This window comes from Tauraco erythrolophus, chromosome 6 (genome assembly GCF_009769465.1).
Source record: "Tauraco erythrolophus isolate bTauEry1 chromosome 6, bTauEry1.pri, whole genome shotgun sequence".
Lineage (NCBI taxonomy): Eukaryota > Metazoa > Chordata > Aves > Musophagiformes > Musophagidae > Tauraco > Tauraco erythrolophus.
Window position 1 is genome coordinate 69,385,994 of NC_141470.1, and position 67,285 is coordinate 69,453,278.

General features: G+C 45.4%; 3 protein-coding genes across 4 annotated transcripts; 1 reads left to right on the forward strand and 2 right to left on the reverse strand.

Moving 5' to 3' along the window:
• The first annotated feature begins 3,604 nt into the window (after window positions 1–3,604).
• DLGAP5 (DLG associated protein 5) lies at window positions 3,605–26,515 on the forward strand. 2 transcript variants are annotated; one of them, XM_086613006.1, is made up of 18 exons: window positions 3,605–3,848; window positions 5,155–5,363; window positions 5,822–5,914; window positions 7,503–7,587; window positions 10,276–10,383; window positions 11,568–11,638; window positions 13,385–13,671; window positions 14,082–14,203; window positions 14,286–14,415; window positions 14,745–14,830; window positions 15,504–15,664; window positions 19,045–19,137; window positions 21,120–21,339; window positions 23,066–23,315; window positions 23,662–23,719; window positions 25,040–25,208; window positions 25,560–25,609; window positions 26,393–26,515. In XM_086613006.1, the coding sequence occupies exons 1-18, from the start codon at window positions 3,608–3,610 to the stop codon at window positions 26,513–26,515; spliced, it is 2,556 nt and encodes an 851-aa protein (XP_086469132.1). In that variant the 5' UTR covers window positions 3,605–3,607. The 2 variants fall into 2 exon arrangements, with proteins under 2 accessions (XP_086469132.1, XP_086469131.1); XM_086613005.1 differs by having other exon boundaries at window positions 3,608–3,848; window positions 14,082–14,210; window positions 14,290–14,415.
• Window positions 26,516–29,022: 2,507 nt separating this feature from the next.
• On the reverse strand, window positions 29,023–31,381 carry LGALS3 (galectin 3). The gene is made up of 5 exons (XM_086613749.1): window positions 31,364–31,381; window positions 30,746–31,036; window positions 30,431–30,519; window positions 29,881–30,052; window positions 29,023–29,180 (listed from the first exon to the last, which is right to left on the reverse strand). Exons 1-5 carry the CDS (start codon window positions 31,379–31,381, stop codon window positions 29,025–29,027), a joined length of 726 nt encoding a protein of 241 aa, XP_086469875.1. The 3' UTR covers window positions 29,023–29,024.
• A 14,470-nt stretch (window positions 31,382–45,851) lies between these two features.
• Window positions 45,852–57,804, reverse strand: MAPK1IP1L (mitogen-activated protein kinase 1 interacting protein 1 like). Its single transcript, XM_086613007.1, has 4 exons — window positions 57,745–57,804; window positions 50,257–50,284; window positions 48,999–49,712; window positions 45,852–48,550 (listed from the first exon to the last, which is right to left on the reverse strand). Exons 2-4 carry the CDS (start codon window positions 50,278–50,280, stop codon window positions 48,539–48,541), a joined length of 750 nt encoding a protein of 249 aa, XP_086469133.1. The 5' UTR covers window positions 50,281–50,284; window positions 57,745–57,804; the 3' UTR covers window positions 45,852–48,538.
• Window positions 57,805–67,285: the final 9,481 nt, after the last annotated feature.

Consider the following 67,285-nt stretch of genomic DNA (forward strand, 5'->3'; position numbering starts at 1 on the left):
ACTGATGATGGCTGCTGGGGGGAGAACAGCTCTGCGCTCTGCCCAAATGGTCTTTAACCCATTTATTGCCGCCTCCTTCCACCGTAATCACGTTTATATCAAAATTTACTGACGTCCCGCTGCCGTGCCGTGCGAGCTGCTGCACGCTGGGGCTGCCCGCGCCTTCACCATCGCGCCTGCTGCTCGGCAACACTTTTTTCCCTCAAACATTTTCTCTGCATTTTCGCAGTGCCACCCCGCGGCCGCTCTCTCCATTCGCATTTCGGCATTTTAATTTCGCAGCGTTTCTCACGAACCAACGCGCAACAGGCCGCCGTGCGGACGAGCACCGCGCTAAACGCCCAGCGAACCGGCGGGCGGGCACGACGCGGCGGCGGGCGGAAAGAGAAGGGCCGCAGGCTCCGCCCGCCAATGAGCGGCAAGCGCCGGCGGGGAGAGATGCTCAGCGCAGCCAATGAGTATCAAGCATGGCCATCACGGGCGACCAATAAACAGCCCGCTCTGCGATTTCGGCTCTGCCCATCAACGGTCGGCCGGCGGCGGGCCAATCAGAGCTTGCGGGGCTGGCCAATGAGCGTTGCCGGGTGAGATTTGAAAGCGTAGCCGAGGCGGGCTGCGCTGCCCGCTGGGGATCGCGGCGTCGGCGGGCGGTGCAGGTACGGTGGGAGCGGGCCCGGGCCGGGGGCCCGGCGGCGGTGCCGCCGCTCTGAGGGGGCTTGAAAACCCGGCGAGGCGGCGGCGGAGAAGGGGCTGAGGGGCCCCGCGGGAAGCAGGGGGCTGGGGGGTGTTCGGCTCGTCGCGATTCCCGGGGCCGCTTCTCCGCCTTCCGCGCTCCCTAAACTTGGCACGTTCCCGCTTTAAAAATCGCGGTCTTTGCGGTTCCTGCTCTAATTTGCCGCTATTCGGGCTAAAAACGCTGCCTGTGCGCCTAAACGCTTTTTTTTTTTTTTTTAAATTAAAACTTCTTTGGTTCTTGTGGCGTTGCTGGTCAAAACTGGTTCTTTTCCCTCATTGTTTTTCTTATAAAACCCAATCCTATGAATTTTCGACTTTAATTTTGGTAGTACGTGCCAGCCAAGACCAAGTCTTGCATTTAAGCCCTTTGTCCCTTTCCTGCTACTAGTCTTTACTTGAATTTCTATCAATTTAAATGCCAATTAATCTTCTAGACTCCCGTTTGGGCCAGGTACCACTCAGAAACCATAACCTGGAAAGAAAAGGAGACGGGTATTTTTGTCCTGAAGAGACGTTTAGGACACTGAGCATGCCATATATTTTTAATGAGCCCGAAGAGATGGTGGGTAATCTGGTGCATTGCTTTTCCTGATCCGGGATATGACCTGCTAATACCTTTGTGGGAAGGTCTCTCTGGATCTCTGCTTACATTATATTTGCCTTCTTCAAATTTCAGCTGAATTCTGCTGCAGGATTGCTTATTGAAAGGTAGATCGCTTGCTCTTGAGGCTTATTAATGACAGAAGGCTTAACGAGAGTGGACTTACACTACAGTGACTAGGAAAATATTGTTCAAAGTAGAAGGTAGAACATAAAAAGCCTTTAAATGTGTTAAATGTCTTTTAGTGTTGAAGGCAAATGTGGCTTTCTGTAAGCTTGCCTGATAGATAATAATGTATATTTTGTGGATAGAGAGAATGTTACCTTCCATTAAGGCCCTGAATTAAAAATTGTGTGCGCACTCTGAAAGGACTGTGACTGTCTTTAAAGAGCGTGTTTAAGGAGTCCCAGACACAGGGAATTTGTCCCGCAAGTCCACAGCAGAAGAGCATAGAGACTTGATGCTAGCTGCTGCTTTTAGAAGTTATTTTCATCCGCTGGGCTCAAAAAGCCTGCTGCTTCTAGGAGGTAGATGGTAGGGATATATTACCACCAACTGTTTTCTTCGTGGTTTTCTGCAGGAATTACTAACAAGATCAGTGTAAAGATGATTATCGGAGATGCCCATGAGCTAGGCTTCCTTAATCACTTACATGTAAAGAAAGGCATGTATGCCCTGTGAACTACAGGAGAGTTAGTCTGATCATTTGCAGTCATTATTAATTAACTGACATCTTTGATCGATTTCTGAGCGTTGGAATGTAAGATGCAGGATGAAGCGTAAGAAATTGGCAAATCAGGTGGCACTGACACACACCAGCTCTTCCAGGATTGTGTGGAAGAAATCCAGTCTCTGATTTGAGTGCTTTAAGCTGAGTTTTTGCTTTTTATTCCCATTTGCTCATTTACATTTCCATTGACCATCTTGCTCTCCTGCAGCACTGAACGTATTGGAAAAAAAGAATCAAAATGTACCCATTTAGATTTCTGACTTGTATATTATCTCCACTATCTGTTCCAATCACTTCCAGGTGGTTGTGCAGGTACTGTTGGTGCTGCACGAGTTACTCAGTACGTGAATACTGCCATGAAGTGGGGCACAAGGAGCTGCCCCTGCCAGCAGTGATGATAATCTGGAGATACTTTGCCTGTATTCCTTCTTACAGTAGCTCAGATTCCCTCCTTGCTCACTTTTTCCTTAAGTATATACAGTTTAAGAGTACATTGCTGTTTCTTTCTGTACTCTTTCTATTTATTTTGTTACTCTTTTTCTTCAGGAATTTGGGTTTTTCAGTTGGGCTGCTAGTGGTGTTTTTGGCTTGAGATACTGACAGTGAATGGAGGAGGAGGGTGATTTACTTTAGGAAATCTCGTACACCCATAGTCAAGTTGATCTTTTCAGTCTGGTTCCCTGATGATTCCTTTAGCTTGATCAAAATTTGTTATCTGGAAATTAAGAACCTCCGTAAACGACCAATTTACTGGTCAATGAGTATCTGTTGGCTGTTTAGTTTAGCTCTGTCACCCTCCTTACTGTAAAGCTGTTTTTTGTAAGTAATGGAAGATGAGTTTTCTCAAAGACCCTGGTTGAGGTGTCAGGCAGAGTAAGACCAATTGCAAGAACTGGTCCTGACCTCTCCCCAGGAAGAGAGAATGGAAACCCTTGATAAAACAGGCTTCAGCAGGGTGCATGGGATGGAGCTTTTTGCACTGCTGTTAGCACAGCACGTACAAACCAACTGACTTTTGCATTGAGTCTTCCTCAGGTTAAAAAAGTAGGAAGAAATCCTGCTGGAAATAAACGCTATTGTGTTGCAGTTGCATCCTGGAAACGTGGGTGGGAAATGGTGCCAAATACTCTGATGCACGACGAAAACGCCTTGCCATCAGATAGGGTACAATCTAAATGCTCCATGGCCACGTTGCTTCCAAGTATTGTCCTACAACCTTGTCGTTTACTTGTCTCCCTAACACGAAAAACATCTGTGTTGAAAAAGGACCGACAGGCCAATCCTTGGCAGTGATGCAGTGTCCCCTACTGATTCTGTGTCAGACTTGTTGATTGCAAACAAACTGCCCCCTTGAATAAAATAAAGATAAATAATGAGGAGTCATTACCGAGATTGTCATTTGCATTTTCTCTGGTGCACGTGCAGAAACGAAGAACCCAGGGCTTGCTTTGTTCCTAACATGCAAACTCCAACGAAAAGGGCAAAGCAAAACATGACAGCTTGCTTCCTAATGAAGGTGATTTTTGTCTAGGGTCATCGAGATGGCTGCTACCTCCCAGTTCACCAGTCGATACAAAAAGGATCTGAGCACAGAAGCGCTCAGAACGAAAGTTGCGCGCAGAAAATCCATGCTTCAGAAGGAGAACAGGCACAAGTTGTTTGAAAAGGGCAGGCGGTTTGGACTGGCAGATGTCAACGTCCAGCTCTCAAAAGAGAGGGGAAGTTCTCGACTACATGAGACAAGCGAAACGTGCTCTCAAGAGAACAGCAGTGGAAAGCAGAGTAAGTAAAGACTCGTTCTAAAGCTTTTTTTGAATTGTTGAAAATGTCTTTAAGAAGGTTTAGTAACATTCTCACAGGAACCTCATTGTGGCCAATGTTTGAATTTGAAGAAAAGATTTGATTTAAAAAACAATGGCTACCAGTTCTTCTAACTGTTAAGAAAATCAAGGAAGTAAAGTCTTAGTACAGCTTTATCCTCCTCACTGCTCTGGTGGTGTGAACGATGCTTTGCTCTGCTTTATCTGCAGCAGCTGAAGGAAGACTACTCAATGGAAAATCTCTTAATGATTGCTTGGTTTGTTGTTCAAGAAGTGAAAAACCCTGATCTAAAAATCTCATCTAACGTATAACTGGTTGCTGTCGTGCTTAAAGTATGCTTAAAAATGAGCAATTGTCTATTGTAATTGAGTATATAGAATTATGAATGGATAAATACATAGTATAATTTTATTTTCCAAAATTACTATTTTTTTGATAACTTATCTTTCCTCCCAGAAAATAGGGCCTGCACAAGTACTGAATTCTTCCCTGGCTCTCCTGGGTTCTTATGGCCTAGGGAATTCAGTTAATCTTTAAAAATGTTAACAGATTTCTTAAGAAATATTTTCACCTTCAGTGTTTTGATAGCAGAAGGTTATTGGAGGAAGAAGTGCAATCCCTATGTAATCATGTCAAATATGAAATGTAAGAAGTTTATGTCTTGATTATCTTCAATAAATTTTAACTTTGAGTAGACATTAATTTTTCAGATAGACATGTAATTCAAGTTTGGCATCATCTTAGGGTTTTATTCTTTCATATGACTTCTGCCTCATTTGTTCTCAGACGGAGGCAGGCTTTGGTACCTAAAGCTGACCTAGACGTCAGCTTTCAATGACGTTACAAGTCTTCGAATAGAGAAACTGGTACAAATAAACTAAATAAATAGTTGAAGTGTCAAGTTTAATACTAATAACCTTGCAGGAACAGCCTGCACACTGTAAAATGCGTGTGAATTTACAGTAATCCCTCAGGTGCAGTTTTGGGGAAGTGTGTTTGTAAGTTGAAGTTCACCATTGAATGCTCTTTTAGCATTGTTTTAAAACAATTAGGAGAATTTAAGCTTTTAGCAAGCTCTTAGGTTACATGGATTTGTATTATGAGACTTTTGGTTAAAACTTGCAGGCACAGGTTCCAGACAGCTTTCTGCTCTTTGACTTCATATGTTCCTCTTTTAGCTTGGAAAAGTGTTTTTTTTTTAAGTTATTGTTGGCTCAAAAGTGCCTTCAAGATTTTGGAAGGTGTCTGTCTTCCGTCTTTGCTTCAGAACAATGTACAAATGCAGCCACCAAGAGGATTAATGAACGCAAGGAAATGCTCCAGCGCTACAAAGAAGAAAAGGAGCTTCGAAAACAGAGGGAGCAAAGAGAGAAAGCAAAAAAGGGTGTGTTTAAAGTGGGATTATACAGACCAGCTGCGCCTGGATTTCTTTCACTTGTACCTGAAGATCCTGTGACAGTAAAGCCAAGAGAGAAGGTAATAAGAGAAATATTAAATATCTACGTGAAGTATATATAGTATATGATATTGAAGTTTATACTTGTGTGCAAGTTTGTGTGTATATTTTTGTAAATTTTGTCGATTTTGTAAATATTTATTTTATAATAAGTAACAATAAGGGAGTAATTAGCTTCGTTTTTTTAAAAAAACTAAGTAGGAAACAGTCCAAGTGGTATGTTGATTTTTGTATTTATGGCTATGTTCTCACTTCAAAAACCGGAATGGCTCATCCACAAATGAAACAGCTAAGTTATCTGAGAACTGGTAACTTGTCCCTATTTAGTCCACTTGACTTGGAATGTTTTTCAAATTACACGCTTGACCCATTTTGCACAGGCATGTTGCTTTTCACACTCGGGCTTCTTGCCCACTCTAACAGTGATGGGAGGGTAAAAGGAGTATATTAACTCTTGTTTCCCTGGGGATGTTTCCAGGCAGCTCCTGCGTCCTCTGGGAGGATTACTCGATCAAAGGCCAAGATCCAAGAAGAAAAAGCTGTGATACCGACTGCATCTAAGCACTCTATGGTTTGGGGTTTTTTTTATATATAAACTTCAGCAAATAAATTTAGAGAAAAGGATGCAGTTATCCTCTGACCGTAACTGAGTTGTATGCTTACGTGTTGAGTGCTCTAAGGAGTTTCTCCTGGTGAGAAATATAAATAAGGTCAGAAAAGCTTTCAGCAAGCTGATAGATGGCATTGTGCTGAACTGAACTGCAGAGAGTTTGATTATGTCAGTATAAAAAAAGTGCACAGATCTTCCAGATCCCTTTTCAATACAAAACATTGTAGTCAGAAAGGCCTGCAAGTAAGAGTAGAGATAGCAGTGAGACTAAAGTTATATACTTTGCTTTTGGCTTGGAGAACCAGCGAATCTCTCTTAAATGCTGAAAGTCTTATAAAAAGTCAGTTCATTCTTCTCACAGATCGCATTCTAGCATCAACAAGTTGCAGGCAACCCAGCAGATTGACTGCAATCTTAAAATCCTGTTACAGTAGGGAAGAACACTTGTTTTTAAAGTCCAACTTAAAATATTCTTGCGTGTTAAATTGCATGCCACCTTATCTGCTGGTTTAAAGATGGAGGATTGAGTTAGCCTGACTGCGATATTTGTTTGACTTCTTGGAGTCTCTGCAGTGACAGATCTGGTGCACATAACTGTTGAAATACTATTTACTTTGCTAATTTGGCATCTTAATTTCGTAAAGTCGAAACGATAGTTAAGTTTTTAAAAATTGTGAAATGTTTCATCTCACGTTAACGTATGCAAGACCACTATTGCTGAATTTACTATTTTCAACATGCTGGACATGGAGCTGCCTGTTTTATTTTGTTGGGGAATTTTATCAGCAAGAAGTTTTTTCCCCTTGCTTTTTCCGTAGTGTAGTCAGTATTAGAAATGGGCAAAACCAGTGGCTGAAAGTCACAGGAGGTATATGGTGTTGGTGCAAATTTCTATCTAGTTTTTCCTCAATGCCTTGTAAATGGAGGTGCATTGTGTTGAGATGCAATTACTGTAGGTATCACCCATGGTTAATCTTTACTGGTTGGAACAGCATTCAAAGTCACTTCAATGTTGGCATATTTTTACCATGAATCATGGCAATTTCTTCTGCTGTTACTTGAATAAAAAAAGTAGGGGGTTTTGAGGGATTTCACCAGCAGTAATCTGTAAAAGAAGCTATCATTTGAATCTACCTATTTTACCTTACAAAACTTTAATTCATTTGAAGGATTTCCTGTCATAAATTTACGAAGGGACAACTGAGTTAATAGTGATTTTATTTTTTTTTCTGAAAACTGGTTTTTAAAACACCTGATATATAGTAAGATGCGCTAGTAATTGGTACCTAGTTTCATAGTAGACTGAAACTTTCTTAAATATTTTTCTTCATATTTTTTCTGACAAATTCTTAATTTTGGATAATGCACATCAACACATGTCCAAAATAGCTATTTTAATTATCCTTAGTATCTCTTTACTTTTTAAAGCCCATTGTGCCAAACTACTGGACCATTTGTTTTACTGGAGCCTGAGATAGAAAGATGAAAGAAATCAGCCTTCTTAGTTTCTGGAGATGATGCTTCACAAAAAACCAATCTTCTCTTGTAGGTCTGTGCCAACGGGCATAGCGTGCGCCCTACGCAAGCGGGACGCAAACAGATGAGTACGGACAAAGCAGCTGAAAAACAGAAAGGTATGAAAGTAGAACGAGCCCTACATCTGAAAGGACACTGCTGCTTGATTTTTCTGACTCAATGGTTGTGACATTATGGGAGAGGGGGCAAGGAGCACCTTTGGGAGAGATCCCTACTAGGTTTTTGGGTGTAGGAAACGGAGTTTTTATGATGACCGTCCCTATCAACTATGACAATGGCAGCAGCTGGCAGACCATCAAGCATGTGGCTCTAGGTATTGCATGTTCTTGTTGCCTCTGTAGGCTGAGAAAATGGAATGCAGGATACTTAATGCTGTCCTGGTTACTGATTATTCACCCTAGGAGAGGGAAAAGAAAAAGGTCAGTAGGCAGAATCGCATGACTGCTGCTTCAGCGTTTGGAGCTGTGCAGAGCTTCCAGTTTGTCGCGAAGAAGAATGTCCCATATAGTAGCTGCTGCTATTACAGAAGAGCAAGTGTCTTCACCTGGAAAGATAAAGCACAGCTGATACAAATAAAACATGGACTTTTCTTGGTATTGTGGGTAACCTGGAAAATCATAGAATCATAGAATGGTTAGGGCTGGAAGGGACCTTCAAAGGTCATCTAGTTCAACCCCCCTGCAAGGAACAGGGATATCTCCAATGAGATCAGGTTGCTCAGGGCCTCATCCAACCTGGCCTTGAACGTCTCCAGGGATGGAGCATCCACCACCTCTCTGGGCAACCTGTTCCAGTGTTCTACAACTCTCATGGTAAAAAATTTTTTCCTAATATCCAACCTCAATCTACCTCCCTCTATTTTAAAACCATTACCCCTTGTCCTATCACAACTGGCCCTCCTGAACAGCCTCTCCCCATCTTTCTTGTAGGCCCCCTTGAAGTAATGGAAGACCGCTATAAGGTCACCCTAGAGCCTCCTCTTCTCCAGGCTGAACAGCCCCAACTCTTTCAGCCTGTCCTCATAGGAAAGGTGCTCCAGCCCTCTTATCTTCGTGGCCCTCCTCTGGACCTGGTTCTCCAAGCCAAAATAGCTGATTGAATCAGCTGTGAATATTTTTAGTGAAGTCTTCCTTCTGTCTGTCAGCAGATAAACTGTTGTCTGTGGTCTCTGAATGAAACTGTGTAACACAGCATTGAAAAAGGTTTGGGAAAGGATAGCTGCCTGGTAAAGCATGTTAGCATATATATATAAAAAATGTTGGAGACAGGACTCTGAACTTCTGATGCACACTAACGCAGCTGAATAAATAAGTGATTGTCGTCTTTAATAAATGACAAGTACAATCTTAATGTTTTCATATTTTACAATAGCCCCTTCTGTATCTCTCTAGTTATTGGACTTTCTGTGTGACAAATAGATACGTTTCTTAAGAAAGTGAAACAAAAAAAACCCCAACCCGTGCCACCTTTGTTTAATGGAGTAGAATGCCTTAGAGTAGAAATTCTTCCTGATAGCACAGTGATGTTCATGCATTAAGGAGATGCGGGTAAGTCATGTGGAATACTGACGTTAATGCAAGAGATTCAGTAATTCAGAGTGGAATGACTCTTGCATCGTTAACTTAATTAAATCAGCAAGCAGCAGACCTTTATTTAAATAAATTTCGTCATGCCTTCAATGAATACTGAAAGGATCTATTATCGGTGTTTGATATAACAATTTGCACATTATCGTGTTTTTTTTAAATTATCATCCACTAGTCTTGATAATGCTTTTTGCTGAATCAAGAGATTGTTATGTGTATTTAAACACTGGTACAAAAATGTTAGGGAACTGAATGTTTGGATAAATGAAATGTTAGTTCTTTAGTAATTTTTTTTTCCCAACTTGTCAACCTGCAATTCTAAACATGCCCCATCCCTGGAAGTGTTGAAGGCCAGGTTGAATGTGGCTTTGAACAACCTGGTGTAGTGGAAGGTGTCCCTGCCCATGGCAGGGGGGTTGGAACTAGATGGTCTTGAAGGTCCCTTCCAACCCAAACCATTCTATGATTACCCATCTTAATAATTTTCATCTTTGTATTTTAATATTGTTTTTAATTTCCTTCCAAAAATAATAGCATTCTCCTGCACATAAAAAAATTTACAAGAGCTCTTTATTTCATACCCTCCTTTTCTGTATCTGCCTGAAATCTAGTATCCCCACTTATCCCCTAATACAGTGCATGGATTTGAGTTGTATTTTATAAAATGTCAGGTGAGATTCCTCTTAAGAATACTTTATTAGATTACAGTAAATTCAGTCTTTAGAAAACTTTCTTCTAATGACCAGGGCATCACTTTCTTATAGAGATGGTTTGTTTTATTTCCAGCTGTGCAAATAACCATGGCAAGTTATTACTCCAGAAAACTTCATCTGTAAAATAGGAATGGTGTTGACTCTGATCACAGGGAACAGTGAGAAGGGTTCCTTACTCTGTGTACATGGCACCTAGCACACTGGTATCTCAATGTTATTAGATCCTGGAGGCACTACTGTACAACAAAACCATCTTCAATCGAGATCCTCAGAGCATTGCCTTATGCTAAGGCTGAGCTGTGCTGCCCATGTTTAGCACTGCTTGCACTGAACTGACAAAAAAAAATAATCTCTGATTCTGGCAAACAAGTGCAACTAATAATTGCTAGTGCACTTTTCTGCTTTCTGCAAAACGTAAACTTTCAATTCTGTTATTTGAATGCAACTCATTAAGCTTTCAAATCTCTGAAATTAACATTTCTTACAGTGTTGCAGACTGCAGTCCAGACAACTGCAAACGTAAGAGTCACCAGAGCAGCCTCCTCTGCAGCTAGGCAGATGCTGAAAACAGCAACTACTGCTGCTACTACTACTGGTAAGTGAGGGAGTGACTATAGTCCTGCTTGAGTAGCTCAAGCCCGATGGGCGAGTATTTGGAAAAGCGTGCTGTAAAGAGATACCATCTACTGCTGGCAACAACAAGCAAGCACTGGGAACAACATATGTATGTTAATAGGCTGCCGTTGGACTTGTTGTCAAATGATATACTAGGACAGCTCTGTTGTCTTTAGGATCTTACTGCTATCTTGGCCGTTCTGTTGTGCTGTAGAGATACATATCGGCTTGTTCGGAGCTGTCTTAGCACACTACATTCTGCTGTGTAGCTAGCAGAATGATAGCAGTAGTCTTTGATAGATAGACTGTGGGTAACTCATGCCACATTGTCATGTAAGAAAAGGACTAAATACTGTATCACTTAGACTTTCATCTAGAACTCTATTGCAATATTTAAATCAAGATGTTGAAACCAACATTGGACAGATTCCCATAAAATCCATTAGTGTGGAGCATCAATAGCCATATGATAATTAGAAACTAAAAGAACAAAACCAGAACTGGTAAAGATTTGCCAGTTTGGTGTATTGCTGTTTAAGGACATGTGATAATATATTAAGTTTGTGGTCAGGAGCAGATACCTCTGGAAGCGATGACAGCCTACGTTCTTCAGGTCAGGAATTTCTCTTTGCATTTGCCTGTTTACTAGAATAGGGGAGCTTAATGGTTATTGAAGGGAAAATTTTTAGTATATATTCTTATTCTCAGAAAATACTCCAGAATGTTTTGCAGTGTCCCTTTTGTTATATATGATAAATTTAACCCCTAGGCTGAAAGCATAGCTTTGATAGTATCAGTTTCAATTCACCAATGGAAGTCTTATGCCATACATAAATTAAAAATCTGAACTCAAATTGACATGACACAATCTCTGCAGCTTTTAAGGAAGCAAAGTAATTTTTATTTTTAATTTATGACAACATCTAAAGACTAATGACTTAATTTGTTTTCGTTTCTTGGTGATACATCTCTTAATAGGCCGTTAAATCCTAGGCCAAGGTTTCTTTTGAATGAACTTTTGCAATTAGATATCTGCCTTGTAGCCTCCTCCCAATCAAGAAACAACATTCCCTATCTCTAATGAGTGGTCTTTTATAGCATTCTTTTGGTGAAAGATGGTCTTAATCAGATGCCTTTTTGACCTCAGGATTTCTCTCATTCTAGGTAACCAGTCACAGAGAAAGACAGCAAATGTAGGAAAACAGAAGAAAGCAGTCAAACCTGACATCATGGAGGTAAGTCACTTAATATTTGAAATGGAAACACAGTAAAACTGATTTAAAAGCCAATAACAGTGTAATTGTAGCTCAAATATACTTGTGTTCAAGCATAGATGTAATAAGAGGTTCACTAATAAGCTAGATTTTGGGAAGAAGCTGTATGTATTTGTATTGTCATATTTTTAAAATTAAGATCAAATATAGTTTGCTTATATGGATGACTTGATTACTAATCAAGATCTGGACAATGATTTAAATTGGACGGGAAATTCTTCCATGACATAACGCACACCTGGTAGTTTAACTAGTGGAAAAAAAAAAAAAGACCTGCTTTGCTGATTTTATCTAGCATTTGTAAATTTTGTGCAGTTCATTCCTTTTTGAAACATACTCTGAATGTACCCTTTTGCTGCTGAGGTAACGGTAGGAGACTGTGGAAGCGAAGAAATAAATATGTTTTTAGATTTTTGAACCACGACAAATTAAGCTGGAAGTGTTATTCTCTGCAAGGTAGACATACCATAGTTAAAGGCACTGTGGTTCTTGGTGTCACTGCTGTAACAAAGCTTTCCTGCCTCTACATGGAGACAGCAGTACGTGAAGTCATCGTAGCCCTCCATCCCAGGTTCCCAAACAATTTCCATATACATTCATGCACGGACAGTCCCGTGCAACAACTATCAGTGAATTTTTCTCCTCCTTCGCACTCCACTGTTCCCTCTCACCTCATGTCTCCCTCACCTCCCATCTCCACTCCTGTTTCTATAACTGGGCTCTAGTGTTGTCTTGAAACTGCTGCAATCCCGCACGAACGCTGGCCGAAGGTAAGAGGCACTTACATCTTCGTTCACATAAGTACCTCTTCACAGGCAGGAGTTGCTTTGTGCTGCCAGTTGCTAAACTCTTGCTGTAAACTCAGTCAACTTGTTACAGAAGTGTGTTAGAAGTTGACTTCAAGGCTGACGTTCCAAGCAGGGGTAGCTAAAGTACGACAAGATTTTCAGTGGATTGAAAAATGCGCATTTTCTTGAAAAACAATCTAAGCTCTTTTGGCTGGTTTGAGCTAACAATATCTCAACATAGGTATCTCAGAAATACATTCTGAATGACTATCTGGTCACTCATCTCATAGGAATGTGGATTCAACTTATTGATTAACTTCTCTTTTGAGGACATTCTGTGGTCCTAACTACGCTTGTCTTGGGCTGCGTTCCTCATTTATCAGCTTATTTTAGCTTGGTCTTTGGGTTAGAGTATGTGTATAAATTTATCAGCTTATTTTAGCTTGGTCTTTGGGTTAGAGTATGTGTATAAACTGTGATTATTCCACAGACCTGGTTGGATTTGGAGCCAGTAATTTTGCTCTTGAGGAGCTCATCACCTTAAAGCATTTTTTCTAGCAGAGGGAGCAAGCGTTTGCTAATTTTAGTTTCTGTTTTGGTAGGTGAGGTTTGCTGCTGCTTTAGTCCCTTCAGTGGATTGTTGCATTCCTTGTAGAGAAGTGCTCTTCCTGTTGCTAAAATGGTTTGCAGGTGTCAAAACCAGTTGGGCCTTCATGACTAATCATGACTAATCATGACTTCTGTACACGTGTGCTATTGTAGAAGGTGACTTACTTGAAACTGTTCCCTTCATAATTCTATGATTCTATGATTCCTGATGGCTTTCAGGCAGTTGTGTTATAATTTAGCCCATGCCTATAGCACACTCTTCATTGATTTGATAATGTGGTGTTCGCTTTGTCTATTTGTTCTGTTATAGGTAATTCCTTCTAAACATGAAGTCTTTCATCTGGACCCAGTGATGAAAGATTCTGCAGCTGATTCTGAACATTCAGCATCAGTAGAACTTCGACAGGAGCAAACCTCAGCAGAAAACAAAGCCAATTCTGTTCCACGGAGACCCAGAACTCGCTCTTTCGCACCTCAAAACTTTGTGTTTCAGCCATTAAGTGGATTAGCGACCTACAAAGTTACACCCATGACTCCTTCTAGGGCAAATGCATTTTTGACACCTAATGCCTTCTGGGATTTCGCGACGTCTCCAGTGTAAGATTCTTTCTTCTAATGGCCTAAAATGCAAGTGGACCTCTCTGTGATGATAGAGAAACCGTCCTCTTTTCTATAGAGAGATTCCCTGTTTAAACAAACTTGTGACGTTGAAACACCTGACGTCATGGTTGCTATTGTTGCTTAGATGTGGGCTTAATACAACAGCAAAGCAAGCTGTATAATGCATAATTCTGTCTGTGCTTTAGAAGTAGAGCAGCTGCATATATGGGGGACTGGGCCATATACATCTCTGCACAGATTTATTCATTTTGATAGGATTTACTTGAGTTCTCCAGCGTAGCATGTAGGATTGCCTTCTCAGTTGTGCATTTCTATGTATTTGGCCATATTTGATGTCAGTTTCTCAGCGCGTCTTAACCCTGAATGTAATTTCTGTTTGTTTCCAGTAATATAATTGAAAAATCCAGTGAGACTAGGGCAGAAGAGCTTAATTTTAAAAGTCAAGTTTCACCTGCTGGTGAAGGCGTTCAAGAACAGCAAACCACTACAAGTCTGAAAGGAGAAAACGGTAGGAAGTTCACGTTTATTTTATTGTTCTGATGTTTTTGGTTTTCACCAGATTCTGAACAACTGCCTTTCATATTTTTCAGCAAGTGAATCAGAGGCGCAGACTTCCATTCAGAGACCAAATGAAACAATTCCTGTCTCTGCAGATAAAACAGTCCTTGAAGTGAAGTCAGATGATATAAGAGAGCAAGAGCATGATGTGCCCTATTTCAGGTTTGTGTTCACTCGTTTCACTTCCCTGTTGTCCATTGGAAGGTCTTTAGCATGAGTAACGAGATGCCTTGTAAAGATTAGCTTTAAAAAATATAAAATTCTGGAGACTAACACCTTGTCCTAAGGAACACAAGCTTGAAAGCAGTAGAAAAGACATTGCATCTCAGCTAGTCAGCAAAGTGAAAAAAAAAAAATCTAAGGGCTTCTGCTCAGAGACAGTGTAGCTTCTCTGAAAGCAAAAGGATGTTAGTCCTTAACAGTCACAAGTAGTGACAGCAGTTTGTGTATTCTCCTAAAACCTTATTTTTTCACTCTCCCTTAATTTTTAGAAATATTCTTCGGTCTGAGACTGAGAAGCTGATGTCTCAGTGCCTCCATTGGGATGGAAAATTTGAGCTGGATATTCCAGACGATGGTAAGGCTAAACTGTAGTAGGCACTGGAAGGGGTGTTTTGGTAACTGAAGGGGACAGAGAAAAGTACACGTATCAGAATATATTTGCAAAATAGCACTCTGCAGCACTTAGTAAAAGTTAAGGTTGTATCTGCCTCAAGACAAAAAGGCATGCCTTATCTCCTAATGCTAAAACTTAGTGTAGTGGAGGGTGTCCCTGCCCATGGCAGGGGGCTGGAACTGGATGAACTTTGAGGTCCCTTCCAACCCAAACCATTCTAGGATTCTATGATACTTGACATGACGGTGATTGACACTAAAGTGAAGAAAGTGCCTATCGATATAGTTTTTTCTGTTGTTAGTTTTAAGCGTAAAGTTGAATTTTAAGTGTATTTAAATGTATGAACTTTAACCAAGCTGATTTTTAAAAATAAAGTTGGGTTTTAAGATGACTTGTCAATGCTTATCTTAATGACTTACGGAGATGGTAACATTTTATTTTGAAAGAAGCAAGTTTAGAGCAGTTCAAGGGACAGGTCTGCTCCATCTGAATTGTATTGCAAGTCTGCAATAGATGGACAGAGCTCAAACAAGAAATAAATTCCAGATTCTTCAAATACTTATTTAAATAAATATTGAAATGATGGATTATCCCAAGATGTACCTTTTTTTTATTGTTTTCTTGTTGCTATCAGCTAAAGATCTTATTCGCACCACAATTGGTCAGACAAGACTGCTCATAGCAGAAAGGTTTAAACAGTTTGAAGGACTGGTGGACAATTGTGAATTTAAACGTGGTGAAAAAGAAACAACGTGTACAGACTTAGACGGATTTTGGGACATGGTTAATTTTCAGGTAGGTACTTGCATTTAACCTGCTAGAATAAAGTTGGTGGGGTTATTTATGAGCAATGGATTTAAACTATTGGCTTTTTAATATTCAGATTCTGTTTGGTTTTTTTTATTATGTAAAAAATGCAGGTCCTTGTGTAACAATTTCTGATAGTGAATAGTATCAGCTGGTATGCTATGATTTATAATTTATGGACCTGTTCATCTGTTGTGTCTTCTTGTGGCCTGTGTATCTTGGTTTTCTCTGGAATGAAAGCGTGTAGCCAAGTCGTAGATTCATAGATTCATAGATTTCTAGGTTGGAAAAGACCTTAGAGATCATCGAGTCCAACCATCCCTAATCCCCATTAAACCATATCCTCAAGTAGCTCATCCACCCTATTCTTAAACACATCCAGGGATGGGGACTCAACCACCTCCCTGGGCAGCTTATTCCAGTGGCTGACAACCCTTTCAGAGAAGAAATACTTCCTAACATCCAACCTGAATCTCCCCTGACTAAGCTTATGCCCATTTCGTCTTGTTCTATCACCCATCACTAATGTAAAGAGCCCTTCCCCTACCTCCCCACCATCTTTTCTCAAGTATTTATAGGCCATAATCAGGTCTCCCCTCAGCCTCCTCTTCTCCAGGCTAAACAGCCCCAACTCCCTCAGCCGCTCCTCATAAGTTTTATTTTCCAGACCCTTGACCAGTTTGGTCGCCCTTCTTTGGACTCGCTCAGGAGCTCAATATCTCTCTTAAAGCGAGGGGCCCAAAACTGGACACAATATTCCAGGTGCGGCCTCACCAGTGCCGAGTACAGGGGCAGGATCACTTCCCTGCTCCTGCTGGTCACACTATTCTTGATACACGCCAGTATCCCATTGGCCTTTTTGGCCACCTGGGCACACTGCTGGCTCATATCAAGCCGGTAGTCAACCAACACCCCCAGGTCCTTCTCCGCCAGGCAGCTCTCCAGCCACTCCTCCCCGAGCCTATAGCGATGCTTGGGGTTTTTATACCCCAAGTGAAGGACCCTGCACTTGGCCTTATTAAAGCTCATGCCATTGGCCTCAGCCCAACGATCCAGTCTGTTCAAATCCCTCTGAAGGGCCTCCCTACCCTCGAGCAGATCGACACAGCCTCCCAGCTTGGTGTCGTCCGCAAATTTACTGAGGGTACATTCAATCCCCTCATCCAGGTCATTGATAAAGATGTTAAACAGAACTGGACCCAGCACTGAGCCCTGGGGAACCCCACTGGTGACCGGCCTCCAGCCGGATTTAGCCCCATTTACCACCACTCTTTGGGCCCGGCCATCCAGCCAGTTTTTAACCCAAAGGAGGGTGTACCTATCCAGGCCAGCAGTTACCAGTTTCTCCACCAGAACACTATGAGAAACTGTATCAAAGGCTTTACTGAGGTCCAGGAAAACTACATCCACAGCCCTTCCCTCGTCAACCAGGCGGGTCACCCTGTCATAGAAGGTGATCAGGTTTGATTGGCAAGACCTGCCTTTCATAAACCCATGTTGACTGGGCCTGATCACCCGGTTAACCTGTACGTGCTCATTAATAGCACTCAAGATAACCTGTTCCATGACTTTGCCCGTCACCGAGGTCAGACTGACAGGCCTGTAGTTCCCCGGATCCTCCTTCCACCCTTTTTTGTAAATGGGGGTAACACCCGCCAGCCTCCAGTCCAGCGGAACTTCCCCAGTGAGCCAAGACTGCCCAAAGATAATGGACAGGGGTTTGGCAATGACATCCGCCAGCTCTCTCAGGACTCTCGGGTGGATACCATCAGGCCCCATAGACTTGTGGGCATCCAGCCGAAGGAGCAGATCCTTGACCCGTTCCTCTTGGATCACAGGAGCTTCGATCTGCTCTCCCTCCCTGCACTCAGACACCGAAGGCCAGCTCACCTGGGAACTGCTGACCTTATTATTAAAGACTGAGGCAAAGAAGGCATTAAGGACCTCAGCCTTGTCTTCATCCCTAGTGACTAACGTACCCCCTGAGTCCAGTAGGGGCTGGAGGTGATCTTTAGCCCTCCTTTTGTTATTAATATATTTATAGAAAGACTTATTTATAGAAAGACTTATTTATAGAAAGACTTATTATATTTATAGAAAGTCTTATTCTGATTTGGAGTGAGGATACAATTTTCCAAGCTAGAAGCTTTTGGAAAATTCCTGGAGCTCCCCTGAAAAGTAGGTGTTCCATGGTTCAGTCTGAGAGCAATGCAGAAACTACAATAACCTTATTTAGGGATGAGCTGAGGTGGTGGAAAACCTTCCTCTCTGTTTCTCTTTTGATGCTTCCATTAGTTTGAGAATAAAATATAATATTCTAAAAGATCAAAATAGCTCTCAGCAATATTTGTAAATCATCATTCAACAGAACTTGTCGCTAGTTAAATCAAATGCAAAGATGGATTTCTAAAGGTCCTAGTTGTGGGTCTTAAATTCCCTCCAGAAAGTGTAAGGGTTTGACTTGTTTATACATCAGAGATATTTGAGGGAAACTTTGCCAGAATCAGTAACTCGAGCAACAGGGTTTACCTATGCTTACTATGTATTTGGGAGCAACTCAGGTCTCTCCTGAGCATCCCCACTTTTTCACTTGCATAAACTTGGAGTGGCAGAATTGCTGACTCTGTCCCTTTCTGCATTTCTTTTTTTTTTTATGTCCTCTGAGTTTCAGGGAGGACATAAAGGACTTGTCACTTCAGTGACTGGTCTGCTGTACGTAAGCCTTGTATGGCCTTACTAGCAAAGGAGGCAAGTGCCTCTGTTACAGAGCCTAAGGAGAACAAGGCTGTTGTGTTATCAGGCAGGAGGTAATGCTGCAGAACTAGCTTGCCTCCAGCCACAGGATGTCATGAACAAGCACAGACTGCATCATGAAGCTGTCCAGGCCAGCAGTTTAGAAGAGCAAACAAGCTTGCATGACGTGTTTCCTACATAATGGAAGGCTGGTGCTTGTTTGGTATAAGAGCAATTATGCAATGTGTTCTTTTTGCATTCCTTAAGTGCAGCCATTGTCCAGGTGCTGAAGTTCAGCATGAGAACAGGTTGTAAACCAGCTCCTTCATTTAAGATATTAGATCTTGCTGAACGATTCGATGCTTCCTCTACTAACCTTCAAACTACAGAAATGATACCAGTCTTGTCATCTAATCTGAAAGTCGTGTATGTTTGTGTAACCTTCATGTCAAATATATGAGAACATTTAATACTTAATATTGGTTGCTGGTTTAATTAGCTTCTGTATTTAAATCAAAAGTACTTAAATGCATAACTATGCTTACACTTGTTACCTGATTTTATGAAACACTGTTCTGTTGTGAATCTGAGTAGTCTTGCAAATTAAATCTGGACTTTTCTGGGATTTCCAACAGATAGAAGACGTGAATAAAAAATTTGATGATCTGAAGAAGCTTCAAGACAATGAGTGGCAACCACTTGATGTCCTGAACAAAGCAATTGTTAAGGTATTAATAGCTCCTAAAACACGTCTCCTAAGGCATCAAGATCATAGAACCATAGAACGGTTTGAGTTGGAAGGGACCTCAAAGATCATCTAGTTCCAACCCCCCTGCCATGGGCAGGGTCACCCTCCACTACACCAGGTTGCTCAAAGCCCCATCCAGCCTGGCCTTGAACACTTCCAGGGATGGGGCAGCCACAACTTCTCTGGGCAACCTGCTCCAGTGCCTCACCACCCTCTGAGTGAAAAATGTCTTCCTTACATCTAATCTAAATCTCCCCTCTTTCAGTTTAAATCCGTTGCCCCTTGTCCTGTCACTACATGCCCTTGTAAAAAGTCGCTCTCCAGCTTTCCTGTAGGCCCCCTTTAAGTACTGGAAAGCTGCTGGAAGGTCTCCCTGGAGCCTTCTCTTCTCCAGGCTGAACAGTCTCAACTCTCTCAGCCTGTCTTCATAGCAGAGGTGCTCCAGCCCTTGGATTGTCTTCCTGGCCTCCTCTGGACCTGCTCCAACAGGTCTGTGTCCTTATGTGGGGGCCCCAGAGCTGAAAGCAGTACTCCAGGAGGTGGGGGTAATCTCACGAGAGCAGAGGAGCAGAATCCCCTCCCTTGACCTGCTGCCCACGCTGCTTTGGATGCAGCCCAGGATACGGTTGGCTTTCTGGGCTGCCAGTGCACATTGCTGGCTCATGTTGAGCTTCTCATCCACCAGCACTCCCAAGTCCTTTTCCTCAAGGCTGCTCTCAATCCATTCTCCACCCAGCCTGTACTTGTGCTTGGCATTGCCCCGACCCATGTGCAGGACCTTGAACTTGGCCTTGTTGAACTTCATGAGGTTCTCACAGGCCCACCTCTCCAGCCCGTCAAGTCCCTCTGGATGGCATCCCTTCCCTCCAGCATGTCAACCACACCACGTGGCTTGGTGTCATCTGCAAACTTGCTGAGGGTGCACTCGATCCCACTGTCCATGTCGCCAACATAGAAGAAGACAGCACCAGCCCCAGTACTGGGTGCATCTCCCAGGTGCACTTGAGTAGTTCTTGTTTGTAATGTTAGTTGCCCCTTTTGGCTGGGAAGATTAGAACTAAGAATTAACAATGACTCTTTTGGAGTCATTGAACCCTTTGTTAGTAAGGCGAGTTTGTTAAAATTAGAATAGAAATTTACCCTTCAGATGTAGAATGCTTTCTCTGGGTTGCTGGTGTTGGCACTGACTTAATGGAAAAGGAAACTACACAGGACTTTGGCAGTGACTGCCAGTTTTGAGCTGTGAGCGCTAAATTGTAACGGTGTCCCATTAATACAGTGCCATGGGAAGCATTATGCTACTAATTCTCTGAGCACAAATCGTTCTGACACTATCCAAAATAAGTTAAGCTTTAATGTAAGCTATTTTATCTACTCTTTGGTTTGGAACATATAATTGCTTCTAATGACTGAACATCAAGTCATATTCACGTTGCCTAAACTCCATCCAGTTCCTGGAGACAGCTCAACTAACCATAAAAACCATACAAAGGTCGGTAAGAAACTCCAGGCACAGGAAAACGGAGAGAATGTAGTCTGTGAGAGCTGACCATAAATGTCAGAACCCTACAGATGATACAAGACACACAACTTCCTTTGAAAAATTGAATGCCAGGAGAGGCTTCACTGGCTGACTGGTCTGTCCTGCAGCTGCTTTATCTCCCTGCCAGCAGGAGTCCCTGCATCCCACCTTTTTCAAAAACATTCACCAGATTTGTTAGAAAAAAGTTGTACGGCGTATTTCTGAACTGCAGACTCAGAATGAAAAATCCTGAATATTGTCATCACAAACTGTCCTTCAGAGGTGAATGGCAGCCCAGGATGTTCTGGAGATGAACAGAGACCTTGTCTCCAGCATGTGTGTTGGCTGTTGCGATCTTTAATAGCGGTTGCGTAGATGTTCCTGTGCAGTTGCTTCTATCTGAAGCTTCCAGATGTGACCAAACTTTCTTCCAATTTCAGAAAAAGACTATTCCAAACAGAGTGTCTAAACCAAAGCTGGGAGCAGCTGGAAGAACTGCTGCCCGAAACCGCCTTGCTGCTATAAAAGCAGCTATGAGGGATAAAATGAAGCATGACAGAGATGCTGATTGTACACATGAGGAGAAGCTACCAGAAGTAGAAAAAGTGGTTTTTGAAGCGGGATTTTTCAGAATTGAAAGCCCTGTGAAAACTTTTCCAGGTAGGTGAAGTTTAATCATCATTTCTGTGACCTGAAAGTACTAAAGAAAGTTTAACCAATCTCACTGGGGAGAGAAATTATGCTGTTTATACTGGATACAACTCCAGTACTGGACACAGCATTTCAACTAGTGATTGATTACATCAGGGATCCAAAATAAACTGTTCTCCATGAATGTACTGATTTGGGTGATTATGGTAACATGAAATCTCTGCTTCAACAGAGAGGTAAAAGCGGATGGTTCCTGTTTTTTCAGCATGTTTAACAATGAATGTTTAATCCGAGTGTTTCCAGTCTTGACTGACAACCTGTTCGTCAAAGTCAGTGCAGGCTAATGTCCTCTATTTGCGAGACAGGGATTGGGATTTTTTTTTTTACTTAAATTTCTTGCAGTGCTGTCTTCAAAGCTGCAAATAAAGTACATCCATAATCTGTATTTGTGTCCAAAGAGACTGTAATGTAATTCCAGTCTGCCATAAAAGCTGTTGAATAGAGATTTTTTGAGCATGTGCTCAAAATTTAACTTTATTTTCAGTATCTGTTTTATTGCAATCTATGTGAAGCCAGTATTTTCAGTAATCCTTGACTCTATGGGAGCCATTGTGCCTCTCTCCCATTCCTAGCTCATAAGTTGATTTTGAATTTCCTAGTTTATTTTTTTGTGTAGATCTCTTTCCTCACCACAAGACTAGCAATTTTTTTCATATACCTCTTGTTAATAGAGACGTCTGAAAAGTTTTGAGCAACACTGGGTTTAAGCAAGCTCTAGCAGAGAATCTGTTATAAGAATGTGTTATTTCTGCCCCTGTACTCTGCTCTTGTGAGACCCCACCTGGAATACTGTGTTCAGCTCTGGAGTCCCCAACACAAGAAGGACATAGAGCTACTGGAACGAGTCCAGAGGAGGGCCACGAAGATGATCAGAGGGCTGGAGCACCTCTGCTATGGAGACAGGCTGAGAGAGTTGGGGCTGTTCAGCCTGGAGAAGAGAAGGCTCCAGGGTGATCTTATTGCAGCTTTCCAGTACCTAAAGGGGCCTACAGGAAAGCTGGAGAGGGACTTTTTACAAGGGTGTGTAGTGATAGGACAAGGGGCAATGGATTTAAACTGAAAGAGGGGAGATTTAGGTTAGATATAAGAAAGAAATTTTTCAGTCTGAGGGTGGTGAGGCAGTGGAACAGGTTGCCCAGAGAAGTTGTGGATGCCCCATCCCTGGAAGTGTTCAAGGCCAGGTTGAACGAGGCTTTGGGCAACCTGGTGTAGTGGAGGGTTTCCCTGCCCATGGCAGGGGGGTTGGAACTAGATGATCTTTAAGGTCCCTTCCAACCCAAACCATTCTATGATTCTATGATTCTAAGAATCAATTCTGAATCTGTGTCTTTTTCAGTCTGTTAAAATTATCTAATGTGAAAAATGGAAATTAATGACAGCTTTCACCTGATTCACTTCATAATAAGAACAGCAAGTCTCATTATTTCAGGTTCTCTGTGAAGGGATAGTCATTGCTAAATTATATACCTGGAATTAAGTTAGTTTTGTAACTTAAAAATGACTACTCTTGTCACCTTTTTTCAATTTCTTCTTGCAGTGTACATAAGATTTTGATATAATGTTTGTATAAGACAGTTCAGCAAGCAGAAAACAATAGCGTTCCTAGCTAGAACCCAAACAATTTCATCTTCTGGAGACTGCTGTAGTAACGAAACATTAAACACATTTTTTTCAGGCTTGCTTTCAAAGACACCTTGCAGATCTTCCCAGCGGACTTCTGAAAAACTGGCAACGCCGAGATCATCCAGTAGAGCTTTGCTTCAGAGCATTCCTTCTGTTCCTTGCAACCCTGAGGATACAACTGCAAACCAAACACCACTGGCGCTCGAAGGCTTCCACCCAGCACAAAATTTGAAAACACACCAATTTCCCGCTGGAAAAACTCCCCCGCTGGAAAAACTCCCCGATTGTTATCTTGAACAAAGGTAGGAATTTTAAAGGCAGCTTTTCCTTAACTTTGTACAAACAATTTTGTAGTTTTAACTGGAAGAATTAATACTAATTAAATGTTACCTTCCAGTTTGGCAGTGGTAAAGGTTGCAATGTCCGTGTGTCTTTTCCTTCCCTCAAACAAATATTAAGAACTTTGCTCAAATGTAATTTCGCTGCTGGGGTAGAAGTTTATTTTTTGCCCCAAAGATTTGATGTAGCTGACCAGTGCCAAACGAACAAGCATAATAGCAGAACAAATTGTAGGATCAGTTGGATAAGTCAAAAGGTGATTGATGAATGTGGTTGAGAAGAATGAAAACATTTTGGTTTCTTTTCCAGCATTTCTGTAGTTGCAGAAGAACACTGTCCTGTTACTGGCACAGCAAAGGCAACTAATGTAAGTCATGCATAGTTCATGTATGTGCTTTAAATATTGTATTATTAGAAAAAAAAAAAGAAAAGTTCTTTTTATTAGCCCCAGGCAGATGGATTTCTGATCAAATCCTCTTCAGGATATCATTTGTATTCCTTAGCTTGGTGCTTTTTCCTTCTCAGTGTAGACATAGCTACAGACTGCTGCTGTTTGGGGACCTTGTCTGGCTCTTTGGGAGCTATATTTTGGAGGTCCTGTTGGCTGCTGTATGATGACACTTGTCGCTTGGACAAGCAATGTTCCTTTCTGGTGTAAATTTTTTTAAAATGCTTTTGCACCGGTGACCATGACTACAGGCAACAGTAGTGTTTAGCTCCCTGGGTCCTCGTGCTGCCATAGCAGGGCATGGGGCTGTTATAGTGTTTAGAGGTATAGCAAGAGCAGTGTTACTAATACAAGTATCAGATTTCAGAAATCCATGCCCTGAAATGTCTGAGGACTTGGCGACAGGCATACAGTTAATCATCCTTTAGTACCTTTCATTGGAAATGGAGTGTCTTAATTTTATTTGTCACTGCATGGATCTGTGCATGATTACTGCACTTGTTCCCCCTCCCCTTGTATATGTAATATATATATTTAAAAAAAAATCTTTGTTACTAATTTGTTCATTTGCCTCTTACTTTGCCCTTTCCCTGTCAAATGAGAAACTGCTTGTTGGTGATGTCACTCTCTGGGGAAAACTGTGGTGATCAGTAACTTTCAGTATTGCGGATAGAGTTTTTCTTGAGGTAAAGTCTCATTCGAGAACATCCTCAGAATGTTTTTGGCACTTTAAGTTCAAAATTTTTCGTGTGGAAGAACTTCTTTCATACTCTCCAAGAGATTATCAGGCTTACAAGGGTGTTTGGGAAATAGTTTGTGTGAAATGGATCACAGTGTTGAGCTGCAATCCTTGTCCTGCCTGTCCTTTGTACAATGTCTGGAGCTAAAACCCTTTAAGTCTGGAGCTAAAACCCTCTGGAATTGTTCTTTATACTGTAGATTAGATGTGTGAACTTGGTTTGATGTAACAGGGACATGCTGGTTTCTGTAAGCTCACATCCCTTGAATGGATGTCCTGGCTACCTTTCACCTTTGTGCTTTCTGCATCAAGAGCTGACAAACTTCTTTCATTGTGGACAAAACAGAAAATAAGAAAGCTTCCTAGTGTCCTAGCTACTGCCTCATGTCCATCTGATTTCACTGATCCTCTTCTTTGGGCTCTCTGGGAAGCAAATATAGCTACTGCAGACATCCTAGCCTCTCTGAGGGCAAGAAACAGTTAAAATCCTTCTCTTCCAGGTGCTGGAAAATTCTAGCAGTGAATTAGAAGTAATGGAGGGCATGGAAGAGATGGAACTATCTGCTGCAGAACAACAAGGACAAGATATTGCCATGTGCAGTCCGGAGAAGGAGACCTGCACAGAGACCAGCTTTGCTGGGTCTGGAGAACCAAAAATCCATCCAACAGGTGCATATCTTAAAGCTGGCTAGTACAGTTTGTGTGGGATTGCTGGGGCCTTGTGGTTATTCTAAAGTTTTATGATAGTCTAAATATTGCTCTTTCGAATCGCTGTAGCTTGATTAATCTGTGTATGAGCAAATAGTGCCCCTCAGATTTATTTTCCGATATAGTTTCCATGAGATATGTGAAGGAGAAGCTAATATAAAAAGCTTGAAGTAGAAGTAAATACAGACAGTTTAGGGTTTGGGTTTTTTTTTTCAGTATATGCAGAAAACAGAACTGTTTTTTCAGCTTTGGCAGCATCAGGCTAACTTTTTAAAAAAAAAAAACTTAAAATGAAATATTCTTATTTTTCAGATGTTTCATGTAGTGATTTGGCATCCGTTTGCAGAAATCCTTTTGATATGGTAAGCTGACCTTCAGGTTTATTTGACTGAGCCAATCTGTGTGCTACAGTGGTGTTAACCTTTCCTACAGAATCTCTTACGGCACAAAGGAAATTAAACTCCGTAAGATGCTATCAAGCCAATTCTTATAACTTAGTCCAAATACAAGCCACGATTCCTCTCTCCCTGCTGAGGCTCACACTGTTATTCCTCGTTGCATATGGTGAGTGTAGGATGAATCGAGACATTTGTAATAGAAGAATGTCTGGTTCTTATCAAATTGATCATTTAAATTATATTTCTTGTGGATTTCCTCGTAAATATTTACTGACATAATGAATGGCCTGACCTTTTCCTTCCACATTCTTCTTGGAGTATTCCAGGCCTGTCCCATCCCTTTTTTTATAGCTTTGTGTTTTACAGCTGGATGTAAGATTCAACAGGGAAAAGCAGGTGTGCAAAAACTTTCGAGTTTTTGAAAGAATTTGGGTGTGGAGTTTCTTAAGTCTTGTGAAAAATCCTCTTTAAAATATGAATTACTGCTTTAATTAATGAGTGCCTTCAAAATGGACCACGTATTCCCTTCTTATTTTATGCCTGGAAACAAGCTTGCAAAATTTCTCTTAGGAAAGTCATGGTACGTAGCGGTGCATGATTTTGAATTGAAACAGTTGCCTGACAGTAATTATGGTTTTTATACAGATGTCATTGGAGAAAGGGGAATTTGCTGTTAGCTTATTTCGTGTGTCGCTGCAGTGGTGTTTTGCAGAGCAGATAGTTGTTCCTATGTGATTTCTCCCACAGCCGATGCTGGATGCTGAGCTTCCCTTCACGCCGGTCAGGAGCAAAGCTCAGAAGTTTGCTGCAGCTGAAGCGTTCAATGACCTTATTGTGTTTTCTCCCCTTTCTCCCTCTGGGGCAAAATGAAGAGTGACTTGAAATTCAAAAATGTGTAAATGATATCAACAAAAAACCCCACAGAGGGTATCCGGAGTATAGTCTGCTACCCTTGACCTGTGTTCTGAGTGACTGAATACCTGTCGTACTCGGTGGTGGAACTTCTTAAAATATTTTGTAACGTTTTATGGTGCAGTCATTACGTGCTGTAAGTACTGCTGTATATTATTAGTGGAGTGTTTGCTGGCTATACCTGCTGGATCCAATGGTTGCATACTCTGACTACAACCAGAAATATTTTAATTTTTGTATAATTTCCTGTATTTCCTCTCTACTTCAAGTTGTAAAGCTGTTCATCTTTAAGCTTTTCTCTGTCCTGACCTTACTTATGTCATGAGTTACTACTGTAAGATGCCCACCAGACTAGCTGTACGTACCCGTGCCCTGTTTCTGATGTGAGGGCACCTTCTAGGGGCAGGACTCAGCCTGTTGCCTCCTCTGAAGCACCGTTCCATGCTCCATCGCTGCTGTGAGGAAGCTGCTGTTTCATCCTTAGGCTCCAGTACTCTGTGCATTAACAACTTGACCTAATCAGCAGACGTGGCAGGGTTTGATGCATGTCATTCTTGCCTGTGAGGGAGTCTTCCTGGTGTTTTACAACCACTTCCTTTGTAATAGTAGAAACTATCTCAGAACAAGAATTTCAAAGTCAGATAATATCTTTTCCTGGCAATGTATTAAAATAGGCATTGATGATTATTTCCTTTAAGGACACGGATATCTATTGAATAACTGAAGTACCTTCAAGCCAAACCCTATTCTCTCTTTGATTTTTCGTGTGAAAATCTCTTAACCTCTTTCTCTGAACTCTTGACATGTTAACCTCAGCCTCTTCTCATATGTTTTTCCTTATGCTTTCTCTTGTCCGGACTGTAATATACTTATGCATAAGAAACATGCTGGTTATATGTACTCTATATTTGACTAGTAGTATCAGACTACCTCCAGTTATTATATTTTTAACAAACACCTGACTGGGCTTCTTGTATTGGTGACCTTAGTGTAATACATTCTTCCACTAGCCTTTATTTTAAACCATAAAAAGGTTTAAAAAAAGGTAACACGGATCCCTCCGCAGAAAACACGGCCACTACGGCGAGGGAAGCTCGTCTGACTTCAGCCCTAACCTGGAAGCTGTGGCACTGATTACACTGAAATAAATAGAGGAAGCTGATGTGAATTGGTGTTACTGTGCTGGGAGCAGCTTTCTTCATTACTAAACTCCAGTTGTACGGATAGTTTCAAACGGATTTTTAATGACTTGCCTGCTCTGTTCAGTCTTCAACACCCTGAGAGGAATTTCTGATGTATTTTGTATGCACTTAAGCCGAGGTTAGCAGTGTGCTGGTGGGGGCTACTGCATCTGCTGGAAATTTCAACACTCTGCGTGTTTTGTACTTGGAGATGCCAAGTTTGGTGAAGCAACCGTTATAAAAGAGGATGAGACATGTCAAAGAGATCCTTGAAAACTTCAGTAGCAGCTATTGGGCTGTTCTTGTTTTGCAGGCAAGACCAGGAGAATGACTCACAGTGAAGGGAACATATTTTTTTTAAAAGTTTTTTTTGTTTATTTATTTTTTTTACCAGCTTGACTCATGAGATGAACTCGCCAATAAACCTCCCCACCCTTGAAACCGGTCTTGGCTGACACAGAAGTGATAAGGGGAGAGAAGCACAAGGCTCGTGACCTGTTATGTGGAGAATGTAACGCTTGCATAAGTGTCTTGATCTCCCTTGGGAGGGAAGTGAGTTCAGGACATGCTGATTTGGGCCACCAAATGGGCAGAACGGGCCTTTGAAGTGAAGGAGAGGGATCATTTTTCTAGGCATGATGTTCTCCTCTCTAGGGAGAGGTTTTGCTTCCTCCAGCTGTGAACCCCCACTTGAAATTTCTAATTGTTGTCAGAATGACAGGCTTTTGAGTTTTCCCTGTTCTCCAGTGCTTTTTAGTGGACAACTTCAGTGAGGTGACACTTCTGTGGATTACACACAACCCATTCACAGCGTGATTGTGCACCTCGTCCTCTTCTGCATAGGGGAACCCGAGTCCTTTGCTGCACTGTTTTGATTCCTTTAGTGAAAAAGGAATAACTGCTCTCCTTAGCAGAGCAGCTGAGGCTAAAACCACGAAGTTACTGACTGCTACTTGGAGAAGATGGGGTTGAAGATTGCTGCCCTATTTCCCAGGACCAGCGGCAGTACGCTGCTGGCTGCTTTCCCAAATATTCTCCATGCAAATGAAACAGTTCCGAGTCGTCATCCTTCAGCAAAGAGGTTCTCCGTCTTTACAGCAAGAATTCAGATACTTCTGAGTTTGAACTTGGCTTGCTGGAGGACATTGTGTCTTTTGAGATCTTATTGAAGACAAATTTTACTTGTCAAAGTATGTTTTATTACCTTAAAGCATTCCTGTAAGAAGGCACTTCTGTTACAGCCACATTAAGAGCACTAAGTTTGCATTAAAATGACACCACCAGGGTTACATCATGGTCGGCGTGACGCTGGTGAGGATGATGTCCCCAGAGATGCACAGCTTGGTGATCTCGTTCAGCTTCTTCTCGCGGAAGCTGTACTGCAGCAAGTGAGCATCGTTGACCGCCACCTTGAAGTGATCCGCCTCGCAAAGGATCTGGATCTGAAATAAAGACCCCAAATCAGCCAAAAGATAACCATCGGATTTGTTCCAGGAAGAAGTTTTAAGCCATGGACTGGAGCAGGATGGCACTGGCCACAGGCTGAGCCCAGCCTGGTGGCATGTGGACGAGCTGGTGAAGCAACTCCTGGCTGCAAATACACCGGTGGCCTTTGCCTTCCCCAATGCCCTGAGCTACTCCTCATCTCTCGTGTTTTAGCCCATGGTTTCTGCCTCCTCGTGACTATGACGGTGTTCTCAAGAAGCAGTATTGTACGGCTCACGCAGCTGAGTTCTCACCAGGAATGAACCTATTTTGCAGGAGAAGCAGCTCGTGAAGAGAGCTTGGCTGCTAATGGGGGAAATGCCTCACAGAAACCTGCCCAACAACTGCTGCAGAACGGCAGTGGAAATAGGGAGGATTTAATAATAAATGGGAATAACAAGAAGTGGGGAAAAGTTGCACCTGGACCTGCAGGAGGGGGTGAGCAGTGCAGGGAAGGTGCTGTAGGACATGCTGGGCTGGACAGCCAGGGAGGCACATGGGGTGACTGCCCCAAAAGCACCTCTGGAGCCCATCCTGCAAAAGCACCAAAGGCCTTACAGGGAATTTTGTTACACTGCCCTGACCAAACCCTCCCAGAGCGTGGTCCAGGTGCTGCTGGCACATTAAGACTAAGTTTTGGGGGGTTTATTTTGGTACCTTGAAGGGTTTTCCAGCTTCAAATGGAAACCTAGGAGCCATCCTCTCCTCCTTCCCCCAGTTATTCCGGATCATCGAATTACAGACGATGACTTTCTTGCCGCCGTCTTCCTTGAAGCGGGGATTAAAGTGGAAGGCAATGTCGCTCCCTCTCTTGAAATCCAGTGCAAACCTGCAAAGGCAATAACAGGTTTGCTGTTTTTTTTTCTACAGAATCTCCGTTACAGAGCTTGCCAAAAGGTTGGATGAGGCTCTGAGCGACCTGATCTAGTGAAAGGTGTCCCTGCCCATGGCAGAGGGGTTGGAATTAGACGATCTTGAAGGTCTCTTCCAACCCAAACCATTCTAGGATTCTATGAAAAGTGGCAGAACAAAAACCGCACAGACCCCATTGGGCGATGACAGGGAATTTACACATTTATTTTGTGTAATATTTGCTTTTACACCAGGCAGGTGTTATTCAGGAATGGAAAGCAAATTCCAGCCCCCTTGCTCAGTCCAGCAGTGCCCCACAGAACACCCCTCCTTGGCGCTGGGCGCCCCCCAGTACCTGCTTGGGTTGTGGTTGACGGTCCCCGTGATGATTATGCTCATCCGAGGGACGAGTCCTTTCTGCAGAGGCAGCTCAAAGGGGACTTTCTGGGAGACAACAGGGATTTGGTGTTAGCAGAAAACCACATCCAGAGCTGAACACTTGGGCACAGGCTGGCTTTTGGTGCGGCAACACATTGAGACAGCCCCCGTAACACAGTGACCACCCATGCCACCATCACCCCGGGGACAACCAGCCTCAGGTCCCTCCCATGACCAAGCAAAACAAGGCAATGAAGACACAAATACCCTTATAATATGATGGAGCCGTTACCATGGGAGGAGCTGGTCCCGCGTGTGGAGGAGGTGGCCCAAATCCAGGGCCACTGGGTGGTTGTCCTGGGGCATGATGTGGCCCTGGTCCTCCAGGGAATGCTCCAGGTGGTCCTGGATGTGGTCCCGGTCCTCCAGGGTATGGTCCTGGTCCTCCAGGATAGGCGCCTGGAGGGCCGGGGTGCCCTGGGAACCCCCCAGGAGGTGGTGGCTGGTTCCCCCAGGAGGGCCAGCCATGGGGTGGGGGGGCACCGGGAGGGGGGTTGTTGCCGGTGGGCAAGGCATCGGATAACTGGGGACAGAGGGGAGAGGAGAAGGGTTAGGTGGGTGACAATAGTCCTGGGGTCAAGTTGAGTCCTCCAACACGCAGCTCTTGTAGCCTCCAGTGAGCACTGAGGGCAAGCGCCCAACTGCTCTCGAGCAGTTTTGGGGGGTGGATTGAGTTCTCGGGCTGAGGTTTCCCAAAAAACAGTACATGCCAATGTAACTGGAGCGGATTTGGGGAGTTACACAAGTTAGCGAAGCCGTGCTCCCACCCCTGCTGAAGGTCCCCGCTCCAAGGCAATCAAACAATCACAGCCCCACTTTTGTTTTTCAAAGCTTTTGGTTTTTTACTTACAGAGAAGCCGCCTGACATGTTTCCTAAAACAAAAAAAGACAAAGGATGCGTAAGTCATTTTTAGCATACACCATCTGGAAAATTGAGATTTTTTTTGAGAAGAGTTACAGTGGCAACGGGCTGGGACCCCGTCATGTACCTGTCTGGAGAGCCTGCAGCTCCGGCACCGCAGAACAAACCCTTGTCTGGTACCTGCAGGAGAAATCGAGGGTCACTGCCAGACCGGCTCCAGGGGTGAATCCAGCCCAAACACCCTCCGGATGAAATCGGCCACTGCAGGGTGGATGTTGTTGCAACACCATTGTTGACCTTACAACGGTGCTGGTGTCGAGCCAAGAGGGGACATGGGACCGTGGGGACGTGGTGCTGCTCTGCCCCAGGACCTCTGGGCTCCCTCCAGCTTCTCGATGGGTTTTTCATGGGTTTTTGCTCTTTGCCGACGTGGAAGCACCGCACACAGTGTCAGGAACCGCACGAGCTTCCTCATCCTCCAAGAACCGCGGGTCAACGTGGAGCTCTGCCTTCAGCTACCAAAAAAACCTGCCCACGCCAGCTCTGCTGTGCTCACGAGTCAGGAAGATTTATCCCAGCCTCAAACCACTTTTTATAAAGGAAAAAAAATATAAAAAGACCCCACAGGGCAGAGTGGTGAGCGGCTCTTTCTGCCTCCAGCACAGCCATTCTGCAGCCAGCCCTATGCTGTCGCCCCAAACAGTTCCATGTCACGGGAGCAGTTGTGTCCTGCGTGCCGGCCGCAGCCAGCATTCCTCACTTCCCCATCCCAGAAAAGATTTCAATTAAAAAAAGCCCTAAGCAAAACCCCGGAGGGCATGGCGGGAGGGACACGGGTGCCACCGGCCGCTCCGGGCCAGCGGATAAAAGCTGCTTTATGAGTTTTACGAGCCCACGCCGAGCTGCGGCGGGGCCAGACTCATACCTGCCTGCCTGCAGGAATAGCTGCAGCCCTGGGCTGGATTCCTCCTCCCATCAAAGAGAGCATTCATAAAGGAAGAGAGGGCGGGAAAAAAACAAACAAGGGAGAGGCAGAAACAGGCGAAGCAAAGGAAAATTCCAGCTGAAAACAAGGAAGGGAAATTCTGTTTTGAAAGAAACATTCGGATGCACAAAGCTGGCAGCAAACCTGGCTGCTCTGCCTTGGGAATAACAACACCCCCCCTGGTTTTGACAACCAACAAATAAACCCTTTCCCTGCAAAACATTCCTCCTCCTGCAAAACATTCATCCTCCTGAGCCTGCATGATTTTTAAGGCAGTTTTCCAAGCAGCAGCCAGAAGCCTGGACTGTTTGACCAGCCCGTATCTCCCAAAGCTTTTATGTGGCGTTTTGTTAAGCCCTTGGGTTTGCCATTTGTTTGCAGGGTGAAGCCGAAGGTACGGACACTCCCGCAGACTCCCCAGGGCTTGATCCAGCCCGATCGAGCCGCTGCCGATGGCTTGTGCCGCTCCGGCAAAAGGAGCCCACCTGCTCCCCCCACTTCTCCCTGCGATACCTTGGGGAGAAGTAATTTCGCTCCTGTGCACAGATTTCTTATCACCCCGGTCCCAGTGGGACGGTGCAGCAGGAGGCTCCCGTCTCCCCGCCGGGACTGAGACGGTCGATTGGATATTTATAACGGAACTTTGGAAAACACCCCAAGTATTCTCTAAACTCAGTTTAGGAAAGAAATAGGAGTTTTCTTCCCTTCGGTGCTATTGACCCGTTCCCACTCGAGACGCCCATGGATGGATGCATCTACTCACCTCTGGTGCAGCAGCTCTCAGTGATGATGGCTCTGGGGTTGAGATCCACGGGTGACCGGGACACGCCTGCTCGGGGCGGGGACGGGGCGGGAACCCTGGGGATGACACCCATGGGGTGTCCCCGATGTCCCCCCAGCTTGGAAGGTCTCTGGCATCACAAGAAAATCATTTTCTCTCCCTTTATTCAGGGTAAATTCCTTAAATCAGGGAAAATCAGGGGTTTCTATCTCGAGTGGGTCTATTTCCGCCCATCAGAGGGTTTTATTTTCCCCAGAAACTCCATAAAATACAATTTTTCTTTTAAATTTTAAACGTTTTCTGCTTCTCTGTGGAGGCTGCCAAAAAATAAAGCCTGAAAAAGCTGTGGTTTTCACCCAGTTCAGCAAGGCTGGGGGAGGAGTGGGGCTGGAAAGCTGTTTAGCGGCAGCTGTAATTTTAACAACCGCGATTTTATTGCGGGTTCAGGGTGAATCATCTCTTAGTTGCTCAACTGGCTTCAAGGCTTAAAGCAATAGAAAAGAAAAAGGCAAGTTTTCACGCTGAAATTCTGATCCATGGCATGGTGCTGCTGGGAGAAAGAGAAGAGAGGGAGAAAGAAGGAGAAGGAGAGAAGAAGGAGAAAGAGACAGAGAAAAGGAGGAGAAGAAGGAGAAGAAGGAGAAGGAGAAGGAGAAGGAGAGGGAGAAGAGGGAGAGGGAGAAGGGAGAATATAGCAGTTGGAAGGGATCTACAATGATCGTCTAGTCCAACTGCCCAATCAGTTCAGGGCTGACCAATGATTATTAAGGGACAGACACTTTAATTGGTGTCATTAAGGACACAGCAACTACTTATTTAAGGCAGCAGCTGAACTAAACAGCTTAGCTGGTACCGAAAAAAAGGCAAAAATCTGTTGAGTTAGGTTTTAGTGAATTTTAGTATTATCCCTTCCAGTTCATCTCTGCTTATCTAATAGATTGGGTGTTAGAAAAGGGCAGCCTCCCTCCTACTGGGGCACCAGCAACCTTCAGCTTTGCATAGTATTTGTCATGGAGGTTCAGATGAAACAATCATAGAACCATAAAATGGTTTGGGTTGGAAGGGACCTCAAAGATCATCCAGTTCCAACCCCCCTGCCATGGGCAGGGACACCCTCTGCTACACCAGGTTGCCCAAAGCCCCATCCAACCTGGCCTTGAACACTTCCAGGGATGGGGCAGCCACAACTTCTCTGGGTAACCTGTTCCAGTGCCTCACCACCCTGCCTGAACCACAGCCTTTCGGAGAGGTTATCGATCAAGAGGTGAACATGTTCGTAAAGTTGATTCAAGTGACACGCAGTGAGCGTTTTTAAGCAGGTACCGGTGACTTCCGCCCTCCCCGATATGGCCGTATCAACTCGTTAACTCACCACTTTTTCCCTTCCTCCCTAAGACCTCTCCAAACGCCTTTGGCAAGAGATATTTTCATGAAAAACCTGTTTTGAGGATTTCACTCCAAGTCTCCAAACATTTACCGAAAAAGTTTGCCTGGGTTTTTTCCAGTTCCAAAGCCGTAAGCTTTGCGCTTCCAGTTACACAACAGCTACACAGTGTTAAAAAAACCCACTTGACCAAAAGGGAAAACACGACTCAAAATCTGAGCTTATTTCCTCAAATAAAGCAAGGAGGAGTGGGGCCGATGAGTGAGCGTCCCTCCAGCAGTCACGGGGAGGGTGCTGAGAGCCCTTTGCACGGGGAACACCGCGTTTTCGTCTGAGTCACCACGTTGTGACTCAGCGGTCGGACACGGAGGTGGGGTGACTCTCGTCTCTGAGCTTTGCCTCTCAGGATGGAGCAAAGGGAGCAGCTGGGTTTACTGCCAGAGCACTGAAGCGAGCGAGGCAGCGCACGAGTGCGCTGGTTCTGCAGGAGACGTTCAGCCACAGCCATCACGTCTCTCGCTTGCGGTGGCGGGACGTCTCGTGATGAGTGGCCTTGCAACCCCAGGCTGGCTGCTTTGTCAAAGCAGATTCAAAGAAATAGGCATATTCTTGGGTTTGGGATTTTTGTAAGCGCTCATAAGTGTCCTGTATGCTTTAGAGACCCAATGTAAAACGCGACCCTGCTTGGCACCACGTGTGATGTAAAGCCCCAAATGGCGAACCCAAGAGGTGGGAGAGGCAGAGGAGCCAGGCAGGTGGATTGTCTGTCAGGTCACGCCGTTTCCTAGGGACATACTCTCTGATGTGCCCTTCACTGTGGCCAAACACGTTCTCTAAACACGATTTACTTCCTCCATTTTTAAAAGCCCAGCATTTCTCTGACAGTACGCAAAGCCACGCGATATTTCATGGCCAACCAGCAGCAAGGCAGAGATGCGTTAATCAGCTCAAGTCCACGACGAGCTCAGGGTCAGTCCAGGACTGGGAGTAACTCGCCCACCAACTCTGGGTTCCCAAGACACTCAGGCACCATTATACAACACTGCAATATACATTATTCAGCATTTTCCTGGAGCAACAACCTTTGACAGGCTGCTCTGCTGCAGTTCCAAAGTGCCACCATCTATTGAGAGCTTTTTATTGAGGGGTTTGGCCACCGGTACGTGACAGCAATGTTTACCCTCGGGGTAATTAACTACATACTACAGTAGTTTAAAAGAAGCCATTTAAGCTGAAGAACTGCACAAGACTGAGCAGCTGAAAAAATTCATTCATGGAGATTGGATGCTCAAAACCAGGAGTGGGGGCGATAGGAGAGGAGGGGGTTGGAGCAGCAGCCACCTTCGGCCACCGTGCGGGCAGGGACCGGAGGAGGCGGCTGGCTGGGCCACGCCAGCGGCACAGGCAGCCCCTGTCCTCTGCAGGAGATGGGCAAGAGGATGCTGAGTTCGGTCACTTAAGGCTTGAGGGTTGGTTTGTTTTGAAGAAGAGTTTAAAAAAAATAAATACACATTTATACATGCGCTGGTTTTGGCTGGGATAGAGTTGATTTTCTTCATACGTGTCTTTTTTTATGCGTATATATATATACACATACAAAATATATGTATACACACATTAAAATATAGAGACAATAGCCCTGAGGAGAAGGACTTGGGGGTGTTGGTGGATGAGAAGCTCACCAGGAGCCGGCAATGTGCGCTGGCAGCCCAGAAAGCCAACCCTATCCTGGGCTGCATCCAAAGCAGTGTGGGCAGCAGGTCCAGGGAGGGGGTTCTGCCCCTCTGCTCTGCTCTTGTGAGACCCCCCTGCAGTGCTGCGTTCAGCTCTGGGATCTCAAACATCAGAAGGACATGGAGCTGTTGGAGCAGGTCCAGAGGAGGCCACGAAGATGATCTGAGTGAGGGCTGGAGCACCTCTGCTATGGAGACAGGCTGAGAGAGTTGGGGCTGCTCAGCCTGGAGAAGAGAAGGCTCTGGGGAGACCTTCTACAGCCCACAAATACCTAAAGGGGCTACAGGAAAGCTGGAGAGGGGCTTTGGATGAGGGCGTGTAGTGACAGGACAAGGGACAATGGCTTTAAACTGAAAGAGTGGATTTCAATAAGATCTAAGGAAGAAATTTTTCACTCTGAGGGTGGTGAGGCACTGGCACAGGTTGCCCAGAGAAGCTGTGGCTGCCCCATCCCTGGCAGTGTTCAAGGCCAGGCTGGATGAGGCTTTGGGCAACCTGATGTAGTGGAAGGTGTCCCTGCCCATGGCAGGGGGGTTGGAACTAGATGATCTTGAAGGTCCCTTCCAACCCAAACCATTCTGTGATTCTATGATATACACACATAAAAAATATAAATGACAGTTTGCAATTACAGCTCAGAATTATCAACCTTTTACTTGGTCCCAGTACCCTTTACTTTACACTGACTTACGTCGGGAGTTATCTTCTTCTGTATCTTCTATTCTTGTGGATATAGAGTCTCCCAGAGGTGAAAGATCCCACTCCAATGGGAGATCTCTCTCTATAAAGTTAAATAAATTTAAAGCAGAAATTTCAAACTGTGTATTGCAAATTAAGAGACAGAAAGTTGCCTCTTGTCTTCTTGATAGTAAATTAATGGGAAGGAAATGAATCAGGAGGCAAGAAGCTCGATGGCAGTAGAGATCTGCTCCCCTTTACAGAGCAGAACAACGCACATCCACACATTTTCATCATCATTCTCGTGATTTCTGGGGCCTGACTTATGCGTGGGGTCGGCAGCAACCGTCACATGCAACGTTCGGGCTACAGATCTACCAGTGAGGCCATGCCCAGCGCAATCCCAAGGGGCTAAACTCAACCGTTGTCTCTCCTTCCTCCTCATGCAACCTCCCAGGCTGGGGAACAGCAACCACAACAACGTCATCTCCTTTCTCAGACACAGGAATGAGGTTCCGAGTGCCACAGATGCCTTTGGGGAGCCCCACGCTGCGCCTCCCTGAGCTGTCACTTCAGTTTCAGCCCTGCCCTACCAGCAGCTGAGTCACCTCCGACTCGCCGCAGCGATAAGAAAGGGCATCGCGGCGAAAGCAGGCAACGGGACTGTCCTCCGCGGCCCGCCAGGCTCATGTGATGTCCATCCAGGACTTCTGGAAACAGGCTCCCACAGAGAATCCAATGGCCCCGCTCCTCCTCATGCATCCCTTCTTGGGAGATGTTCGAGAGCTTTGAACATTGAAGAGCTTGGCAGATCGTTCTACAGCTTTCTTGGCTGCATTACTTGCCCATCCCCCCCCAACATGGCTTTGCTCTAGCACTGGTGAAAAATCCAACACAGATGAAGGTTGAGAACTTCAGTAACTCAAATTCGACATGAAAGAAAGCAAAAGCAGCAGGTACAGAGCGCTGATGTGGCACCATCCCTGCTCCTCACGCGTACGAGCAAGTCTGGGCTTGCTCTTTTTCCCTCTAGCAGCTTCTTTTTATTCTCTTTATACAGCACAAAGCAAAACTCCTGCCTTTGCAGCTTTCTTCTAGAAAACAGCATACTGGTGTGAAAGCGCAGCTCCTCCAGTTCCTTCCTGCTCTGGCAGTGCCAGGAGCAGGGCGAGTCGTCCACCCCCAGAAAGCTTCTCACAGCTTCTAACGCTGATGCTCTCAATGAGCAAAACCGTGCTACAGTCAAGTCGGAAGCTTTTGTATTACTAAAGATGAATAAATGAGAAGCACTTTGCGCTTGACGTGCCGATCTGAGCCTTAAGCTGCTTTCCAAGCGTCAAACGAGTCTTGTAGCAATTTGTGTCAATAGAGATTTACAAAAGTCATCAAAAACTCCCCTGGCTTCAAACTTAATAGTAACTACCTCCTCCTCCTCCTCCTCTGCTGCACCAAGCTCCGTGCAGCACGTGGCCCTGGGTCCTGACGTTATTAAATAACGGGATGAGAAATCCCTACAGGCATCCCAAACACCTGTGCAGGTGGGGTGAAAGAGCCCCATGGCTTCTTGCCAGCAAAAAGACGAGGTCCTGGTGCTTTTCTTGGCCACACTCAGTGCTTCCCAAGCACGCAACCAAATCATTCAACCTTACAGAAAGCTAATCCAGCCTAAAAAGCCAAAGGGAATAGCGCTGTGCTGCAGGAGAGGTTGACTAAGTTTAAGCCTACCCTCACCAAAGCCAGAGTGTGACACCATTGTCTCTTTGGATGTAGCACCAGGAGATCCAGGAGGCAGGCGGAGGGCTCACACAGCCCACCTGGCCCCAGGGCTTCTTGCCTGCAGCTGGCCCAGACACAGCTTTGCCAGGGGAATCATAGAATGATAGAATGGTTTGGACTGGAAGGGACCTTCAAGATCATTTAGTTCCAACCCCCCTGCCATGGGCAGGGACATCCTCCACTACACCAGGTTGCCCAAAGCCTCATCCAACCTGGCCTTGAACACTTCCAGGGATGGGGCAGCCACAACTTCTCTGGGTAACCTGTTCCAGTGCCTCACCACCCTCACAGTGAAGAAGTTCTTCCTTAGATCCCATCTACATCTCCCCTCTTTCAGTTTAAATCCATTGCCCCTTGTCCTGTCACTACACACCCTTGTCCAAAGCCCCTCTCCAGCTTTCTTGTAGCCCCCTTTAGGTACTGGAAGGCTGCTGAAAGAAGGAAAGTTTGCTAACCTGCCAAGGACTCTTACAAAGCTCTTCCCTTTCCCATCTGTTTTGGTTTCCTGAGCTACAGTAAAATCCACCCATTGTTGTTGTAATAAAGAAGTAAATAAGGTAATAAAGTAAATTCGTCAGAGCAATTGGTATTGCAGCTGCCTTTCTGTTGGATCAGTCTGAACTGTCCTGTCTTCATCTGGGAAGAAGGCCAGGTTGGATGAGGCTTTGAGCAACCTGGTGCAGTGGAGGGTGTCCCTGCCCATGGCAGGGGGGTTGGAACTAGATGCTCTTGAAAGTCCCTTCCAACCTAAAGTGTTCTAGGATTCTATGATTCTTGGCTGGTTTTGATACTAGATTTTTGCATGGCACAGAAATTCATTCTCCTATGAAACCTTACACTAAACAGGGCTCAGATTTAAATCTCGTGTACAGCATGTTTGTGTTCTTCCTGCACAAGTCAGACCAAATGCCACGTAATACGAGTCCGTGCAAAGGTGCAAGTTATAACAACATCTCCCAAACAACACCAGGTCACTAAAATGTGACTGGGTTTCACCATTTTTCATTAAGTTCAATGTTAAAAATAATCAATAGCAGATGCAGCCTTCTCTGCCGGGGAGGATTTGCCAAGAGGAGCCCAGCCAGGAGAGCTCGGAGCAGCACCACTGCCCTCTCCTGATGGCAGCAGGACGGTGGATGTGCAGCCACCAGCTCGGAGAGCTAAATAACCAGAGGGACCATGCCAGGCTTTGCTTTTACACACCAGTCATGGGCTCATCTTTCCAGCGTCTGCTTTTTCTTTGACCCACTCAGAGCGGTTTCTGCTCAGTGTCACTCCACAGACACTCTCTTTTTAGGAACTACCGACTCCGACAGCCAGTACAGACCAACCGAGAAGCATCAAGACGAGGAGGACGGCAGCGGCAGCTCAGACCCACTGATGGGATGGTCCCCGTGTTCCAGGTTATGCAGTGTTGCTCATGCTCAGCTTTCCAAGCAGGAAAATAGGGGCAGCATCAGGGTCGAAACACGAATGTGAAAGCGTGAAGAGGAAGCTGCTGAGACTTCGAAGTGTCTCTATTAAAAAGCTTTTGAGACAATCAGCTCTGTCTCCTCGAGGAGCACCAACAAACCCCGGTTTTACGCAGCCCAACACGCAGTGAGAACCAGCACCAGGATATTAAAACATGAATTCTTCCCACTTCTAAGCAAACTTAAAATAGGATATTGTGCCACCTTCTCTGTGCCGGAGGGTGTTGCCCTATAACTGAGGAGAATATAAGGAATTTAGGAAGCACAGGATTCAACCCCCCCTTTGAACAATTTATATCATTCAAAGCACTATATAAAGCTTTTCACATCATGCAAATGAAGCACATTCTTGCCAAAAGGCACCATAATACAGTTTCACTTTTCATTATCCTTTAACAGCTTAGTAACATGGAGCATCCTGACCAATCCCCCCTCGTGAGCACAGACTGGGTTCCCACCAAAAGCCATAGATCCACCCCAGAGCAACACTGTGTTAATTAGCCAGAGTGAGCCCAAGGAGTCACAAATGAAATCTGTAGCTAGTTGTCACCTTCTGAATTTGTTTCAAGAGCAGATAAATTCCATGTTCGCTTTTAATCAGACATGAAACAGTGTGAATCTAAGTCATGGGGTGATCCAGGTGGGAAGGGACACCACGAGGTTCCTAATCCCCACTCCGAGATCAGCCCAGGCTGCTCAGGCCTTTATCCAGGATGACCTTCAAAACTTCCGAGCATGGAGACTGCACAGCCTCTTTGGGCAACTCACTCCAACTCTTGACTGTCCTCACTGTGAAACAGCTTCTCCTTGCTGCTGGTCTGACTCTCTTGCTTAAACTCCATCATCCTGTTTTGCATCAACACGAGCTGCTGTTTGCTTTAGAACACAGTCTCCACCACCAGCAGGAAGTTTTCCTCTTTCAACCCCAACTATAAATAATTCCCCCCGTTTCACACGGAGGATGACAGCTCCAGCCTAACGGTCACTCGGAAACAGCTAGTAACGGGACACGGCACAGCAGGGTGCCCGACTGCTCCCCAACCTCCCCCCTCGAGATCCAACCTTTAAATAGCTCGTCCTCCCTAGGATCCCTCTCTAGCTCAGAGAAATGAGTTCCTCTGCAGAGCGTGAAGTCACACGCTGATGGTGGAGCCGTGCTCCAGCTCCTCTTCTCAATGACCTTCCTCCCCCTGACAAACAGCTTAGCACGAGTGTCCCCACCAAGGCCACGGTCCCATTTACGCCACTCTCTGCAGGCACCGGCTCTTTGCTTTTTGGCCCTGTTCAGCAGAACGCTTTGGGGGAGGTACCTGTGGGGTTGTATCAGAGAAGTTATCTATCTAGTTTAAAGATAACGGGGGTGGTGGCAGGAGGAAGAGATAGGGAGATGTGTACGGAGACATCGTTACTGCCAAGAGAAACAAACTGGGTGACTGATGGCACAGCTCGATGCGAGAGTTTAAGGGTTAAGTGCTACAAGAAGTCCCTGCCCTAAGCACCTCAAGAACATGAATCTGTGAGAGCATGGTAAGCTCTTGTGCAGACTGGGACCTGAAATTAAACCCAAAGGTGTGCCAGGCGGCTTCGCGGCACGGCCCTTCCCTGCTGAGTGTCACGAGAAAGTTGGAAAGAGGACAGAAACACGGATATTGCTATTTTATCTCTCAATCTCTCATTTAACAGGGAGGGACCACGGAACTGAAGTGCTTGTACGATGACATTGACAATCCCTTTTTACTTACCTAGGTGTAACTGGTAATTTAACTTCACCATAACTTATGATCTGCTGCACAGGCGATACAAAGTCCCCGTCTCCCGTCTTCTCTGTCATCAAACGGGTCAACTGGAAGAACGGGCAGACCTCTGGAACAAAAGTACCTGCTTTCACAGCGCACTGCCCTGGTGCGTGCAGCTTTCAACGTCGGATTTCCCACATGCCTGAGAGATTCTGCAGGCAAGAGTGACCAAAAAACCGAAAGTGTCACCTTGCTGTTATCAGCTTAATGGGTGTGTGCAACACACGCGCATTTTTTGATGAAGTTTAACTCAAATTCTGTTGAACTGTGAGAGAAGAAGAAAAATCAGAGTTGATCCTCCCGCTCTTGACTACCTTAAAAATGTATTTGGGAAAATCAGATCCAAGATGAAGTACACAAACGTCATGTCTGCCCAGCCATCATCCTTCAGACCACGACCTTTAGTGCTGCAACCCCTGCCCGTGCACAAGCGGCACCCAGGTATCGGTGACCCCGTGGTGGTGTGATCCCCTCACTGTCCTGGGCCACTCGGTGCCATTCCTCTCCTTTTTCCTGGGGAAATTTCAGCACAGTCGGCTGCAGATTGTGGGAAGTTAGTGGACCAGAGCGTAAGGTACCCCCTTAACGTACCCAGTACACCTGTACCTGGGTCGCAGCCAAAAAGGGTGATACCAGAACAAGTCATGGACCTGCACAACTGGTGGGAAATACCTGAATGTTTCACCATCCCAGTTGGGCTGAAATGGAGAAGTACCTGATGAAAGTCAATTCTCTCAGACTCTATAAATGGCGATTCCAAGCGAGATCCTTGGAGCTGTCCTGAATCACAGTGGGCTGTGACCAGCATCTCCCCTGAGTTGGGACACCTCTCAGGTACCAGCTCCATGGATCACGTGCCGACGAAGCTGATGGAAGGCTGAAGCGAGTCATCCTCAAGCCTCACTCACCTCCCGTTGAGGAACACCAATGCCTTGTGAGTATTTACTCTAAATCCAGAGGGAAATGTTACCTTTAACAGTCTCTTCCACCCACCTCTCTACCTATCTATAGGTTTGAATATACACATTTGCCTTTACGAGTGTGGGTGTCCATACATATTTCTATCTATATGTTCTATACATGTGTAGACATATATATTTGCATTTAGGATACCTTGTAGTAAGTTAAATGTGAATCTTGTCATTTTCAAATCTGTAATTAAGTTGCTGTTTTAATTATAACATATTCTACTGAATCATTTTGTTAATCTTTAAATCGGTTCATCGTTAAGCGCTGCTCAGATTCAACCTTTGGATTTACCTCGTACCATTACCAGATCTGGAATTGCTGCTAAATCATAACCCTGTTAAAACATTTCATCCACGACAGGTGGAGCCCGAGCAGCGAGCGCTGAGCTCGCATGCCCTGACATCACAAATACCTACATCCACCCACGGAGCGCATCTGGATCCACGTCCACGTGGGATCTTTCTCCAGACATCTCAGGGGTAAGCGCGCTACCTCGTGTAACGCAGTGACAGTTCATCTCCCAGCATGTGCTGGTTGAGTAGAAGCTTCTGTTGAAGTTGAAACTTGCACTTCTTGGTTTACCAGATGACACTTAACACACTCATCTGTTATGTGTAGGTGAATAAAACATATTGGCATATGCAGTGAGAGATTCTCTTGATATTTAAGGTGCTCTCACTGAAAATATATTTTCGTTAATTTTAGTCTTGCTTACCTGATTGCGACGGGACGATAGTCAGAGGTGAGGATATTTTCTCCATGCTCTTGATGACACAGCGCTGGCTAATACTTTTGACTCCAGACCAGACCTTATAATAAGTAATTTTGGCATTTTCCTTTTTATTTCCATAGCACAGTAATGGATGACTGGTACTTGGAAGCCATTTTCCTGCTTGCTTGCCTTTTGTCACTGAGGTTTGCTAAATGTGGGACAGAGAAGGCATTTTTTTTGAAGTTTGAGTCATCTGAAGTGGGATGCAATGGACTAGTGTTTGAGTGTGGCCTTAAGGTGCAGCTCAGCTGGACTCAAGAACATTATTTTTCCAAGAGCTCTTTATAGTGAAGCAATGGCTTAAGCAATAAGTTTCTGAAATTTTTCCTTCCAGTACTTAAAGGGAAAGCTGGAGAGAGACTTTTTACAAGGGCATGTAGTGGATTTAAACTGAAAGAGGGGAGATTTTGATTAGATATAAGGAAGAAATTTTTCCCTCTGAGGGTGGTGAGGCACTGGAACAGGTTGCCCAGAGAAGTTGTGGATGTCTCATCCCTGGAAGCGTTCAAGGCCAGGTTGGATGAGGCTTTGGGCAACCTGGTGTAGTGGAGGGTGTCCCTGCCCATGGCAGGGGGGTTGGAAGTAGATGATCTTTGAGGTCCCTTCCAGCCCAAACTGTTCTGTGATTCTAATAACAGCTGCTTGAAGCGGACAGAATTGCACTCTAATAATTAGAATTTTGTGCTTAACTTCACAAAGATTGCTATTAGGAAAAATACATATGAAAAGTTATCTTACTTAGATGCCCAAGGGCTCTTACTACACAGAGGCCAAGGACGACCTTCACAGCGACACCTCACCCTTGGGACAGCACGGAGGCAGTTTTACAGAGGCCGGTCAGTGAATCAGTGCCTGCGCCCAGAAACGGGTCTGAACTCGCCTGGAGAGGGGTCAGGCTTTGCTTTCACCTCGGCAGGGCAGCACTACCACTTCCTACACCGTGGATCCAACCGTGCACATTCTGACCGCTGCGCAAGACCCCTGCGCTAGTTTTTCAAAGCTGAATACTCCCCTAAGATTTATCCATGCAAGTATCACTTGTCAGATCCTCCCCAATTTGATTAGAGTTTTTTAGGTCTGCGGGGTAGTACTTAACATAACTGGATCGGCACACCCATCTCCTCATCTCCACCACGGCAAGAGAGTTGCCAGAGACAATTCATTTGAGGAATTCCGAGGAGCAGACAATCCCACAGTTGATCTGGTAAGATAAAGCCACGCACTGTATCGCTCTGTTAGCAGATGTCAGGATTACATTCAGAATCTGTTTTCAAAGCCTTAAAGTGGATAGATATTTTTGTTTCCACCCCTTACTGCTCGCTGCTGCCCTTTTTACCTTCCTGAAAGGGTGAAGGTGTGAACAAAGGCAGCAGCACCTATCAGCTCAGTGTGACCTGTTCTGTGAGCCACTACACAGGAAGAAGGTTAAAACGTAGTGATGAGGGACCTAACTTTGTAGTTCACACTGCTGCCAAGCCCTGGAGTTTCTTACTCCAGGTGTTACCCACCCTATCCCCAAAACTCCTGACAAGCATATAAAAAACCAGTGGTTTGCAGATCACTTACCACATCCACACGTGTCAATCTAGCACAGAAATTGCTCAGAGCCAGGAAAAAAAAAAAATACACCACAACTTTCACAGGCAATAAATAAGTCCCATTCCTCCTTTGGAGCACGCAAGATCAGATCTTCTCTTAATTAACAAGGTGGTTTGTGAAGGCATTGGAACAGGTTGCCCAGAGAAGCTGTGGCTGCCCCATCCCTGGAAGTGTTCAAGGCCAGGTTGGGTGAGGCTTTGGGCAACCTGGTGTAGTGGAAGGTGTCCCTGCCCATGGCAGGGAGGTTGGAACTCTTTGAGGTCCCTTCCAACCGAAACCATTCCATGATTCGGCAATACCTGAGGTTGAGATTCTACAATACAGCAATGGTCGCATCCTCACTCTATATGCCTTATGCACGGGCTGCAAAAGTCACAAAAGTCAGAGGAAAAACACTCACGGAAGCCAAATAATTCTGATTTTATATTCAGTCTTTGCAAATCAAGACGTCCTATTTTTACTATTCATTCAAGGCAAGAAGTCTACACAAGCATGTCAAAAGCAGTAATTGAAAAACAGTAAACACGACAGTCTTGAAAATACGTTTAATGTCTAATCTTATACAAAAGTGACAGCATTTTCAAAAAAATATCAAATCCTGTATTTATAGCTTCTCACTATCATACAGCAATATTTGTTTCATCTAAAGAAAATACAGCAGCAGGTGATAATCTATACTTTAAAGATGTGATTGCTTATATTTCATATTGTAAACAAATGCAGTATGTCGATCTCAAAGCACAAGTCAAAACGAACTCCTCAGCAGTTTAACTCAAACGATGCGGAGAAATGTACAAATTCCATTGCAAAAGCTTCAGGCCAGAAGTTGCTCACACTTGACATAACATGTGATAAAGTTACTACACGGTATATAGTGACAACTTGAGTTTTTACACAATAGATTAACAGGTATACCCTTTTCACTGCTATGCAAAGAACTCTGCTCACAAAAACAAGGGGGTTATGAAACAGTTCTCATGACCTCAAGAAATACGAATATACATTGAAAAACATCCCATATATACTGAATTTTTAGCCTAAATGTTCCAGTAATAAATCCTGCCTATTTCAGGAAGAACCTAGAAGTCTAGTTACTTTTACAAATCCCCTTTCCAAAAATCATCACTTGCTACGTCTGCTTCATCCTTTCCTACCTCTTCCCATTCCCTGTGAAGACGTACAGCCAGTGCAATTTCAGGCTGGAGCACTGCTACTGCATGATCCATTCATTTGGAATAAATGTTTTCTATTTTTTTCATTACATTGATTTATAATCTAAGGCTGCAGGTATCAAAAAAGCACTTGAGCAAATGTGATCAGTGTTCTGTGATGTTTATTTTTCATCAGTCTTGCCAAGACCTAAGCCAAGTTCTGTTGTTTGGGGGGGCAACTGGGGCTTGTTTAAGGATAACAGAGACTTGCACTTCTGGTTCCTGTTTCTAGGGTTACAGATGCTAGTTTTTAAGCTGAAATTGTAAGCATTTTAGTTCAGCTCCAGCATTGTCTTCCTAAAATAAAAAATACACGTACCTCTGCTACTAGCTTTCATGACATTAGATTAAAACAGCCACAGCTAAGCTGACTGCTTTCTTCTGCAAAAACACTGCAGGACTTTACCGTAAAGGCTAAGACTATGAACAAGCATCACCACCAGGTGACCCCATTTGTTTTGAAGAAGTCCATCACATGCATGCAGGAAGCCACGATAAGGTACTGGAAGAGAATTAACTCACTTTCACAGTTCCATGATACAAAGCCTCTCTAATGAGCTACCGTGTTAAGCAAAATTTGTTCCTAATTCTACCTACAGAGGCTAAGTTAGGACATCCCCAGCTGGGGACAAAACAAACCGTCCATGGTCAGAGTCTAGGCTAGGAAGCACCACAAAGAGTGCCAGAACTCCTCACCAACACGTGGCTGCGCGTCTTGGCAATGCTAAACCAGCACCGCAGCAATCCCCTCGCACGCTCTCTGCACAGATATGGCAAGAACAGGAAAACTGACTGCAGTGCCCCGCCAGAGGGGACAGCCACACGGCAGTGCACAGGCTTCTCGACATTCCGCTACTCCCAAGTTACACTTGCTCAGCGAGGTAGGCAGGCACCCAGCTGAGAACACAGGACTTCTCCCCGTGACGATGTTCAGCGGCGCCCTGACGAGACCTCCTTGCTCTCAACTGTGGCAACAAGGATGTTAAAGGATCTTTGCAGCTGATAGAACTAAACGTCACGCCAAAAACTGCCAGGGAGGGAATTGTCAGGCTGGGGGGGGGGGGGTTATTCATCTTTTAAGCTCAAGTTCAGTTTCCAGGGACTCTGAAAAAGTCTGCTGAGTTTACCCAACCCAGCAGCAAAGTCGAATTTTCAACGACTAGAACCCAGGTTAAAAATAGGGAAGTACCTTACCCAAGTGGGAATGTTTCTCTTTACACAGACCAAGCCAAACTTCCAACCACCACAGAACGAGGACTGGCAAAACGAGGTCCTCATTTGCATGCATCAAACTCACATTAGCTGATTCAAAGTTAACTGCACATCCAGGTTATTTCGTTTGCACACACACGCCTGTTTGTGAACACCAGCGGTGCGCTGACAAGTCACACCGAGTATTTCAACCGCGTCCTCTTCTCTTCCGTAGTCCCAGACTGAGCGATTGTGCTGAGTATATACAAAATGCTGAGAAAAACCTTCAAGTTCACATGCTCTGTCTCTTTAGTTTGAATTACTGTAGCATGTTCGAAAATCAGATTTCTTGACAAAAAATCTTGAAACGCTTTTTATTGACATTTTAGAATAACCTGAAAATAGACAAAATATGACTATCCATCCATTCAGTGACCAGCACAAGTCTGGTAACAAGACTTAAAGCATTCGTGGAAACTTAAGAAGTAACTTTTTATTTTTTCCAAGTCCCTGGGCCTGATTCTTCATAATCCTTAGTTGGCAACTGCCATTTTTCCAAGGAGGACTTGCCAGCATAAGAACCACAGATGTTAGTTTTATTTCTGCTCTTCATAATTCATTTTATTAAACTGAACAATTATGCCAGCATATGAGCAAGGTGAATTTATGCAAACTGCTCCTTCATACCTCAAATGCACATACAAGAGGCAATTATTCTTCAGAGCCCCAAACAATACTGAAACAAAAACTGTAAAAATCTCGGTAAGTAGTGGATGAAGGTGGAAAGCTACAGTATTTTGTCGCCCAGAATGTATTCAACGGTAAGGCTGCAAGAGACAAGAATTCATGGTCAATACAGACTTTTCACAAAGCAGTTAATTCACAGTTACAAAAATTCTTAATTAAAAACAAATTCAGCTTTATAATTTGTTATTCCCTCCCCACACACTCTAGAAGCAACCCCTCTAGGTTACAGAGATTCTCTTTCAGAAACGACAAGGCTTTCCCCCCCTTTTTTGGCTTTTAGAGAAGGCTTTCCAAGTAGTGGGAAACCACTATAATGTGATCCTTCAACGTGTTCCCACTTGACACACTTCCACTGTCGTAGTATATTTAGTTTAGCACTTAAGAAGTCAGCTATTGTTCCACTGACTACAAGAATCAGACACACGTGCTGAAATTCTTTACCTGCACTAATAGCTCTTATGCGACTGAATTTCCACGCTTAAAAGTATAACGTTTTAGAACAATTCAAGACCAAAATGAAGTACTCACATGGGGACCACCAGGCATTGATGGAGCACCAGCAGGACCAGATGGCACTTGAAAAGGATTAGGGGGCGTAGGATATAGTCCTGGAGCTGGATATGATCCTGTGGGTGGAGGAAATGGACCTGGCGGTGAAGGTCCCCATGTTCCAGGCGGGACTGTACCCCATGGTACTGTTGGCGCAGCCCCTGGAGTCTGGGTAGGAGCGGAATATGGCCCTGGGGGTGGATATGGCATGCTAGGTGCAGGATACTGCCCTCCCATTGTTGGTCCCCATGCTCCAGAGGGCATGGATCCCCATGGCCCAACGGGAGCAGGAGGTGCAGCTGGCTCTGTTGGACCACCGTAAGGTCTTGGAAGCTCTGGAAAGGGCATATTTGGTGGAGGATACTGCCCTGGTGGGACAGGACCTGGCACAGTTGGGGGTGGATATGGACCACCAGGAGGAGGGCAAGAGGGTCCAGTAGGAGGAGGAGGAAATGGAGCAGGCGGTCCAGGGGGCATTGAAGGATACATTCCTGTTGGTGGAGGTCCGAATGGCACACTGGAAGCGGACGTATTTGGCGGCAGTCCGGTGGGCGCTGCAGGAGGAGCGCTTGGGTTGTTCCAAGGATTCGAAGCTGGCCAACCCTGCGGAGGCTGACCAGGCTGTTGCCCAGGTTTTGTGCTGCTCACTTTGGAGGTTTTAGCAGGCGACTGATCTGGTAAAGCATCTGCCAACTAAAAGATAAAGCATCAGTGAGAACGTAAGATGTCGACTGGACTTACCAGTGGCAGACATTCACCCACTACATGTTTGTTTCAGGTGCCAAAATGGGAGGAAGAGAGCTCTTTGCTGCTGCACAGAGAGGATTACATTCATTTTTGTGCAGCTTCCATCACTAAGGTAGAAGAGTCATTCTGACATGCTGCAGTTAGAAAACCAAAGATAAAAGGCGACCCACCGCACATAGCAATGAGCAATTTCAGCGCGAATCCAGCAAGAAAAGATTGTCATAGATTTCCATTACAGCCATTCTGGCACTATTAAAACACAGTTCCTTTGTTAATAATCGCGGCAGAAGAGAACCCACGAGGCACCTAGCAGCTTCATATGCTTAGTCCACAGATTGCTACATCTACCCAAAAGGAAAACACCGCAACTGCAACAGAGAGGAAGTCGCCTCTCGACTGTAAGCTCCCCTTCTTCGTGAAAAAGCACATCAACTTTTAGAATGAAGTAACACAACTGGCTGATCTTCAGGAAAGAAAAACTGTTACTTACCGAAAAATCATCAGTTCCAGACATTTTGCTGAAAAGTAAGGTAAGATAAAGTGAAATTTGTTGAAAATACTACAGGTATTTCAAGCAAGAGTTCAGGAGACAAACTCTACACTTGTCTCACTCAAACCACAGTCAGTGTTGAACTGGTAACGCTTCTCAGCAACGGCTTTGGTTTAATGTCTTTGGCCCACACAGACAAGTGCCACCCAAATACTTCCCTCTTAATAAAAGTTCTCATAAAAAGGAAAGTCTTCAGCCTCTACCCACCTCATTGCAGACAAGACCGACACAGAATGTAAATGGGTCCCATTACACTAAGAAAAAATATTTCCAATATTCACGCTGAGCAGGCAGCCTACCCAGACCATGATGCCTGTAAAGGATGCGAGGTCTTTTCTAGACTCGGAAGAGTTATGGCAGGCTGCTTGCAGGCACCTAAACTGAAACACGATTCAATCCCCACGCGGATCTTATCATCAGAAATAAAGAATTATAGTTTGCTGATGCTTTGCCCTCCAGTTATTTCAGAACATACTAAGTAGGGGATGCTCTTATTTACATTCGCTGACCCCAGTCAGCTGGCCTTAGCTGAAAATTGACATGACAAAGGCATCATCAACACATTCCTAACTTCTAACCTCCCAACACTTACAAGAAACATCCGAAATAGTGACCAGTGAACCACGCTACCTTTTCATGAAGGCGACTGCTGCACTTGGAGCTTTCCAGAGCTTCACCACAATGAACAATGACCAGCTTTGTCAATGTTTATTAGCCAGACAAAAGGGCAGCTGTCACAAACCTGAAGTTATGTTCAGTTTGACTAACTGACAAACACTGACTAGAGGGGAAGAACTCTTGAGAGATAACCAAGAGCCGGTGAAAATAGGGGGACATGCTCCAGTGGAGCCACAAGGTTTTAGGGGAGAGCGTAGGAGATAGAGAGGAAAATAAGAGGAGGAAAAATGCAAAACGTAAGTCAAGAGTACAAATACTACTGCCAAGTTGACACCCACAAATAACAATTCTTGTTTGTCCTTGTTGCTGGTGAAGACCTGACTTTTATCACAGAGACTGGCCCAGGGATGGAGGGTCCTACAGATAGCCCATGACAAACAGGTTTATAAGCTCCATTAGATTATAAATTACATACTGCAAATATTGCACATATAAACTAGAGTCTTCTCTGAAACTGCACTGGAAGTTTGTTACTATCTACACAATTTCCTAACCTTAAGACAGTATTGCAGTAGAATCATAGAATGGTTTGGGTTGGAAGGGACCTCAAAGATCGTCTAGTTCCAACTCCCCTGCCATAGGCAGGGACACCTTCCACTACACCAGGTTGCTCAAAGCCTCATCCAACCTGGCCTTGAACACTTCCAGGGATGGGGCATCTACAGTTTCTCTAGGCAACCCGTTCCAGTGCCTCACCACTCTCAGAATGAAGAATTTCTTCCTTATATCTAATCTAAATCTGCCCTCTTTCAGTTTAAAGCCATTGCCCCTTGTCCTATCACTACACGCCCTTGTAAAAAGACCCTGCCCAGCTTTCCTGTAGGCCCCTTTAGGTACTGGAAAGCTGCAATAACAGTAGAACAAGGGGCCATTTAGCTCAGCATCTCACTTCATCTTCAACAACAGCCAGTAGGGAAGAGTGAGAACAGGGATGACACTCACCCCAATACCTCAATGAATCCAAGCTCAGAGACTTACGAAGTTGTAGGCAATTTCTATGGAATAACAACCCTCAAAACATTTCTTTACACAAACACACCTAGTTTCCCCGCTTGTACCTACAACATCCATTGGTGAGGAACTCCACAGGGCTGCTATTTCTTCCACAAAAAGGCACATTCTTTTTTTGTCCTAAACCTGGATCTTACTGGTTTTCAGTTGTTGCTCCTTCATTCTTGCAGCTGAGGAAATCAGTAAGTCTGTTCTGATCCAGCCTGCCCATGTTGATCATTACTTGCAGATTTTTACCATTTTCTTTTAGCTGTTCCTTCTCTGGGCTGAGCTCTAGCTGGCTTCACTGACCCTCGTGCAGCAGCTACTCAAAACCTTTGATTATTCTCACCATGTCTCTTCGAGGCTGTTCCAATTCTTTTGTATCTTTCAAGATGAATGACAAGAAAGAACCACACAGAATTCAAGATGTGGAGTAACCATTGATTTATACAGTTTCGTAATTATGTTCTGGTTTGTCCTCTATTTCCTTCCTAACACTTCTTAATGTTTCATCTGCTTTTTGATCACTACTGAGCTGACACTTTTGTGGCAATATTTCATTCTCTGGTGTTAAAGGTCAGTCCATCATTTTATGTATGAAATTATATGCACCACTCTACATTTATCTACTCTGGATTACATCAGATTTATCAACATTGAATTATATCTGCCGTTTTATTACCTAATCCTTACTTTCCTGAACGGCTTCACAGCAACAAGACACTGCTCATCTCATTTCCCCAAGTTATTTATGACCACAGTGAGCAACCCAGACCCCTGTGGAAACACAGCCAACTTCTCAAGTTACAGCTAATAATTTAAATAAACCTTTCAAGAAATACCTAATAATTCAAATCAACCTTTTAAGAAACACGTATCTACAGAGTTAGTGCCCTGGTGGAAATCAGTGGCTAATTGCATGAATCTGAGGGTTTGTTGAAGTTCCAATGGTAGTTTGTAACTGCAGTCATCCCTTCAAGTAAATACAAACACCTGAATCTTCGCATCAGATGAGGTACACTGTTCAGATCAATGACTATTTGTTTAAAGTTGAGAAACCAACTGAACCACATCGGGAAAGTGGTTTCTGCTCCAGTTATTAACAGCACAGCTGTTCGAGAGATATCTACCAGAAAAAGCTCTATTTCTCCTCAACAGACACCTCTCATGTTAAAGCAGCTCATTAGTTTTTGCAGTATCAATAATAACCAGAAGCTGGTGTGTGCTCTTTAGTCGCACTGCAGTTCAATTTACCTACACAGGCACAGAAGCTACTTGATACAACCCACAAAACAAAACACAGAGGCAGGTACAAAAATAAGTTTTTACATAAGTGTGTATGGAAATGCATTCAGAAGCAAAAAAACCCAACATGTTAGCAAAAAAGCAACACCAAAACAGGCCAAGAGAATCATCCTTCCTCTACGTAGATGTAGATCTGTTTTTCAGGTGGTCTTATCCCATCTCTCCAAGAGACTGAAAAAAGCCCACAGAAGAAGTTACAACATATGCTGCAAGGGAAAGAAGAAAGAGAGGAAACGGACCTAAAGGAGATCTCAGAAGAAAAATCCCATCATCTGTCACAAAAACGACAGAGAATAGTAAATTCAAGTCAAAAGAGTGGATGAATACAATTGAAACAGGCCTGCTTACAAAATATCAGCAAATACCCCCAATATTTGTCAGCAGATCATTTCAAAACATTCCTGTGCTGTGAAAATTAAGGAAACAATTCTGTTGCATGACTTCTGAAAAAAGAAGTGTAGTTAAGCACAGCTTATAATGAGATTTAGCGGCTTTTTTATTCTGACAAGCAGACTAGAGCAACATTTGTTGGCAACATTTGGCACAACTGAGTCAGTGCCAAGCATGTCAAGGATCCTCTTGCAGACAGGATGGCCTATTTCAGGGATGTTTTTTAAACATCCATTTAATCTGGGTACTGCCACCTTCATTTAATAAAAAACAAACTGAAATTACTGTTAGATACATTCAGACAACGTATGAGCTCACTCATACTTAAATCTACAACCTGTGTTCCAGTCGAGTTGTTCAGCACTGGTATAGAGAATTGCAACTGAAACCTTCCAGAAATATCAATTATATTTGTAAAAGTAATGCCCAAGGCATCTGCATGCTCACAAATTACTCAGAAAGCCCCCAAGTAACTCCGTTTTAAAGTCCCCACTGATCACACGTGGGCTCAAGATTTTAGGAAAACGCACCGAATGGTGCCAACTAGATTTTTTAGAGTCGGTAGAGTTACAGACGCTCATTTTCTCTCAAAGCTTTCCTAGAAAAGCACTGCACGAGCAGAGAAAAGCCGATTCATGTAACAGACGTCCCTTTTGCCACATTTAAACTCTACTTCGAATTATTCTCTCCTGGAGCTGGGGGGAAGAAAGAGCAAGTGGAAGAAGGAGGGTTCAGGAGTTTAAGTAATTTGGCAGGGAGAAGAAAGACTACAGAACTGGCAGTATCCAAACTGGAGTCTTGCTGGCATCCCCTGTGTTGGAGATAAGGTTCCCTTTGTTTTCTGAAGGCCGCCCCTGGAAACATCCCCAGCTTTCCAGAGGCACAGAGCCTGCCAGCTCCAGAGCTGCTGGCCAGGGCACCATTTCTCAGCCACCTCTGAGAACACACATGGCCAGAAGCATGGAACTAAAGCAAGAGAAAGAGATGACCAATGTCTGGAAAAAAAAAAAAAAAAAGCATCTAGGAGCAGAATCTCTCTCATCTTTGATCCTGGAGAGTGATGGGAAGGCATGGAGGACTTCCACTGCACCTACAGAGAAATCACACACAGCAAAACCTTCAGACCACAGTCCAAGCTCTCCCGGACACCCACAAGCTGCTCCCGAAAATTCACAGCAGGTAGGTGAGACAGGCAACCTGGCAGGCTCCCCACTGGCAGGCTGGAAGAAGGTTGGGAAGCACTCTGACACAGCAACGCCATGCTAGTTCTACCAACAGCATTCAAGACCAAGCGGTGATTTTTCAGAGAGGTCTGTGAAAAACCTGGTTTTGGAAGCGTGGTGCTGCATGTGGCACGCTAAATCTGTCAGCTTCCACAATGAAACAGCTCCACTGTGGTTTTTAAGCTCTAAATCCTCTCTGGTCACATCCAGCCCAACTGAAACCGATGGATGTAGTAGCATTTTTTCCCCGGGCTCTTGCCTTTCCTGGCTTTTATCCATCATCAGTCCCCAGAGACCCCTGTTAGAGCTGTCCAAAACACTTTTTCATTCTTTTACTAAAGCTATCCGAAACTAAGCATCAACTGCCTTTTTTTTTTTTTTGGAGTTGTATGACATTTTCCGAACACTTGACGTGCCAGATTTAGTTCCTGTCTCCAAGATCATCTTCCAAACACAGAAAAACGCTCGCTAGATGCACCAGGCTCTGCTGCATTCCCACTGGGTGGCATGGTTCTACCAGCAACGAGGTTCTTTTGTCACTGTAACATGACTAATACCTACCAGCACAACCTCATCTACAACAAGATTCCTGCCCACATAAGTCTAACTACCCAACACAGCCATACAGATAAAATGGAAGAGAGACCAAACCTTTCGACAGCTTCTAAATGTTTTCTAAAATATGCAGATTCCTGCAGCGTCAGGCATGAAGCACCAACATCCTATAGCTGCCCTTTCCCTATCTTTACCACCTCCTCCGCAGGCGCACTGGTGCACTCCGGCACCGTGCAATTGTTTAGTCTGGGCTATATGTTTATTTCGGGAGAATAAAGGGAAGGGAAAAACCAGTTATATCATTAGTAGCTACTGGGTATTTGGTGATCTTTCTGCCCCTTCCTGTGTCTGTCTGGACTGAAAAACAGGAGGGAAGTCAGATTATTAGTTTTCCGATTTTCAGTCTTCACGTTTGCCAGACAGATTCAATTAAGAGTGACAGCCAAAATGATGCATATTAGTGCATTTGCTATGAATTATTGACTACCAGAAAAAAAACACCCTCTTCAAAATGAGGTCTTTGCTATCAGTTTCCAAGACCTGTAAAACATAAAGCCATAAGGAACCGTAATCTGTTCCAGTTTCCCACTTGTGACAGGCCACTCGGTTTCACAGATGCTTCCCCACCAAGACCAGACCTAATCACTTCAGATGGTCACCATGTCACAAGCAGATGGTTCCAAACCCAGCAAACATGTATCACTCCTCGTTTGTGTGCCAGTTGTGGCACACAACCAGCGCAGAACAGCGAGTCTCCACTGCCAGAGATGACTCCTGTCCACACCACTCTACCCTGCGAACCTTGCAAAAAAAATATATTAGTCCAGCAGCTCACAATAATTAAAACATCTTCCATAGTTGCCTCTGAAGTTTCTTGAGAGCTGTGGAGCCTATTCTCATCCCGTTATCCTCATTGTTAAATGTGTTTATTTCTCATTTATAGCTTCAGCTTCCAATCATCAATCCTTCAGGAGTCTTCCTGAACGAGCTGTAAAAGCTATTTAAAGAATATCCGTGTTCCCCTCCTACCAAAGCTAGATGCTCAGGAATTATTAGCTCAATTATTTTTATTTCTTTTGGATGAAATGAATGTACTGACCCTGACCATGAGGAACTATCAAACATCCTCACTGCATGGTTTTTTTGTTTCCTCCCACCAATAAAAATATCAAAACTGTGCGTCATGTTCCAGTTCTACACTCAACAGTGACAAACCAAACCACACACCTTTCTGCTCTTCATAAAGGCTCTTTTCCAGGATAACTGCTTTTCTGGATACAATCTCAATGGATACAGCTGGCATCTTTCACATCCTGATTTGGCACTGTTAAAACGTACTTGAATGAACTCAAGTTACAAAAGTATCTAGAGTGCTTTCAAGTTTTGATATTGCCACACATTTTTGCATCAGCCACTGGTCTTGGGGAGCGTTGTCAAGTTTCGAGGTGTGTCGGTTTTGTTTTTGTTTAAACTACAAAAACAAAAAAAGCCACCTTTGCTCTGACATTCACTGACAATAAGGTTAAACAGCATCAGGCCAACACTGATGATTCAACCGCGGGATTCACCTAGAAACAAGCTCTCTCGCCGAGATGAAACCTGCCAAATAAGTAGTTTTCTCTCCAAGCAGTCATGAAACTCTTACACAAAATTTTAACCCCTTTATTGTTGGGTAACAATACCACTAGCTCTCCCAGTAAGTCAGGTACCTGAAGTACGCTACCATTTGATACAATGAGCCAATTTCTCATAAACTACGAGAAAATGACTTGCCTGAGCCCTTCTGTGGTGACGAACCTTCCCGTCGAAGCCACTCACACGCACTCCACATTCACTGACACGTTCGCGTAGAGATCCTCGCCGCACAGCACAAACACAAGCCGGCGAGACGTTTTACCCAGCCCAGACGCGGCAGCGACCCCCGTTACACCCAGGAAAACCGGATCCGCTACCAACGAACCGCCGGCCCCGCGTCACCGACAGCGGCCGCGGAGCGACACGCCCCCCCCCCCCCCCCAGGCGGCGGGTCCCCGAGCGGGGCAGACCGGCTTCCGCCACTCGCTCGAGGCTGCGACCCGCGGGCCATCCCTCCGCGGCACGGCGGGGCCGGGGGCGGCGGCGGCTCCTCCCTGCCTGCCTCTCCCCGCGGCCTGGGAGGGGAAGGGCGCCCGCGGGCGGCCCCGCCGGCGCGGCGCGGCGTGGAACCCGAACCCTTCCCGCCCCCCGCGGCGGCCGGGCGCTCCCTGCCGCCGGCTAACGGGCCGGGCGGGCGGCGGGCGGGTACCTGTGCGGCCGGAGCGCGGCGCAGGCCAGGAGCGAGGCAGGAGGAGGCGGCGGCCCGCAGCACCACCGCCACCACCACCACCCCGACGCCCAGGCGGAAGCGGAACTACGTCACACGTCGCGCCTTCCTCCCCCCCTTCCCGGCCGGGAGGTCGTGCGCTTAGCCCCGCCCCCGCGGCGCGGCGGGTCACGTGATAGTGTCGTCGTCGTCGTCGTCGTCGTCCCCCACCCGCGGGGCGGGGCGGGGCGGGGCGGGGCTCCCCCCGGCGGTCACGTGGGGCTTTCGCGCCTCCGCGCGCCGCGGCCGGCCGCGGCGCTGACAGTATCTGGCCGTCGCCTCCTGCCGGTTGCGGCCCGCGGTGGGGCGGGCGGCTCTCCCAGCCCGGCCCCGGAGCGCCGAGAGTCGGGAATCCTTCGCAGCGTTCATCCCGCCGCCCGCGGAAGGGTGGTGGGAGCGTTACTTGCGGCCCTTTGCCGCCTCGGCTGTCCGGTGTTCCCCTCCGCTAGTGCAAAATCCCGCTGGATTTTTCTTCTCAGTGACTCGAAATGTCCTGTTTTCACATTTCACACCTAAAGGGCGGATGGCACACCTGGAAACGTGACAGATTTTCTCGTAAGAGACAACTGCCTCTCCCTATGTACCTTCATATCCTCAGACCTCTGTGGTAAGGAGAACTAAATACACAGCATCATTTTCCTGCCCTGCCCCTCCCAGCGATGGCACTAATCCCGCAAGCGTCTGGACACACAGATAATTCTGTTAAACTCAGCAGAAACACGGGCATGGGCGATGCTGAGTGCACGCTGACGGCCGCGTCCCATGTGCTGGCACCCTTCCCCTTGTGAGCGTTGTGAGAAACGAGCCCACGTAAATAATTTTCAGTAGTTTATTCAGGGACAAAGTCAGTGGAGCAAAGATCCCAGCGCTGGGCGTGTGACCGTAGCCAGAGGCGCGCCGACACAATCGTCAGTGGGTGATTTATACTAGAATCCGTTACGTACTCATGAATGTTTTTACATATTCATTATGATTTCGGGGACAAGGAGGAGATAGAATCGTAGAATCACAGAACGGTTTGGGTTGGAAGGGACCTCAAAGATCATCCAGTTCCAACACCCCTTCCGTGGACAGGGACACCCTCCACTACACCAGGTTGCTCAAAGCCTCATCCAACCTGGCCTTGAACACTGCCAGGGATGGGGCAGCCACAGCTTCTCTGGACAACCTGTTCCAGTGCCTCACCACCCTCACAGTGAAAAATTTCTTCCTTATATCCAATCTAAATCTGCCCTCTTTCAATTTAAATCCATTGCCCCTTGTCCTGTCACTACACACCCTTGTAAAAAGTCACTCTCCAGCTTTCCTGTAGGCCCCCTTTAGGTACTGGAAAGCTGCTATAAGATCACCCCAGAGCCTTCTCTTCCCCAGGCTGAACAGCCCCAACTCTCTCAGCCTGTCTCCATAGCAGAGGTGCTCCAGCCCTCGGATCGTCTTCGTGGCCCTCCTCTGGACTCGCTCCAGCAATTAGTTTAGTATTTACGTAGATCCGCCTTAGCCCCCCCTATGTTACATGAACATTTAGTTCATGTTACTACATGAACTAAAAGGGTATTCGCTACAAACCCAGTCCCATGATGGCGTGATAGTTCGGTTAATCTGCTCACTCTGAATTTAATTAAACACCATGGAAAATTGAGGCTGACTTCACGGTCCTTCCGCGATTGCCTTTCCAAGGACAGCGGTCGCTGGGAGTTCATGTAGAAACAGCACTTCTGGCATGGTCTCATTGGGAGAAACGGGCAAAGAAGAGTGAAATCAACCTTCTGCCCAGCTGCGCGCCGGGCGCAGCGGTTCCGCTCACCTTCGCTTTTCCCCACGCTTGGAAGGGCCCCGCTGTGGGCAATTGCTTCCACGTCCCGGACTGCCAGCGGTGACAGCAGGAGTTCCCACAGCATGACATTTCTTCCTGAGCAATCTGGTAGTTAGAAACCTTAATTAACGAGCAAATGTGCGGCCGACGATGGCGATGATGTCTCGCTTTAGATATGGATGGCACTTTTAATCAATAACCTCACCAATCTTCACATTAGGATTGCCCGATGTGTAATAAATGTACCCTCCTTTCTGCTTCTGCGTAATAATTATAAAAATAGTTTTTGTACAAATATTTCATTGCATACACAGCTTTCCTCTCCTTCAGGCAAACGTAGCTCTTCATCTGTGAGTATGTATGTGGTGAAGGTTGTAAAAAGAGCTGCAGACGTGACTTGATTTGTGTGCAATGGATCCATCTTAGTGCCAGGAATAGGACTCGGGGGGCCTAACACCAAGGCCTGGCCACATCCTGTTGGAAGACATTGCTTTGCACTCTAAATTATGTAATGGAAAAGAAGTTGGGATGAAATGGCAAATTTAGAGCTTGTGCACAGTTCTTAAGGAGGACAATGGAAGCTGTGTGAAAGAAATTTGGCTTCCAGCTAGTGAGAAGCATTATTTTCCATGGCTCCATGTGGGCCTGCAAAGCTATTTAAATTATTCAGAAAGGCTGTTTGGGGTGATAGTGTGAAGGCAGTCAGTTCTTCATCCCAGGTCCATCTTGCAGGGCCTGTGCCGTTGCCTCTATGTTACAAGTATGGGCCACTTGTTTTTTTCTTCAGCATCGTATAAATATTCGGGTTGGAAAGAAGCTCTGGTCTAACCTCAGACTCAAAACAGGGAGAGCTTCGAACCTTGACCGGCTGAGTTTTGAGTGTCTCCAAAAATGGAGATTGCACTGTCTCTCTGGATGTTCGGTCCAGTCCCTAAATACGGTCACTGTGAATACTACCAGAGGGACCTTGACAGGCTGGAGAGGTGGGCCTGTGAGAACCTCATGAAGTTCAACAAGGCCAAGTGCAAGGTCCTGCACGTGGGTCGGGGCAATCCCAAGCACAAGTACAGGCTGGGCGGAAAATGGATTGAGAGCAGCCCTGAGGAAAAGGACTTGGGAGTGTTGGTGGATGAGAAGCTCAACAGGAGCCAGCAATGTGCGCTGGCAGTCCAGAAAGCCAACTGTGTCCTGGGCTGTATCCAAAGCAGCGTGGGCAGCAGGTCAAGGGAGAGGATTCTGCCCCTCTGCTCTGCTCTCGTGAGACCCCACCTGCAGTGCTGCGTTCAGCTCTGGGGTCCCCAATATCAGAAGGACATGGAGCTGCTGGAACGGGTCCAGAGGAGGCCATGAAGACGATCCAAGGGCTGGAGCACCTCTGCTATGGAGACAGGCTGAGAGAGTTGGGGCTGTTCAGCCTGAAGAAAAGAAGGCTCCAGGGAGACCTTCCAGCACCTTCCAGTACCTAAAGGGGCTACAGGAAAGCTGGAGAGGGGCTTTGGACAAGGGCGTGTAGTGATAGGACAAGGGGTGATGGCTTTGAACTGAAAGAGGGTGGATTTAGATGAGATCTAAGGAAGGAATTCTTCACTCTGAGGGTGGTGAGGCATTGGAACAGGTTGCCCAGAGAAGTTGTGGCTGCCCCATCCCTGGAAGTGTTCAAGGCCAGGTTGGATGAGGCTTTGAGCAACCTGGTGTAGTGGAAAGTGTCCCTGCCCATGGCAGGGGGGCTGGAACTAGATGATCTTTGAGGTCCCTTCCAGCCCAAACCATTCCATGGTTCCATGATTATTCCTCACATACTGTCAGACTTTCTCTGCTGTGACTTGTCACTGCTTGTCCTTTGCCACGTACTTCTGCACACCATCTGCCCGCTCTGTAGCCCAGCTCTGGGCAGCTGGAGGCTGCGGTGAGATCCCTTCTCTCTCCTCAGTCCAAAATACCATTTCCTCAGCCTCTTTTCATAGGCCATATGCTCTGGCCCCCCAGCCATGCCGGTGGCTCCCCTCTGGACCCCCTCCAGTTTGCCAACATCTCTCTTGTCTTTCAGTGGCAAAACTGGGCAGAAGTGCCTACCTTAGCCTTCATTTTGGGGTAAAGGACCAACAGACACTACTTCCATTGTCCAATTTCCTACTTTTCACGGACAATACACAGATCTTGAAACGTGACAAGCATCAGAGCCGGGGAACATCATCGCACCCGGAGGGCTGCGCAAGCCACAAAGAATAAATTCAGAGGAACAATAAGAGGCTCTTTTTTGTACCTCCTACTCTTACATCGGCTAATCAGAGGGAGGAAATCCCAGGCACACTGGAGGCATTCCTTTTCTATCCAACCAGAAAATCAAAGGATCGGGTTTTATTTTTTTTAAGAAGATTAAAATTATGGACTTTAACGTCAGCTTTAGTCAGGAAAACGCAGGTCTCTGGCGATGGGCTAGAACAGCGAGATAAAAGACGTTAAGCTTCAGCATCAGTGTTAATTCTTCCTGGGCCGTGTCACTTGGCTCTTATAGAATCAGAGAATGGTTTGGGTTGGAAGGGACCTCAAAGATCATCTAGTTCCAACTCCCCTGCCATGGGCAGGGACACCCTCCACTACACCAGGTTTCTCGAAGTCTCATCCAACCTGGCCTTGAACACTTCCAGGGATGGGGCAGCCACAACTTCTCTGGGCAACCTGTTCCACTGCCTCACCACCCTCAGCGTGAAAAATTTCTTCCTTAGATCTAATCTAAATCTCCCCTCTTTCAGTTTAAAGCCATTGCCCCTTGTCCTGTCACTACATACCCTTTTAAAAAGTCTCCTCTCCAGCTTTCCTGTAGGCCCCTTTAGGTACTGGAAGGCTGCAATAAGATCACCCCGGAGCCTTCTCTTCTCCAGGCTGAACAGCCCCAACTCTCAGCCTGTCTCCATAGCAGAGGTGCTCCAGCCCTTGGATCGTCTTCGTGGCCTCCTCTGGACTCGCTCCAGCAGCTCCATGTCCTTCTTGTGTTGGAGACTCCAGAGCTGAATGCAGTATTCCGAGCGGGGTCATGTTCATGCTTTGCTGTGCACTGCGAGCATCGTGCGCTCTGAAGAATGAGCTGAGCCACGCCGAAGCTGGATTTTAAAGGATACCAGATGGGATGTGCAGTGCATGTGGTAAGCTTTTATATGCTTTTCCCCTGTGGCCAATCACCAACTGATAATTTATTTCAAAACCCTCATCAAATAAATCACTTTGAAAGTGACGCCGCCTCTAGTTAATAAGTGCTCTTCCTTAAGGCAGAGGCTTGTTGCCATGAAGATAAAATCATAAAGCTGGTTCAAAGGGCACTGGGATGGCAAATGCACCCTATTGAGGAATTGAGATAAACTGGATTGAACTGGAAAGGAAGCAGTGCTGGCTGCTTGTTGTGAAATTATGAGCAGGTGAGTTGTCACTAAAGACACTGTGGCAGTCACTTAGGTACCACCACACGGGATTTCTGTGACAGGGAGTGAATTTTTTGGGTACATTTTCTTTCCACGGCAGTGGATGTGTAGAGCCTTGATCATGTGTCGAGCTACTGCGCAAGTTTCTTTCCGGATTTTGGAGCTAGTGATTATGCCTGGCAGCAGAAGACAGAGTTCTCTTCACTTATTCCTTAGTGAATAAGAAGTAGAAAATTCCTCTCCATGTGACATCAGTGAAACCCACCTCGTCACCTGTCGTCTCAGAGAGATGCCCACCTTCTCCCCACTCCAGAGACAGCGCCACGATTGCCCTGAGGGATCCCAATCTTTCGCAGTCCCCTTTCTGTCCTCCCCTTCCCCCTTCCTCCGCGTGCCCAATCCCGAACTGTGGTTCCTGACGCGGTGTTGCAATCCTCACAGGCTCTCAGGGAGTTTTGTGACGTTTGCTCTTTGGCTCACAGCCACGGCTCCAACAGGCAGATGATAATATGAAATTATGTCCCTTTCGTTCTCTGAAGGGTCGTTGTTTTCAAGTGCTCACTGCTGTGGAGACGAGCTGGAAAATTTCTTTTTTTCGGAAGCTCGGAGAGCAAAAGGCAAATAAAAGGACCCCTTATTTTATTTCGCTCTAGTTTTGCAATTGTAAATGAAGCTCTTTTTCTGGGAAGGGAGAGGGAGGTGGGGAGTTGTTGGCTTGTGGAGGCTTTGGCCTGGCAGTGGCGGCAGAGATGATTTTCCTGTAGCCCGGATTCTTTAACGGATTCAAACACAGAGGCACCCACACACATCCCTGGTGGAGAAACTTAAGAATAGTCACAGTGGGACAGACCAAAGGTCCAGCTGCCCTTGAGTCCTGTGTGACTGTGGCCAATACCAGATCCTTAGGAAAAGGAGCAAGATGAGAAATGTGGAAAGATCCTCCCCTGTGAGCCCCCAGCGATCGGCAGCCCGGGGTTACGTCTGTGTCACCAACAGCTGGACACCCACCGAGGGCAGGGCCGGCGCTGGGTGAAGGAATCGCCCGTGCCACGGGGTGCCTGCTGGTTATCTCTGCCATCCTGCGAGCAGCTCCCAGCAGGACGAACGTGCTGGGATTGCTAAATCTCCATCATGCCGTTTTTCATCACTTCCCTGTGACGCCATTTGTGTCTTTGTGCCTTGTTTATCTTTCTGTGCAGAGCAGCTGGGATGTGTCTGTTCATCGAGAGATGCTGCTGTGCTCGGGCACTTCTCCTCTCTGCAAACCCTCCAAGATCTCCAGTCTTGCACAGACACTGATGTATGTGTTTCTGTATGTGAAATTAATCGTTCGAAACCAAATTGCTCATGTCTCTACTCCAGGTGTATATCGATGGAGTAGCCATACTATGACTAAGGTCAACGATCCCCTGATTGGTGCCAAAGAACACATTTACAGTCAAATGGCTTGTAGTAACTCAGGGAACGATGCCCATAAGGATCATTTGAGCTCGTGAAGTATCTGTAAGTCACTGGTATGACAGAGGTGCTACTGAAGGGCGTGTGATGGATTGCTAACATGAGTATTTGATATCAAACACTGTGTGGAAAGCGTCACATCCAGAGCGGAACCAGGGGCTTGTGGCAGCATGGCCTGAGCTGTCTTTTCCGCTGGCATGAGGTGTGGAGCGGAGCCTGGCTCCTGGGGGCTCTTGCTCTACTCACACATCTGACCCACCGTCCTCCAGATGAAGACCAAGTTGATGTTTCACCTACTAATTTCAGTAGTTTTAGTCATCTCTCAGGGTGGGGGTATTTTCCCCCAACGTTTTTGTGCTGGGCCAGGATAGACATTTACCAGGTACCTGGCGCAGCTGAGGGAGTTTCCTCCATTCCAGGACTAAGGTTTTGGTCTTACCGTTACCCTCCCTGCTCCAGGCAGGGATTCAACAGCTGCAATTGCCTTGTCCGTTTTGGGCTACCTCATCAAAAGAGCACAAATTTCATCCGCTGCAACTTTCCTACAGTAAAATCTTGTCACATCAGCTAATAGTCATTTAATGCTCCCAGAAAATCTGCGGGAATAACACCCGTGTCATTCCTCCTCCTTCTCTTCAGCTTTCAGGCCCTGATTCAGCAAATAGCTGAAGTGCCATGCCTAAGCGGTGCCTTTTAGTTGCTAATGCCATGCAAAAATGCCCTGAGAATAAAGCAGTTTTCCTGACCACTGTTAGGAATCCACTTCCTTCTTTGGGTTGTATTTTTGCATCAGCCTGCTGGAAGAGTACAGCCAGAAAACAGATTAGCCCAGGAAAGACTTCTTCTGAAGTAATAAACACACCACAAATACACCTCTTACTCATATTTTAGGTCAAATGGATTTGTCAATCGTCACCCAAGCACGAAGGATTCCTATAAATACATGAGTCTTAAAATATTTTTAATATCTGTCTGAGAGAGCTCCTTTAAAGGGCAAATGTAGCTGGAATTAACTGAAGTCACGATCATTTTGAGCAAGAGTCATTAAAAAAAAAAGAAAAGAAAACAATCATTTGAACTTTTTAACCTCAGAGTTGTTTCCAGCCATATCCCCAGCAATGATAACAAATTCAGAAAATTCTATGAAAATCTCTATTCTTTGGACTCTTGAAGCATTTAGCATAATGTTCTCAGTTCCTCTTCTCTCTTCTGAAAACAGGAAGAAATTATGCAGGATACTAGCTGTTTAAATACTAGAAAGTCTCCCTGGGGAGAATTACGGACATTTCAATGATAAATTAGAAGTGAGATAACGGAAGGTTTGGAATGAGCCTGATCCAAAGTTAATTTCAGAGCTTCCTCATTGATTTCGGGGCTTTTTGTGTGAGGTTTGAGATGAGAAAGTCTCAGCCCAGCTGAGTCTGGCTGACAGCTTTGTCTTTGTGCAGGTTTACCCTGGGGAGTTCCCAGTAAGACAGGGCAAAAATATGTTAATCCAGCACTGGATTTTTTTTTTTTTTATGGAAGTCATAGAATCATAGAATCACAGAATGGTTTGGGTTGGAAGGGACCTCAAAGATCATCTAGTTCCAACCCCCCGCCATGGGCAGGGACACCCTCCCCTACACCAGGTTGCCCAAAGCCTCATCCAACCTGGCCTTGAACACTTCCAGGGATGGGGCAGCCACAACTTCTCTGGGCAACCTGTTCCAGTGCCTCACCACCCTCAGAGTGAAAAAGTTCTTCTTTATATCTAATCTAAATCTGCCCTCTTTCAGTTTAAATCCATCACCCCTTGTCCTATCACTACACGCCCTTGTAAAAAGTCCCTCTCCAGCTTTCCTGTAGTCCTACATCCAAACTTCATCCCTAATCTTTCCAGCAGCCGGGCTGCTCTCCTCCCTGCTGGACCAGCGTCTTCTAGCTCCGGGCTGTATGAGCGAGCATTGTATGTTCTCTCAGTTCTCCCTGCCTGGAGGTAAGCGCCACTCCTGCCTGTAAATGTTTGTAAAATTGCCTGAAGAAACAGATTTCGAATCCCCACTGTAAGCTCCTTCCCTCCCCTAGGGGCGAACGTATCCTCATTAATTGGCACAAATACTCCTCACATACAGCCCTTACAAAGAAAAGGAACTGGCTATTGTGATGAAGTACATTGCAACACCACCTGGGCTCCCTGGAACAATGTCACAGGGAGCTGAGGACATAATTGCCGTGTTATTTCGTGCTCCCCAAGGCTGTGCTGGAGGCAGCTGAGCAGAATGGGCACTTAAAACCTGCCTCCAGCAAACTCAGCTCCCACTGCTTGCTCTCCCAGGTCCCCTGTTGCCTTTGCTTGGCTTGGCAAGAGCTCGTTCTCCTCCTCCAGAAAATTCCCCTCCTTTGGTTGCCCATCCCGTGGCTACTACCCTGGACGTGGTTAGTGCCGCTGCTGTGGAACCCCCTCCCCTCCACTACCTCCCCTATATTCCTACAGTGTTTCCTATTTGATGCAGACTTTAAATTCTTTGGGAGATGGAGCATCTCCTTGTTTTAGTTCTGAGATTAGCAGTATCGAGCTACTGTTGCAATACAAATAACGCACAGGAATAACACTTCCTCTGTAATATTTCAGCCCGGCGTCACAGGGTCCAGGCCAGTTGGTGACCTGAGAAAACCAGTCTCGTTCAGGACCGTGTCACACTCCTTCCTTGGTGCTACTTTAGCTAAACACGTTCTGGGAAAACAAGAAGACGTGCTGCCAAAACAGCAGAAGGAACCAACTCCCCAAACAGGAGGCCTTCCCCCAGCTCCACCG

What these genes read in the sequence shown, in the direction of transcription:
- DLGAP5 (XM_086613005.1), top strand. Translation starts at nt 3,608, where the DNA reads ATGGCTGCTACCTCCCAGTTCACCAGTCGATACAAAAAGGATCTGAGC. An exon ending in TACTGCTGCTACTACTACTG is followed by an intron (nt 10,384 to 11,567) that starts GTAAGTGAGGGA and finishes CTCTCATTCTAG; the next exon opens with GTAACCAGTCACAGAGAAAG. An exon ending in GCTGGATATTCCAGACGATG is followed by an intron (nt 14,831 to 15,503) that starts GTAAGGCTAAAC and finishes TGTTGCTATCAG; the next exon opens with CTAAAGATCTTATTCGCACC.
- LGALS3 (XM_086613749.1), bottom strand. An exon ending in GTCAACCACAACCCAAGCAG is followed by an intron (nt 30,053 to 30,430) that starts GTACTGGGGGGC and finishes TTGCCTTTGCAG; the next exon opens with GTTTGCACTGGATTTCAAGA. An exon ending in AAGCTGGAAAACCCTTCAAG is followed by an intron (nt 29,181 to 29,880) that starts GTACCAAAATAA and finishes TCTTTATTTCAG; the next exon opens with ATCCAGATCCTTTGCGAGGC.
- MAPK1IP1L (XM_086613007.1), bottom strand. Translation starts at nt 50,280, where the DNA reads ATGTCTGGAACTGATGATTTTTCG. An exon ending in CTGGAACTGATGATTTTTCG is followed by an intron (nt 49,713 to 50,256) that starts GTAAGTAACAGT and finishes TTTATCTTTTAG; the next exon opens with TTGGCAGATGCTTTACCAGA.